The following is a 72,089-nucleotide window of genomic DNA, read 5'->3' on the forward strand; positions in this document are numbered from 1 at the left end:
TGGGCCGCATTAACGGGCCGCACCAATGGGCCTCATAAACGTCAAGTGGGCTGCATCAACGGGTCACACCAATGGGCTAGAAAAGTGGATGAGCCGTGTGTATACAACACACACATCATGGTAGGCCACATAAATGAACGGCATAGATATACAATACATGCATCAATGGTAGGCCCCACGTGGCACCGTCCAAAGGTGGACGGTGTGAATATAGAATACGTACACTAAGGTGGGCCCCATCACATGGGCTGCAATTAGATCAAGGTAGGCCTTAATGGATGGGCCACAAATACATCAAGATGGGCCTCATGGATGGGCTACACCAATGGGCCTCAAGTGAGAGCTTGGATTACACTAAAAATCATTTCAATAGTTGCAGGTGTAACATGTGTATCACTGTACACTATCATTCTATGGGGCACATGGCTCACTAATGATGATCAACACTATCTAAACATTGTCTATGTAAATCAGCATGTTCCAAATATTGTCCATGTAAATCAGTGTTATCCAAGCATTGTACATGTAAATCAGCACTGTCCAAACATTGGACATGTAAATCAACACGGTCCAAACATTGGACATGTAAATCAGTGTTGTCCAAGCATTGTCCAACACCGTCAGCACCTGTCCAACTACTGAACAGCGTGTACAATACACGTACATCATGGTCAGGCCTACACAGATGGGCAGTGTGGATCAAAACATACATTATGGTGGTCCACAACACCGTTCATAAGATCAGCACCTGTCTAAACATTGGACAGTGTGGATGCAATACATAGATCACGGTGGATCTCACACGTACAACAAGTGGGGTCCACAGCTGGACGGAGTGGATATAGAATAAATACATCAAGGTGGGTCCCACCTGCCCACACGTGTGGGGGTGGACCCACGTCCAAACAGATGGACGGGTGGGAGAAAACGCATACATCATGGTGGGTACCCACTGTCCAGACCTGTTGGACGGTTGGGATATAGAATAAATACATTATGGTGGGGTCCACATGCCATGTCTGGACGGTGGAGACCCTACACATGCAGCTGGGTCCCACCGTCCAACAATGGATGGACGGTGTGGTTAGAATACATACATCAGGGCCCCATAGCACCGTACAAATGGTCCAGTACCGTCCAGCATAATCTAGACGGTGTGGATGAAACAAATACATCATGGTCAGGCTCACCCGAAAATGGGCAGCAAGGTGGGCCCCCCAGATGGACAGTAGCATGGATAAAATACATTCATCATGGTGGGCCACACATCAAAAGAGAGAGAGAGAGGGAGAGAGAGAGAGATAGACGGCGTAGATGGAGGGACCCCACCACTATGGGCCCCTCACTACAATGCATACATCAAGATGGGTCCCACACAGGTGAGCCCTCAAATCATCAAAACCAAATGCTATGAACACCCACCTTTGATCATGGACTTCTCCTTCCATCGATGTGTTCTAGAGCTCCAAGGGATGCATTTCAATAGTTGAGATGATCTTTGGAGGGTGGGATTAGATGGTAGGAAGGTGAGCCACACTAGCTCTCTCTCATGGAGTTTGGACGTTTCTCTTGGGAGCTTGCTTGAAAATGGGGAATATGAGAGAGAGAGAGAGAGAGAGAGAGGAGATGAGATGTAAAGAGAGAGAGGGGGATGGGTGTGAGTGATGGAGTGATGGGGAGTGAGTGATGGGTGTACTTGATAGGTAAGGGTTGTAAGAGGGAGAGTTGACTTTGGGGATAGAGTTGTGCTAGACATTTGATGTGTGATGTGTACTTGATTGATGAGATATATTCTCTTGGGATTTACAACATGCGGCGTTTTCCTCGAACTGAACGCGGGCCCACATATCCTGGCCCGGGTATCACCTCAGCACTCGAGATGCGACATCGGAACCGTGGCGACGGCACAATCACAATGATACAAGTCTTAGGTCGAGCCGACTATGGAATACAAGAGACGACTCAATATTGCGCGCAAATGCCGATTATAGATCGCGGGTCGCCAAAATTCGACCGGGAGGACCACAGAAGCCTACGGAACGGTACGGGTTAGGATACGGATCTCACAATATGCACGTGCTTAGGAAAAGCGAGTTGTTGTCAATGGCTTCTCAGTCTTTGGGGAAATTTAAGATAGGAATGAAAGAAGGAAATGGATTATATTCTCTCAATCCTATCAACGACTCAATCATATGTTTGCTTAATCATCTTGTGCCTTTGATAATGCCAGAGTGGAAGGCAATCTAGGTTTACGTACGCCTTCTCCAGTTCATCGTTAGTCCAAGGGAAGTATGTTAGTGCACTTATTTTTGCACCGGGTTTGTGAATCACGTGAGTCGGTTGAGCCTTTGGAAAGTGAAGACCAAAGACACATGAGAAGATGGAGCATCAATGAAGCAGCAATAGGTAAATGAAATGCCTATGTGATTCTAACCCTTGACCCAAAACAACACATACACCTCTAGATGATGTTGACCCAATATAAATATAAATTTGATCATCCCTTAGCCTTAGGAGACCAAGAAAAATATGATAAAGAAGGCTAAAAGATATGCGAATCTAAAAGTGCACCCACCTTTGCACACTTGTTTGTCAATCACATGACTAGTTGTGTCTAGTAGTCGGATGAGTTCTTGGCAAATGAAGACCGACGACACAACTAGAGCAGAAGCCTGAACTATAAAGTCAGCATCTAAAGAAGCTTCTTATGATCAAGATCTTACAAATAGATAATCCCAACCCAAATAGGAAAACCTACTTAGGTCATCTATTCAAAGCCAATTCTGAGTTCATATTTTCTATCCTTTTAGGCTTTACCAAGTCCCAAGTTGATGAATGATTAAATGCACAAATAGGAAAATCTGTCCACTTTTGGTAGGAAGAAGGTGCCACCGAATAGCACCTTCAGTATCACCGAAGATACCTTCAATGTTACTGAAGGGACTCAAAACAACACAGCAACAGTACAAAGATAATTCGGTGCCACCAATTGGATATTTCGGTGACACCGACTGCGACCGACGAACAAATTTCGATGCCACCGAAAGGGACCTTTTTCATTCAGCAACTTGATGAATTAATTTGATACTACCGAATGATATTTCGGTACCACAGAAGAAAGTTAGGTGATACCAAAGATGGCTTCGGTAGCACCGTAAACTAGTCATTTTCTATCCGTTAGAACCTTTATCTATAAAAGCAGCTTGTAGGAACTTGTAAAAAGTGTGAATTTAGGCATTTCAGAGTCTCTAGGTTGTCCCAAGCTCTAATCTCTCATCCTAGACTCTATCCACATGAGATTCATGTTCTTTTCATTGTGATTCATCACTCATGTGCATTCAAAGCTCTTATTTATGAAGAACTTGATCTCAAGCCTTCACTAGAATATTGAGACTAAACCTATAGGTATATCCTTAGTCTCAACCATACTCTAGTGTATCCATCAGTTGAATCCCTTAGGAAATACACTCATTATCATAGAAAGGAGATTCAACCAAACTCCCATTACTTTGGTCACCTTTGTAGGTACATCTTATGCAAGGTTCTTAATCATGAAGCTGAACCAATAGAAAAATCCAAGCTACACAATCGAGGGAGCACCAGAAAGCTGATTCAAGCGAGAGAGTGTGAGGATCAAGCAACCCAGGACGAGCTACAAAAGAGAACTCAATCCGACAAGTAAGTGTTATTGTTAAGAGTTCACAGTTTAGTCTCTTTCCTTGTGTAGAATTAAGACTAAGAGTTTGCTATCAACAAAATCGATTAGGTTCCTTGTGTGGGACCATGACCAGTGGGCCTAAACGTAGGTGCCTTGTGTGGGACCTTGGCTGGTGGGCCTAAACGTAGGTGCCTTGTGTAGGACCTTGGCCGGTAGGCCTAAATGTAGGTACCTTATGTGAGACCTTGGCCGGTAAACCTAAACGAAGGTGCCTAGTGTGGATCTTGGCCGGTGGGCCTAAATATGGGTTCTTAGTGTAGAACCTTTACTCTTGTAGAGAGTATAAATTTGTGTCCTTAGTGTAGGACTGTAAAGGTTATTGGTGAACTTATTTTAAAACCATTAATAGTGAAATCTGGTGCAGTCTAGGATTGAGTGTGGATGTCGGGAGTGGAGTAGGCACGTAGCCAAACCACTATACATGCTTGTGTTTGGAATTGTTATTTGCGCATCTATTTAATCATGCTTATATATGCTTGAACGTTTAGTTTCTTAAACGCCCACCTTGATTATGTATTATATATCCATACCGTCCAGGCCCAGGATGGTGGGAACCCACCATGATTTATGGGTTTTATCCAGCCGCTGGACGTGGACCCCACTATGATGTATATCCACACCATCTATCCTTGTGGCCCCCGCATGATGTACGTGTTTTATCAGCGTCGTCCAGCACGTGGATCCCACATGTGATGTCTTCAAGACCCATTTTGCAAGCCCACCTTGAGGTATATGTTGTATATGTGGCCCATCTATTTTACTAGATTATAGGCCGCCTCATAAGGCCCATTATGATGTTTTTATGGCCCATTTGGTGAGGCCCATTGTGATGTATTTGTGGCCTATTTGGTGAGGCCCATTGTGATGTTTTTGTGGCCCATTTGTGAGACCCATTGTGATGTATTTATGGCCCATATGATGAGGCCCATTGTGATGTATGTGAGGTGTATGTGATGAGGCCCTTTGTGATGTATATGAGGCCTATGTGGTGAGGTCCATTGTGATGTGTATTAGGCCTATGTGATGCGGCCCATTGTGATGTGTATTAGGCCCATGTGATGCAGACCATTGTGATGTATTTGAGGCCCATTGTGATTTATTTGAGGCCCATGAGTGAGGCCCATCGCGATGTATTTGAGGCCCAATGTGATCTATATAAGGCCCAATGCGATGTATATAAAGCCCTTGTGTGAGGCCCAAGGTGATGTATATGAGGCCCATTGTGATGTGTGATTTCACCAGGATGTATGTAATGATGTTTATGATGCCTATCCATGTTCCTAGTTGATATTAAATGGGCCATGCCTTGGGAGCAATGATGATTTAACGTCCACGTTGTAAAGGCAATGATGGTTAAATGTCCACATTGTAACTCTCCCTAAGGCTCGTTGTGAGGCCCCTTCTCAGCTCCCCTTAATGGGTTAACCCAAACCGTTGGGCCCCCATTGATGATTATATTACCCATCTTTCCCTTGATTAGGTTATCCCAATCCGTTGGGCCCCCATTTGATAATGATGCTTTCCACCATACCCTGTAGGACCACCCCAAGCCTTAGAGCCCGTCTTGTATTTGTACCAAGCCTTCCATAGGGAATGTGTCCCACCTAGATGCATGCGTTTGTCCAAGCTTAGTAACCCAAACCTGAGGCCCACTTAAATTATGAGCAGGACCGTTTGTAGGGTTATATAGTCCTGATTGTGTAGATCCTACTAAGGGCCGCCTTATATTCGTATCAGGCCCTCATATGAAAGCCTAATTGTCATGATAAAGGGAGTGAGGAAGCCCACTTGTTGTATACCCACTTGACTCACCCCATGAGACATATCTTATCCATGTATCTAGTTGCTAGGACCTCAGTGTCATGTATCTATCATCCACACTGTCCATTTACTTCTTTGGGACAAGTGTGAGGCCTATCATTGATGCTAGTACACCATCACCTCTTGCCGTATATGGGAGAATATGTGGTACCAGATTTAGTATATCCACTTTGTAGAGCCTATCTCGATGTATGGGTTAGACCCGCCTTCCTCCTAATGGACCCCGTCTTGGGATATATGATATATTAGTGCTTTGGGAGGGTAATCTAACATACGACATACCACATGGACTCCTATAGTTGTAGAAAGGGCATGTCGTTTAACTCCTACTTTTTGTATGTGATATGCCGATGATGGTCGATTGTGGATTATTATTGTCTACCCTATCAAATAATCATGCCTATATACTTTCTTAGATTATAATTCATGCTCATACGCATCATATGTATGCTTATTATGAGGAGTGATTGATCATAGCATTTGTCATTGGGTTGGTTTACTATGGGACTCTTTATGAAACAGAGTTGCTCGCATGAGCACGCGGTACGCGCAGGTTTGATACATGACTGGATGCTATGACTCATGCATCTTGTATTTTATGATATGACTACTGTACGCCCTAATGACATCAGGGTCGTAACCTCCACAAACATATCGTGGATAGCCAGATGGGACACGTGAAATCTTTTTCTACATGGGGTGGTATAGATGTCGCTGGGTGAAATTCCTTAAACCCTCTTGTACTAGAGAACGCTTCAACGTCTAGACCAAGTGGAAATACATGAGCGCATGAGGGCCATATACCAGTAGGCCGCGTCTCCCACTTTGTCATGGTGGTTGAAAGTGGGTGTAGCCTTACCCGCCCGAGTGAGTAGGCAATGTTAGGCTGAGTCTGACCAGCCCATAAATAAGTCCACTATCAATGAGTCAGGCTGATATTGGTAGGCAGATAGTGAGGTCTCTTCCACTTACACAGTTGTACTCTTGATGGGGCGGCAGGTGGCGTAGAGTGTACTGGACCCCGGTGATGACCCAGAGCAGTATGGTACGGATATGTGGACTTACTGAGCAGGAGTTACATACTCATCATTTTACTCATTCATTCACTATCCACTCGAGCTAGTTGTGCACAACTAATTTGTTATGTGTACCCTCGCAATGGCCATAATTTCAGTTGGGTACGCGAATAACCTAAGATCAAGAGTTTACCACATTGTGTCCAGCTATTCAAATCAAGTATGGGCCAGTTTAGATAGAAGTCCCTTGTGATGGACCCCACAGCTTGCGATACTACGTATTATCATCCCGACTTCACGCTCTAGCTTGGTCATTTCTTTGCACTGCATATTGTATTGCATCCTCAGCACATATCATTTGGTTTATAATGCTTCTGTATTGCATATCCTGAATAAGGTTAATGGTATTATGAACTCACCAGGATCTGCATATTGCATTACATCCGCGGCATATGGCATTTGGGTTGCTATGTTTCTGCATTTATATGGCCTAGATGAAGTTGATGGTAATTGTGGTTTGTCAGGAATTGTATATTGCATTGCATCCTTAACATCTGATATTTAGCTCTCTATGACTTCGCATTTACGTAGCCGATTTGCATTGCATACTCTGATATTGTATGACTTATGGATTTACCAGTATTTTCGCTTACTCTGATATTTGTATACTTAGCACTTATCTAGCGTACATACTTACACTACCCTCTAAGCTTTCTATAAGCTTTTTTTTAACACACGCACACACACCACACACACTCACGTTAGTGGAATTTCACCACCTATGGATACTCAAACCCTTGACTGGGTGTTGAAACTCCTAAGAGTCGACCACCTGAGCAAGAGTAGGGATCCACTTTCTATAAGCTTATGCACGATAGTTGCATGCAGGTGATGCTAGGTCGCAACAGCATTGAGGCAGGAGCTTGTGGCAGATCACTTTGGAGATTATGTTATTTATGTATTTCCCTTTCAGCATTGTACTTGAATGTTTATATTAGTAGATATGTGGTGTTGATGTTGTCGTTTATGACTTATTTATGCTTATGGTTATGCTTCATTACAAAAAAAAAATTCACACTAAAAATCCTCCTTGTAGGATCCAAAGATCAGAATCTGGCGTATGGGCGCTAGAAGCCGAGAATGGGGTACTACGGAGGCTGTTGGCACTAGATTCGGCAATCAGGAATTCTATGAGCTCAGTTTCTGAGTTTAAGGTGTGACATTCGGTATCACTGAAGATACCTTCGATGTTACCGAAGGGACTCAAAAGAATCCAGCGACAGTATAAAGATAATTCGGTGTCACTGACTGGATATTTCGGTGACACCAACTGCTATTGACAAACAAATTTCAGTGCCACCGAAAGGGACCTTTTTCATTTAGCAACTTAATTAGTTAATTCGATACTACCGAATGATATTTCGGTACCATCGAAGAAAGTTCGGTGATACTGAAGTTGGCTTCGGTAGCACCGTAAACTAACCGTTTTCTATCCGTTAGAACCTTTTATCTATAAAAGCGAATTGTAGAAACTTGTAAAAAGTGTGGATTTAGGCATTTCAGAGTCCCTAGGTTGTCTCATGCTTTAATCTCTCATCCTAAACTCTATCCACATGAGATTCATGTTCTTTTCATTGTGATTCATCACTCATGAGCATTCAAAGCTCTTATTTATGAAGAACATGATCTCAAGCCTTCACTAAAGTATCGAGAGTAAACCTATAGGTATATCCTTAGTCTCAACTATACTCTAGTGTATTCATCGGTTGAATCCCTTAGGAAATCCACTCATTATCCTAGATAGGAGATTCAACCAAACTCTCATTACCTTAGTCACCTTTATAGGTACATCTTATGCAAGGTTCTTAATCGTGAAGTTGAACCAATAGGAAAGCTAATTCCAGCACGAGAGTGCGAAGATCAAGCAACCCAAGACGAGCTATAAAAGAGAAGTCAATCCGACAAGTAAGTATCATTGTTAAGAGTTCACAGTTTAGTCTCTTTCCACGTGTAGGATTGAGACTAAGAGTTTGCTATCAACAAACTTGATTAGGTTCCTAGTGTGGGACCTTGGCCGGTAGGCCTAAATGTGGGTACCTTGTGTGGGACCTTGGCCAGTTAGCCTAAACGTAGGTGCCTTGTGTGGGACCTTGGCCAGTGGGCCTAAACGGAGGTGCCTAGTGTGGACTTTAGCTAGTGGGCCTAAACGTGGGTTCTTAGTGTAAGACCTTTGCTCTTGAGGAGAGTATAAATTTGTGTCCTTAGTGTAGGACTGTAAAGGTTATTGATGAACTTGTTTTAAAACTATTAATAGTGAAATCCGGTGCACTCTAGGATTGAGTGTGGATGTCAGGAGTGGAGTAGGCACATAGCCGAACCACTATACATGCTTGTGTCTGGAATTGTTATTTGGTCATCTATTTAGTCATGCTTATATATGCTTGAACGCTTAGTTTCTTATACATAATTGAATGAATGTTATTGATTGATAGGTAGCACATTCCACACACAAGCTCACATTATTATAGGTTAGTTGTTCTATTTATATATCTTGAGTAGCCTTTGTAATTGGATCCTCTATTGGCTTGGAAGCCTTTAGAGTTATATTGCCTTACTTGTTTTAAACTGAATGATTATTTAAGTTAGGCAATTAGGATTTTTTTAATGGGCCAAATATTTGAAAAAGTCTTATTCACCGCCCTCTAGGACATTGCCTCATATTCATTCTTCAGTATCAATGTTATAAACCACAATTTCAAAATCTATTGTGTAGAAGATAGCCCAAAACAACGGTTATATGTGATGTTCGATGGCATCGAGCTGCCATCAAACGTTCTTCGATGACATCGATTGAGATTAGGATTGTCCAGCAACCAAACTGGATTTTATTCTGAAATTCTCAATGGCATCAAGGTCCCTTCGTTGACATTAAAGTCTCTATGATAACATCTGAAAAAGAGAACTAAAGAAGTCCTAGAGGGGGGGTGAATAGGATTATGACAAATAATCGAATAAAGTGCTTAATAATAAATAAATCAGATATCTCAATTACCTAAGTATTGAAACGTAGATTTCAATTAATTCGTAAGACAACCTTCACCTAAAAAGTTTAGGCAAGACAACCTTATTTCATAAATACTTTTAAAATAAAATTTCTAAATTTTGCAAGAGTAAATAAAATTAATTATTACAATCATTCACCACTTCAACAAAAATGTAAATACAACCATTCACCACATAAAAGATAAAAGCATTCACCACAAACACAGAGAATTATAGTGGTTCGGTATGCTAACAACCGGTGTAAAACAACCACACCTACTCCACTCCCAAAATTACTCTCTACGTAATTTGGCTTTCACTATGAATAAGGTTTTCTCTAAGTCAGCTTAAAACCTGATACAGTTGTGATTTTACCGGGCTATCACAAACAAAAACCCTGACTAAGATTTTCAGGCTATCTCAAACAAAACCTACACTGAGATTTTCTGTCTATCTTAGAAAAGCCAAAATAAGTATTGAAGGTATACTTATCTTCACTGTAGAAGAAGCTGTAGCCGAAGAACCACTTTTCTTGAATGTTAAATGTTGAATGTTTCGTCATATAGAAAAGGTCCAGGGTTCTATTAATTTTAATTAAGTTTAAACCAATGGCTGCTTAAGTTAATTCTCTTAAATCTCAAAGAAAGAAGAGTATTCACTCTCAATAAAATCAGAATGATAGAGTCTGAGATTAAGGGAATTATAAAAAAAAAAAAAAAAAGCTATAAAAATAATTTATAAATACCGTTCAATAGCTTATGAAAAACTGGAGCTTCTCTCTCTCTTACAGAAGAATTTTGATGATAATAATTGATATTTCAGATTAAGAGAACCTCAATTTATAGGCAAAGAAGTTGAATCTTCAACTAGCCTAAGACAGTCTTCGACTAGCCCGAGCACCGGATTCTGTTCAACAGATTTTCAAATTTGAGTGAGATAAGATTTATCCAATCTTCCACTGGTCAGAGGCCTAATTCGACTAGTCGAAGAGCTCTGTTCAACAGGTCGAAGGTAGTCTTCGACTGGTCGAAGATGCCAAAATCTGAACCGATTTAGTTGCTGGACTTCGAGCCGAAAACCCTAGGGCTGGTCGAAGATCCTCCTTTGACTATTCGAACAAACCATTCGACTGGTCGAATTTGTAAAAAAAAAAAAAAAAAGTTTTGCTTCGATTTATACTAGGACTGGCTGAGAAAACTTAAACTAGTCAAACCAAACCTTAGGCTGGTCGAATTCAAAGAAAATACAAGTATAAAAATCTAAATTAATTAATTTTTAAAAGCATTTAAACCTAAGGTCTTTCTAGGGTTTATAATACCTGAAATGACTGAAGTTCTCTGTCTTTACCTTGATTAGAGACTTCAACTTTTCTATGGAGCTTGATCTTCTACTTAAAGCATCAATTGATCTTAACTTCATCTTGTCTTTCGAACTTGATCTTCTACTAGAACATTAGTTGATCTTGAGTTCATCTTGTCTTTCGAGCTTGATCTTCTACTAGAACATCAGTTGATATTAGGCTTGATCTTCTACTAGATCTTGAGCTTGAACTTTCATATTGAACCAAATTTGAAGATCACTTGACAAGTTGTTTTGACTGAACGAAGTTTGATAACTAAAGTGTGCTTTAATCATTATAGCACTTACAACATCGATTGAGAGTAAGATTTATCGAGCAAGGTTTTTGGATTTTTCCCAGGACTCACTCGATGGCATCGAAACACCTTCGATGGCATCGAAGCTTGATGTTCGATGACATCAATGACAGTTCGATGATATCAAAACTAATTTAGATATGTCCAGCAAGTTTTACCACATTTTGTCTGAATTTTTTGATGACATCAAAGGACCTTCGATGGCATCGACAGAGCTGTTTTCTGTCCATTTTTTTACCGTTGGAGCTTGAACTTTTTATAAAGGACATTCAGTTCTTAAACATTTTTATGAGTTTTTGGAGTAATAAAAGGTAAGGTGATTCCGTATGCAAATCCCTCATTCCTTGCTTCTATTCTCTTGAGTTTTAAGGTATCTCCTTGAGATTTGTACTCTAATGAGGATTCCAACCTCAACATTGAGATACGCTTGAACTCTTGCTTTTCTTAAAGATTAGACTTGAGCAATCTTGGTAAATCGTTGTCCAAATCTTCTAGGAGACCCATCTAGTTGAATCTCCTAGTATAAACAACTACCCATTAGTTGTAGGAGACTCAACCTACACCCATTACCTTGGCCACCTTAGCGGAGCTCAACATGCAAGGTGGTTGATTGTGGAGCTGAAGCCTTGGCAAAGCGGTGGCAATGTGATCAGGGGAGCATCGGGTAGTTGATTGAAGCATGGGAGAGCGGAGATCAAGCAACCCAAGTGGAGCATAAAAAAGGGATTCAATCTGACAAGTAAGTGTCATGAGTAGGAGTCCATGTTTGTGCTCATTCCTTGTGTATGTTGGAGCACAAGAGTTTGTGTTCAAACTCACCTAGGTTCTTTCGTAGGACCTTTGCCTGTGTTGCCTAAATCTGTGGTTCTTGTGTAGGACCTAGGTTGTTAGTTAGTCGAAGGAAAAACCAACTTAAGACCTTGTGTAGGCATACGTCGGGAGAATACGTGTTGGGTTCAGGAGTTGGACCCTTGCCCTTGTGTAGGGCATAAATTCATGTTCTTGTGTAGGACTTCGACCTGTGTGGCCTAAATTATTGGGTTCGGGATTAGGAACCTTGTCCTTGTGTAGGACATAAAGTCTAGGTTCTTGCGTAGAATCTTTTCTCTTGCGTAGGACATAAATTGTAGAGTCCTTGTATAAGGCTGTAAAGGTTTGAGGTAAACCTGATTTAAAACCTCCCATAATGAAATCTGGTACAATCTAGGAGAGAGTAAGTCCGTCGGGAGTGGAGTAGGCACATAGCCGAACCACTATACATGACTGTGTTTGGGATTGTCATTTATGCATTTATTTAATTATGCTTTGTGATTGAATGCTTAATTATATGCTTGCATGATTAGATGAATGCTAGGATTGATAGGTAGCATATCCCACACACACATGTTCACTATTTATATAGACTAGTTGCTTATTTGTATATCTTTCATAGTTTATGTGATTGGACCCTATATTGGCTTGGAAGCCTTAGAGTTAAAATTGCCTTGCTTAGTTTAATTGAAAAATAGTTCAATTTCGGCAATGTAAATTTTTTAATAGGCATATTTTAAAATAGGTCCCCCCCCCCCAAAAAAGACTTGGCCTTTGTTCTCTAGCTCCACTATACTTCCACATTAGACGCATTGCGGCACCAAAACTGCAATTCAAAGTATACACCAAGCCACCCCACAAAGTAGTGCCATGGTATATAAGCTGAAGATTCTTCGACTGCCAGTCTTTTACACTGTGTAGTTATGTCACCGAAGGCATGGTACAGTGAATAGAGAACTAGAGGAGCCAATGAGTACTTTTTTCCCTCCATCATCGCTCCTGCAACCACAAATAGAGTTGGTCTGATGGCATTAGCCCACTTTAAGCTGGGGAGCACCATAAGGTAAGCCAGTATGCTAAAAAGGTGGCTAGCTCACCGAAAGCACTGTACTCAGCAAGTCCCTTAATCTTCTACCTGAGGCCATCAAGTTCTTGTGAATGGTTTCCCGTAAAGCTTCAAAGATAAAAAGAGTAGTATGGTTATTAAAAAGGTGATGAGGAAATATGCAAAAAATTTAGGCAGGGTAAAAGGAGCCATAATCCCTGGTGAAATGAGCAAGCCATGTGAGGTGCGGGACTTTGCAAATGTCAAGAAACTTTTCCATTAACCTGAAGAGCTCGACGGCGATCTCCGAGAATTTTGGTTGACGATTGGTAAGAGAAAAATGTGCAAATTTCTCGTTTGTAGGCATGTACTCGTCAAAGAAATGGCCCGTTATTGAAAGACCTATCATCCTGTGTAGGTCTCATAAGGTGATGCTGACTTCACCCAAGGGCAAGTGGCAGAGTTGGTCTTCAGGCACCAATAATTGAGGAAGCCGTTAAAGACAGTCACGTCCTTGCAAAAATATCAGAAGTGACTTCGATCGCGTTCAAGAGGTCGATTTTGATTAGGACTTCTAAGTGCTTCTTAATTATAGCTTTGGCTCATGCGTTGTAATAGTTGTGTGAAGATAAGAAACCCCGAGTCCTGAACTCCTCTGTTCCCCATAGGATTCCCTGGTGTGGAAGCGTTGTTGTACTCTTTTGAAGTAGTGAGTGGGGAAGAGATGATGAGGGTTATGACATAGCATTAAGAATCGCATTGGGGAAAATTTTCCAGTCCTTTAGTAGGAACCCTTCTCTACCAAATGACCATCTAGGATTTGTGGCTCCCTCATGCCCCAATGGGTTGTGTAGAGAATCCATTTGTGTGTCATCTGATCAGTGGGCTCACTATAAAGGATCAAAAGGTGGCAGCGCAAGCTCATGGGGATGATGCTCATCTCATCCTTAAAATGGACTGTTGAATTTGATCATCTCCTGGTGGACCTTTATATAGTCCCATGTGTTCTGGAGATAATTCTTGTTAAACTCCTTGATTTTATCCTAGAGTTGCTGCCCTTTACTCTTTGGTTGCTTTTTCTTTGTAAAAGTAGGAGGCAGGGTGGATTCTCTGTTAGATGGTCTTGAACTGTCCATTTGTGGATATGCAGTGGCCTTTAACCAGTTCTCCGAGTCCACTTTTCGACCCTCTCGGGGAGGTCTTTCTACATCGCCCATGATTATGGCCTGATGGATAGGATTGGCCAAAAGGGCTATGCGATCTAAGAAGTTTATTATCGGAAGGCTTGGCTCCTTGAAGAGAGAGGGGTCGTAATCTTCACCCTCTTGGTGGGGGCAGTCATCAGCTTGAGGGGATTGAAGGTTTTGAGGTTTGGACCTCTGAGAATGGGTCGTATGCTCTTGGGAAGCGTCGGATGATCTCTTGCCCCTTGACGTGAAGTCAGAAAGTGAAGGAGAAATGAGGTGGAATTTTGGTAGAGTCCAAGTACTTAGAAAAGTTTTTGCCGAAGCAAATAAGTGTTATGCGGTCCCGCAATGAAGGACAGTTGCGTGGCCGGGCAAGAGGAGTCTGTTGCATAGTTGTGCAATAGAAATACAGAATATTGTTCACAACCCCAAGTGCAGGGCAGCATTGTAGTAATAACTCAGTGAAACCGAGGTCAAATCCACAGGGACTTATATGTGTCTTTTTAAAATAAACTATAACTAGAAAATGGATTTAAGTAATAATCTAAAGAATTAAGAGATCAATGATTTAACAATCAATAATAAAAGGGAAAGTAAAATGCCAAGGATCCACATGTAGCTATTAAGATGCTACCTTACTTGATTCAAAGAGCTACAACTGGAATTAGAGTCCTATCCTATCCATTTGGATGATGGAGCAATAAACACCCAAAAATCTAAATTTTCCGTTAACATAGTTCTCTCATGAAGCATCCATGTGATAATCATAGGGAATTCAACCATCCACCATGCCTATAGAAGATGGTGAATCACGAATTTTACAGATCACACAGTTCCAAAACAGATAAGAAGATATCAAAAACTTTCACAGCATCTACTATAATTCCAGTCATAATAAACCATAAAAAACCAAAAATATTCCTTTATTTAAACAAAAATTCATGAAAATTTAACATGTACTTAAATTAAAGTAAAGTAAACATCAAAATAAACTACAGCTTCACCTCTTAAACCTAGCTAAGAGATTAGTCGGCCATAACTAACTCAAAAAAAAAAAAACTAAAAGATATACTAGAATCCAAGAAGAAATCGAAGTGAAATAACATTGTTGGCGCTTCACTTAGGCTTTCTCTCCCTTTTTCAAACCCTAGAAGATGATTTGGAATAGCCTAGGGACTACTTTAAATAGTTTTGCAACTCAAACTTTCGCACCGCCTCGGAAAAGTTTGCAAACCGCCTCAAATTTACGCACTCTGCGCATCTTCGATGGCAAACTTCGATGTCATCGAACTGGCTTCAATGTCATCAAAAATCATCCAGAACAGTCTAGCAGTTGAGCCCGAAATTCATAAATCCTCAATGCCATTAAAGTCTATTTTGAGAATTATTTCAGGAATTTCTCTTTTAATTCGAAGTCTCAGAATATATTTTTCTTGCCAATTTTCAGGATTCTTTTTCTTCACTTCAAACCTTCGATTCTCTTCATTCCTCACTTGGTTTCCTTGGATCTTTGGCATGTGAATTCTTCATTAATAACTTCCAAATCTTCAATTCTTCATTATCTTTTTTTGAGCTCTAAATTCATCCTTTTAAGTGCATATTCATCATAGGCTTCTGAATCACCTCACACATGAAAACATGCATAATTAGATCGATTAAACACTATTATGTTTATAAAATTAAGGCATAAATATGAGAAAATATGCAATATTTCACACTCAATAAGTATGGAGAAAGATCGGAAGTAAAGTGAAATCAAATGAAGGAAGGGTCAACTTATATAGCCAGCAGGACCTGATAACCTATTGCGTAGATCCGATCGCGCAACGCAATTTGTGCGGTCACGCAATAGGGAAAGAAAGGATTTTTGCGCGAAAAGGATTTGATCCCCATTTGATTTTGTAAAAGATAATCAAATGATAATTAAGGGGGCATCTATTGGAGCATAAAAATGAAATTTTGCTTAAGAGTGCTCTGTTGCGTGACTGCACAACAGAGAAGGGGTTGTGCGGCTGCGCAGTTGAAAAAGAGAGTCGTTGGATAACTGCTATAAGGGCAAACTGATTTTTCAACACTAGACCTGTTACGTGATTGCGCAATTGAAGCTTGTTACGCGGATTCTACAGTTCACACAAGTGGAGGCTTATAAATTTACATTCTCATCTGAGGCATTAGTGAGTAAGGAGCAACGAAAAGATCAAAGAAATCTTCGAAAGTTTTCAAATCAAAGAGTTGTGGTATTCAGGTATCCCGCGGTCCGCCACGGGAAGAAGGAAAGAAGAAGATGCAAGGAGCAGAAGGCCAATCTATTACGCGCCACGCAACAAGGATTGTTTGCATGGTCGTGCAATAGGAGTCTCGAGCATATTATATGTTATGCATCTTTGCAAATTCATCCGAGATTCAACCTCATATGCACATATTCTATGTATATTGATGTAAAGCGGTGGTTTCGAACTTGCATAACTCTTTTGTCATTGTGATGGACGCCATACAAGCCAATATGCTGCCAAAATTATTATTAAACTATTCTCAATTACACTAAATAAATGTACTTTATTTTAGAAACAAGGGCCATGCGAGGGCTGTAATAAAAACTCAGATTAATGAAATAAAATGATGCTAATGATTGTTCATTGATTTTTCTTGTATTGTTATTGAACGTGGATATTCCAATTTCTAACTCATGTTTCTAGTCGAAATAATGTGATGATTCACCTTTTCAAAGGCACGCACACAAGGGTTTGTTTCATCGCACTAATAGTGAAATACATGAAGCGGCCTCGGGTGTGTGCTAAATGTGTAGTGGCAGTACGTCACAGTTTCTGATTGAGCCAAGTCAATGCATAATAAATGATCGTGTAAACAATTTGTCATCATGGATAACCTAATGACTACCTTTTTTTCGTACTGTAGTTTGCTAAAATTTAAAGGAATACTATTTAAATATTAAGAAAAAATTCCGTATTCATTTGACTACACACCTTATATCTCATGTCAAAGAATTGTCACAGCTGATAAGATTAATGATTACTTTTTAAAAATAATAATAAAAAAAAAAAAAATTGGCAATCCAAATTACAAGACATGTCAAATAGCATACAAACATGCCCAAAACACTTACAGCCTGTTTGATAGATGTGGCATTTCTTTTTGGTAAAATAAAAATAATCTGGATAGCCAACGATCATGATCTAATTTAGTATATAATCTTGGTTAACTAAAATGGTATGAACTTATGTTTAATAACATTTCTCCACAGATTGATCATAATTATGAAGCATCGGAACAATTGAACAATCTTTGCCTTGAGTCATTGCCCATTTGTTGGAATTACTATTTCTTATTTTAATATTTGATGCATGTCACAATTTTCCAAATAAGATCTCACTTCAGTGTAATTGTTAGTTTATGACCCATCTAAAGCGTGGCCTACGGATTGCACGGTTTAATCTGAGCTAAAGTGTGCCACGTGTACAATTTGAGTGGGGATGCTGCGTTGTGCCATGGTATCAAAGGGGAGTTATTTCTTACTCCAGTCCGTAAAATGCTTGATACTCGAGCACTTAGAAATGGTAGAAGTGGCATACATTAAATCAAATTAAACCAGCACAATTGTCAAACCCACTGTTGCCAAGGTACATGCTAAAAATTAGAATGTTTGCAATAACCTATCCTCTGATTCGATGTGAAGTTTGTTGAAATGAGATCATTGGATAGTTTTCATTTTGAACCATCAAATAGCATATCCACCAATCTGACAGTCAAATAACAAAGTAAGTCCAGTTTTTAGTTCATGTTACATTTAAGCCCGTTTCCATAATTTGCACAGTTTAATTTAAATAACTTACATGGAACGCAGGCAATTTTAAAGTATTTCATAGGTTATCATCCATCACACTTTGCCGGATTATCCAAGTCCTTCTCTTATCATTTTTTTCTCAAGAAATTGACCATTGTAAACGCCTGCTTTTACCCAGCGTCTTTTCTGAAACCTCTCAAACTTACTTTACTAGACTAAACTATCAACTCTTTCCTGGATGAAAATACCCCTGCTTTTCAAACCCATTCTCTGTAACCAGTTTGCCTCACTCCATTTCCACAAAAAACCCTTTCTCTGGACGACAATATTCCTGCCTTGGATCGCACCATCCTCTCCACTTCTACAAAACACCTTTATTTGGGCGGAAATACCCATGCATTGAATCATACCCTCTTCATACATCAGGATTTTCTGGATTTTCTGAAAATGGTGCCTCTGTCGAAAAAAGCACGCACCACAGGTATATTTTAATATATTTCCCTAAATCGAGTAAATTTTTTGTGAGCCATTGAACTGTTGGATCAAGCTTGCATCTGGGTTTTCGGTTCATCCATGTATACATCATCCTATGAACATGATGGATTACAAATAAAACATCACCGTGGGGCCTAGCAAGGTTTCAATGGCGAAATCACTGTTTCCTGTGGTATGATCCACTTGATATTTGGATATGCTACGATTTTTGGCTCAAACCCTTGATTAAATGGAAAAACGGATGAACATTGTGGATAGTCCACATACATTCAAGGCGGGCCTAACTCAGTTAACTCAGTACGATAAGAACGTACTGAGCAATCTAATTTTCAATTTGCGAGAGTTCTCGGTCCATTTGACCTACTTCTCGGCAATGTGCTCGACTCATCGCTGACATTCCCGGTGCATGATTGGTGAAATTCCCCGAGCAATTCATGAATTTGATAGAGAAATGATAAAAATATAACTAGGAACTTCCACAGATTCATGTAATATAATGGTAAATTTTATGAACCACCTTGGTCAATTTCATGAACTGTTCGATCAACTTCACTGAAGTACTCGTTGAATTTCATGTGAAGCTTGTTCAATTATGTGTTAGGCTCGTTCAATTTCATTTGAAGTTCATTCAAATTCATGTTAGCCTTACTAAATTTCATGTTAACCTCACTGAATTTCAAGTTAGCCTCGCTCAAATTCAAGTTATCCTCACTCAATTTCATGTTTCCCTCGCTCAATTTCTAAGTTACCTCGCTCAATTTCTAGTTTGCCTCGCTCAATTTCTAAGTTGCGTCGCTCAATTTTCATTTTACTTCGCTCAATTTTTAGTTTGCCTCGCTCAATTTTTAGTGTCTCGCTCAATTTCTAGTTTGCCTCGCTGAATTTCTAAGTTGCCTCGCTCAATTTTCAGTTTTTCTCGCCCAATTTTCAGTTTGGCTCACTCAATTTCTAATTTGCCTTGCTAAATTTTCAGTTTGTCTCGCTCAATTTCTAGTTTGCCTCCCTGAATTTCTAATTTGCCTCGCTCAATTTCTAGTTTGCCTCACTGAATTTCTAGGTTGCCTCGCTCAATTTTTAGGTTGCCTCGCTCAATTTTCAGTTTCCCTCGCTTAATTTCTAGTTTACCTCGCTGAATTTCTAGTTTGTCTCGCTCAATTTTCAGTTTGCCTGACTAAATTTTCAGATTGCCTAGCTGAATTCTAGTTTGCCTCACTGAATTTTCACGCTTCCCTCGCTCAATTTCTAGTTTGCCTCGCTCAATTTCGAGTTTATCCTCGATCAAATTTCAACTTGCCTCGCTCAAATTCCAACTTCCCTCGCTTGATTTCATGTTTCCCTCGCTAAATTTTTAGTTTCCATCGCTCAATTTCTAGTTTGTCTCGCTCAATTTCCAGTTTTCCTCACTCAACTTCCAGTTTGCCTCGCTCAATTTCCTTTGATGCTCGTTGAATTGCGTGTTTGTCTCGTTAAATTTCATGTTTGCCTCACTGAATTTCATGTTTACCCCTCTGAACTTTATGTTTGCCTCGTTGAATTGCATGTTTGCCTCACTCAATTTAATTTTTGCCTCAATCAATTTCGTGTTTGCCTCACTTAATTTCACTTGAGGCTTGTTTGATTTCATCTGAAGCTCGCTCAAATTCATCAAGTGCTTAATTATTTTCAATTATGTCTAATTTTTTCACTATGATTCACTCAATTTCCAGTTTACCTCGCTTAATTTCTAGTTTGCCTCGTTGAATTTCCAGTTTGCCTCAATGAATTTCTAGTTCACCTCGCTGAATTTCTAGTTCGGCTTGCTCAAGTTCTAGTTTACCTCATTCAATTTCCTGTTTGCCTCACTCAATTTCTTATTTGCCTCGTTGAATTTCATATTTGCCACGCTCAATTTCCTTTGAGGCTCGTTGAATTTCATGTTAGCCTTGCTCAATTTCCATTTATGCTCGTTGAATTTCATGTTTGCATCGCTCAATTTCATGTTAGCCTCGCTGAATTTCCAGTTTACCTCTCTCAATTTTCAGTTTGCCTCGCTCAATTTTCAATTTGCCTCACTCGATTTCATGTTTGCCTCGCTAAATTTTCAATTTGCCTCACTAAATTTCCAGTTTGCCTCGCTCAATTTTTAGTTTGCCTCACTCAATTTCATGTTAGCCTCGCTCAATTTCCAATTTACCTCACTAAATTTCATGTTTGCCTAGCTCAATTTCCAGTTTGTCTCGCTCAATTTCTAGTTTGTCTCGCTCAATTTCCTCCTTGCCTCGCTTAATTTCCAGTTTGCCTCGCTCAATTTCCTATGAGGTTCATTGAGTTTCAACCCTAACCGAACGCAATGACTACACAACTCGACACAGATTGATGTTGGCTCAATAGGGTTCAGGTCAAACCGAACCCAAGTTACAGTCCTATTTCTTACAAGATAAGACAAACAATAATGTGGATCAGATAGAAGATTATTACGAAATCAAGCAATGTATCCTTTAAGGCTTGTTAAATTTCATGTTAGGCTCGCAGAATTTCATATTTGCCTCACTCAATTTCCCTTGAGGCTCATTGAATTTCATGTTAGCCTTGCTTAATTTTCTTTGAGGCTTATTGAATTTCATGTTAGGCTCACTCAATTATCCATAGTCGAACGAACTTTTTGCTACAGGAGAAATGGCTACAGTTTAGATCCGTAGCCATAGAACTAATGGCTACAAATCTACTAAAGCAATGGCCATGCTATCCAAAGCTACGGTTATGATCGATCTTTAGCTACGGCCTTTGGCTTTTTTTTTTCTAGTATTAGACAACGCCATCGTGGACAAGATAGAGTTCCACAGTGGCACTGTGGATATCAAGGTGCCACCATGAATGCAAGGGTATTTTCGAGTATATATGACTACCAATTTAAAGAAGCAATGGCTACACTACCAATGTCTATGGTTATAATCCGTAGCTATAGATATTTAGCTATGGCTTTTGATTGTTTTTTTGGAATTGGATGGCACCACTGTAGACCACCATGAATGTAATGGTATTTTTGAGTATATCTCATAAGGCAAGGGTATTTTTGTCTTCAAAAAGTGTGTCAGTACATAATTGGTTTCATACTCGAAAGTAAAGTTTGAGAGTGTTCACAAAAGCTGCCAGGTAAAAGGTGGGATTGACAGGGGTAAAAAATCTCTTCTTTGGTCGATCAGCATGGAGTCCGCCCATTCGAATAGTTTACACGCAACTGTTTAATCCAGTAGGTACAACGCGGCAGCTTTGTAGGGTTCAATCTAAAATCCAATCCATCCATCAGATTATAGCTATTATTTGGACCGCACAGATAGAATATAATTATGATTAAAAATTCATATAGAATGAAAACAGTGTAAACCGCTAAGTTCATATGGTGTGGCAGCATGTTTTGGATTAGCCTGATTTTTCTATCTTCACATTGTCTTGATGAGTTACACCTGATTAACTGGTTTGATGAAAGATACACAGCATGGTGGTCCCACATGCCCACCATGGTTGGCATCCCCTATCCATTGTTCCCTGTATCGTGGTCAACATAACTTGTGATCTGGCAGGTTTGTTTCGTTTCTGGTGCTAACATCCAGGACTGGATCTGACCAACGGAATGGATTGTACCTATTGTGTATGGTGGGTCCCACGGAGTTGGGGGTTTTCCGCACTGCATAAAAGAGGTTGTCGGTTAACTCGGTCCACGGTCCGCCTCATTTTTTCTTTCGGCCGCGTGTCCTGGCCAATCCCCATTAACTAAAGTAGAACTGCGTAATTAGCCATTTGATACTCTGATAGAGTTTGATGATTAATATGCATGCACTGAGGAATTGTACACATATAATGTATTAAATCAAGTCAAACTGTCCAAAATTTGAGAGTGATTACAGATAAGAGATCATCTCAAAACCATATTATAGGTTGTTGATATTAACTGCTCGATTTTAATTTCAAACGGTCAATTGTATTTCAGTAATCTGTTAACTAGAATATATGGGAAGTGAAATGTTTGTTTTATTATTAATTAGGACAATTTTTCACAAACATGTCGGTTTATTTTTAGTTATTTATATGCTAAGTTTACAAATATACTCAACCCCTGAGAGTCTACCACCGGAGAAAGAGTAATGATCCAGTTTATAAATTTCTTAATACCTGAATATTAACTCTCACGCTCCGCTCGAGTATGGAAGTTTTTCTCGTATTACGTACGTTGGTCATGGTGAAGGTGCATGGGTTTATCGTGTGCGTTTCTCTCTCCTGATTCTTAAATGGCAATGTCCCAGCGAGAATTTCGTGGCCTACATTGCGTCGGTAAAAACCGTCCAAATGGTGGAACATTTTAAGGGATAGATCATATCCAAATATCATTCCTGGTCAGGCAATCCTACGTGTCCAATTAGTGGCCATCAAATGGACGGGTGATAAGAAAATTGTACATGGTCCAAATTCAATGGTCAGAATCAGATGATTAAGCCCAAGCCCCGAGTCAGCTATTTGGGGTTGATTCACTAACAGTGGGACTCACAATCTGGATAGAATTGATGAAACTAAATGTTTACACGTGTAACATGGATGAGTCGCTACCATTTATGAAATGGCATGAAATGCAAGCAGTAGCCGCACAAAATATTATCTCAGCGGTTAGAGGCTCCGGTAACCGGACTCGCGCGTGTAAGGTGGTGAAAGGGCCCTACAAATTCTAACACGGGACATTTGTACGAGATCTCAGCCTTTCATCTGGAGAGGACCACCGTGAGTAACCCATGACCTGAAAATTTTAGTACTATCCACTCATCAGGTAGCACAAAGATGTATGATAGAGATGAGACACTTAGAAAAACGTGACCAACTATTCACATTCAACAAACAATGGAGGCTCACTTGATGAGCTAAGTGACCTATTTTTATTCCGTGGCTCACGATAGGCAACTGCTAATGACGGCCCAGATCTCTCGCAAGTGAGAGTTACGTTGACAAGCGCGTGCCAAGGCCAGCATCCTCTTTTGCAGGTACTCGCGAGAGTAGATATCCAAATCCTACTCGCATCACAAGTGCCCTCTTGGAGCACGTATGTACGACGCGGACAGCGCACTGAGAAAATCAGCGCGGGTAAACCATCTGGGCGTTGCGTGACGTATGCATATTATCCGCACCGTGAATCAGTTTTTTCAGCTTATCTTAGAGCACGAGCTCAAATTGAAGCAATAGCCATAATGACCAAACCTTCACAGGGCGTACAGTAATGGTTATTTGCGATCTAATCTATTGTAAAAAAAATATTGATTAAAAATATTTTAATAATATATATATATAAGTAATACAAGTTTTTTTAGTTGAAAAACTTAAGGTTTTAACCTTTTTGCGAATAGTCCCAGATTAAAAAAAGAGAAGAAAAAACAGTATTTATCCATGGGGTGTGGAGTACCTTATTATTTATTTGGTTGATCTGTGGAATACTAGAACTCACTCGCACCCGTGCATGCACATGGGCTCAGGCATGGTCTCAGGGTCGATGCGAGGGTATAGGCATGTGAGACAGTATGGCTATAAAGGCACCTTTGAAAGTGTGATAAGAAATATGAGTCAAGTGGCTAAAGTAAGTGAGTTGTCTAAATGAGATCAGTGTGGCTTTTATATAGGCTGGAAACTAGCCGTTGGAGTAAGGGTTAACTACACATGCAGCATTAAACCATACTATGCAAAAACTATTGCATGTGGCTAGCCCAACAATCATAAAACAGCTAGCTAGTGAGTCTAAATGACTAGCGTACAGTACTTGTTGTCCCACATGTATAACGGTTAGAAACTGCCAATAACAAATAGTTTCTCACTAACAACTATATAATGGTCATATTGAGTTCTGACCTTGGATCAAAACGATCAACAACCATGGCTGCCTAGGTGTTTCATTGGACCATCACCAACACTCAAACCCATTCTCATTTACAATCCAACAAGAAGAGCAACTGTAACCTTAGTCAGAAGACTAGGAAACAAATCAAAGCAGTGGTCTAAATTTTCTAATCTTTTTTCTGAATGTTGAATTTTTTTTCTTTGTTTATTTGTCAGACAAAATTATATAAATAGAGTTTCATTTGTAGTTATTCGTATTTGCTGAATGCATAACCACATTTAGGCTCGTCGTATTCTATAAGTGATTTACCTGTAACCTATCAGCATTTTCAATTATTTTGAGAAGGTGTGAATAACGCTTTAAGGAGAACATAATCGCACGTATTTCGCCTTATCCTTCTTTGATTAGTTTCTTTATTATTTTATAGAATTAAAAATCTGTAATTTAATTTTAACACAATCTTATCAAAGTCACACAGACGTGATGAAGGGAAAATTGAGATATCAACTTCATCCAAAACTTCCATGAACTTGAGAAAGTTTTTAACAACATATGCTTAATTCCCACTGTTTCTTTTAGAATGGTCTACTTGCACTCCCAATATACTGCAATTTCGAATTCATGCCTTAAAAGTAACTAAAAGAATACACTATATGAATAAGACAATACATCATAGTGGGCCTCACATAATCAACGTGCTATATCATTATAAGTTAATCATGTGCAATGCCAACCGTTTGGGATCTATGCCATCCGTCAAGTGGAGCCCAGGACCAACAAATAGGCTGGTCTACCCATCAGGTGCCTCGTCCATTCGGACGCAGATTGGAAACCGGGTAAATTATGTGGGGCCCACATTATTTATATATTTTATTCACTCAGTCCATCAATTTTTTGAGATTATTTTCAAACTTCAGCACAAAAATAAAGCATATGCAAAGCTCAAGTAATCAAACCAAAGGAAAAAAGACTGAATTGAATGTGCTATGGAATTTTTGGATTAAACGGATACTTGTGTTCCCTTTATTTGTGTCCGTGTGATATTATAAACATGTTAGATGTCAGATAAACATCACTGTAGGGTGTAGAAGGGTTTCAACTGTGGAAATCATTATTCCCATAATTTTGCTATGTAGTTCACTTGAGCTTTAGATATGCTTTAATTTTGAGCTCAACTATTAAAATAAGCGGGAAAAATGGAGGGCATGGATGAACCACATGCATTCACAGTGGACCCAATAGAGTTTACTCAATACTAGGCGTGTACATCGAGTCGAACTGAGTTGAGCTAGCTTCAGCTCGAACTCGGCTCGGTCCTCGAGCTTAATTGGCCAGCTCAGCTCGGTTCAATCAACAGCTCGGGCCGAGTTCGAAACAAGATAGAGCGAAGTTCGCCATTGAGGCATTTCCACAAACAATTGGATTGCACCTTCAAAATCCCTTTGGATGTGAAACATAAGTAATGGTTTTATAGGCATTTTATCAAACACCTTCAAAGCAACATAAAAACTAAGAAAAACCAAAGAAAAAAGGGTATTTATTTCATATGCATACCTTCCTTGCCACCAGCTACACTTTGTTGAGTCATTTTATCAAACACTTGGTGAGCAACATCAATGGCCAAGTTACTGAGTCACTGAACTGGTTTGATCGGAGTTCAATTCGAGCAGGATTCGATCCAAGTCGAGTTGAGATGGGGCTTGCTTGAACTCAGCTTGAACTCAAAAAATCAGCTCAACTCGGTTCAAACTCAGCTTCGAACCGAGCGGAATCGAACTTCTTAGAGTCGAGTCGAGCTGGCTCGGTTCGTGTACACCCCTACTCAGTACACAATCCGATTTCCATCCATTGATGGTAAAAATGTACAATGAAGCCCACTCGATGGATGGTTTCGATCCCGTATACGTACGCGGCTGGACCATTCCATGTCACGCGCGAGTAGCAATCGGGGCAATTCTTCTCTCCCATTTTTTCTAGCTTTCACACTGCTGTGCATGCGTTGAAGCTTCGCAAGCAAGCTTTCATTTTTTCTTGGCTTCGTTCTCGATAACCAATAACACTCTCTTCTCCGAAAGAAGAGAAAAGCCCTCTCTTTCTCTCTTCCTATCTCTCTCGTTATGAGATTTGCGACTTGGAGCCAGGAATCGCCTTTCCGTCTCACCGATTCATGGGCGATCTGTACTCGCAACCTTTTCCACCCGGCTTCCGATTCCAGCCCACCGAGGAAGAGCTCCTCGCCCACTACCTCCGAAACAAGCACCACCAACGCCTTCATCTTCCCTCTCACCCTCTCCTTCTAAATGCTATCCAAGATCTTGACATTTACAATCATGACCCTGTCAATCTCCCCGAGACCGCCTACTTCCCGTCCGTCGACGAGGAGAAGCGCTGGTTCTTCTTTACGCCGAGGGCGGAGGGAAAGCAAGAGGACGGATTGAAGCGGAAGGCGAAGGGTGGGTACTGGAAGAGAATGGGCGGCGAACGGGCAGTTGTGAGCGTAAAAGAAGGGGCAGTTTTGGGAACAAAGAAGACTTTTGCGTTCTACCGAGGGACGTTTCCTCAGGCGTGCAAGACCGATTGGGTCATGGATGAATATGAACTCGCCGATTCACATTCCGCTCTTGGCAAGGTAGCTCAAATTCCATTTTCCTTGGCTTTTCCTTAATCCAAACTGCCAAAATAGTGGGACCCTCTTTAGATTGATATTATCTGGAACATATGATTGATAGATGATACTGACCTCTGATTAATGGAATGCCCTTTTTTTTGGGGGTGAATTTGGAGCTTCTACTGTGCTTTTTTTTTTTTTTTTTTTTTTTTTTTTTTTTTCGGTTTTTACTGTCCATTAATGTCTATCAGTTTGTCAGTTATAATACTTCCCAGTGTAATTTTTGGGTTGTAATCCATCTACTGCGGGTCCCACTATTTGGGCAGTTTGGATTTGAGCTATGCACCGATGTGTATGATAGGTGATCTGATGTAGGACAGCCTAATCTAACCTTAAATGAGCATGGTATTTGAAAGGGGCAGATTCATGCAATCTTAAATAACAAATCAATATCAGCCTGATTTATACATCATAAACACAAGAAAGAAATAATGTCAATATAGCATTGATTAGGGCCATCCATCACAAACACGAAGTATTGAATCTTAAAATCTGAATTTAATTGGATCCGGTGAAAGATAGAACTTTCGTCTTGCAATAGGTCCTTCTAACGATCTAAGTGGATTTTCTAATCCAGAAAAATAAGAATTTCCTGGATTGGGAAATCTGGAAAATTCGGTAAAAAAAAATTGTGGTTCTTCAAATTTAGATTTGGGTGATGGGTTTTATGGGGGGATGAAAAGGGAATGAAAATATTTTGAGATTAGAAGAAAAAGAGAGGATAGGGTTAAAGAAAATAATACCTTGAGAAAAGAGAGAAGGAGAAAGAAGTAGGGGATGAGAAATTGTTTACCTGGGCTCACGCCCTCTTCCAATCACTGGAAGTCGAAGACGAGATCGTTAGAAGCAAAAAAGCTCTCCTTTTTTTCTTTCATAAACATAACATAATATGCTATGGGTTTAAGGGCAAACCTTATAAATTCGTGATTACATGAAATTAACAAAATACCCCTACTAAAAAAAAGTTTCAAAAAAAAAGAAATTCGCACAAAATTGTGCACAAACTATCTCAAAACATAATTAATTCAAATGTTCATAAACTAAATGTAAATTTAAGATGCCCAATGGGCCTCGATGATAGTGCCGTGAAGGTGGTGTAATGAAGGTGGGCCGTGACGATCTAACAGTCCGATCACACCCTCCTCGCGATCCAATGGTCCAAATGTCTCCTCTAAGCAACTTACACATGTCACGAACACATGTGTAAGGTTTTCGACCTTTAGAGACCCGACCCGTATCCGTCATCTAACCACATTGACACGGGTAATGCACGCCTCTTGCGTTGATATACTTTGAATGGCCTGGTATCTGCATTAACTCCCCTTGGCTGAGAAGATCTCGACTCCAGCGAGATAAAACTCTTGTGCTTTTCTAACAAATCTGGATCTAGTCGCTGCAACTCCTCTTTCGTCAGCCATGTACAGTCGGATGATGGTCTGCTCTTCCACTTCACTAAGTACCTCTGAAAGCCACCGTCTCGAGTGGAAACAATTTGCTCATCCACAATTCCTTCAATTTCTTCTCTTATCTCAGGTATAGTAGGCATAGGTGGTGTAGGTTGGGAAGAAAATTCAGAAATTGGCCAATGGTTTGGAACAAAATTAGGGTCTATGGGATGGCTTGAACAAGGCATTAGATCCTCTACATTGAATGTTGAACTAATTCCCATGCGAGGTGGAAGATCTATCACATACGCATTGGACCCAATTTTTTTCAGAATTTTAAATGGTCCAGCACTGCGTGCTTGGAACTTCTTAACGGTACCCTGTGGGAACCGTTTTGGCCTCATCCTAACCATTACATAATCACCCTCATTAAATTCTTAAATTTTACGATGTAAGTTAGCTGAAATTTTATATTGTTCATTACTAGCATTTATCCGCCTCCTAATCTCTGCATGCAACTCATGAATGTGATGGGAAAATGCATCGGCTGACTTTGAGGTCCTCTGGGTGACTGACATAGGTAACAAATCTATGGGTAGTCTAGGTTTGTAACCACCAACAATTTCGAATTGACTCATACTTGTAGACCTATTAACTGAACTGTTATATGTAAACTCGGCGACTGGCAGGACTAAGTCCCCAGTTTTAATGTGTTCACCCACCAAACATCGTAGTAGATTTCCGAGACTTCGATTCACAACCTTAGTTTGACCATCAGTTTGAGGATGGTAGGCAGACGAGAACTGGAGTCTCGTACCCATCATATGCCATAATGTCTTCCAAAAATAACTAGTAAATCAGACATCTCTGTCAAACACTATGGTCTTAGGCAAACCATGTAATCGAACCACCCCCTTAATGAAAATCTTAGTTATGTTGGACGCATCGGAGGTTTTAGAACAAGGGAGAAAGTGCGCCATTTTTGAGAAACAGTCCACGACCACAAAAATGGAATCGTGCTTTTTAATTATCTTGGGAAGTCCAAGCACGAAATCCATACTGATGTCTTGCCACGGTGCGTGTGACACTGGCAATGGTGTGTACAATCCAGTATTCTGTTTCTTCTGTTTTGCGAGTTGACATGTTCGACATTGCCCTAAAATTTTGGCTACGTCTCGCTTGAGACTTGGCCAATAAAATCGATTCTCCACTAGGGCGATGGTCTTATCTCGACCAAAATGGCCAGCAATACCTCCAGCATGAATCTCCCAAAACAAGGAAATCTCGAAGGGAAGTGTGGGGAATACAAAGTCAGTCTCCTTTGAAAAGGAAACCATCTTTCAGCGCGAACTCACCCGAACTATGCTGGGCACCTAAGAGTGACATGTATGTTCCCCCAAAATTTGGACACATAGGATACTCATCTTTCAATTGCTCAAACCCGACAACTTCTTCACTCAAGGAGTTGAGTAATGTCACTCTCCTACTAAGGGCATCGGCTGGTTTGTTCTCGATCCCGGCTTTATGTTTCAGGACAAATGAATATTCCTGAAGAAATACTGCCCACTTGGCATGCCTTGGGTTAAGCTTCTTTTGGGAATTCAAATACCTCAAAGCCTCTTGATCAGAAAACAAGACAAATTCTTGCGGTAGAAGATAATGACGCCAATGACGTAGCGACTGCACAACCGCATAAAATTCTTTGTCATTGGTGGAATACTTTTGTTTTGCCTCATTCAATTTCTCACTAAAATAGGCAACTGGATGACCCTCTTGGCTTAGTACTCCTCCTATACCTACGCCTGAAGCATCACATGCTACTTCAAAGACTTTATAAAAATCTAGAAGACGCATGACAGGAGCCTCTATCATCTTGCCCTTAATATCTTTGAATGCCTTAGCTGCGGCCTTAGACCATATGAACTCTCCGTTTTTAATGCAATCAGTAATGGGAGCCATAATAATGCTAAACCCTCGAATGAACCGACGATAAAATGTGGCTAAGCCATGAAAGCTTCTCACTTCATGTATGTTCCGCGGTTCAGGCCAGTCAACTATGGCCTTGACTTTTTTTGAATCTGCTCGCATCCCTATAGACGACACTATGAACCCTAAGAAGACGACCCTATCAGACAGGAACGAACATTTCTTAAGGTTCGCACATAACTTTTCCGCCCTTAAGACACTACAGACCTACCTCAAGTGGTCGAGATGCAGTTCTTTAGTGGTACTATATATGAGTATGTCATCAAAATAAACCACTAAGAACTTCCCCATAAAGGGTCTCAAAACCTGGGTCATCACACGCATAAAAGTACTGGGTGCATTAGTCAAGCCAAAGAGCATGACCAACCACTCGTACAACCCATCCTTCGTCTTGAAGGTTGTCTTCTACTCATCTCCAGGGCATATGCGTATTTGGTTATACCCGCTCTTGAGGTCTATCTTGAAAAAAATGGTGGATCTGGCCATCATGTCTAACATATCATCAAGCCTCGGTATCGGAAACTGATACTTGATCGTGATCTTATTAATGACCCTACACACATCCGCCACGTACCATCTTTCTTAGGCGTTAATAGCGCTGGTACAGCACACGGACTCATGCTCTCACGGATGAAACCTTTTTGCAAGAGCTCATTTACCTGTCTATGCAACTCTGCATGCTCTGTAGGATTCATCCTGTAATGAGGAAGGTTCAGTAAAGAAGACCTTGGGACGAGATCAATGGCATGCTGGATGTCCCTCATAGGTGGAAGCTCATTCGGTAAATCCTCAGGGAATACATCACTGTACTCCTCAAGAACCGAAGTCGCCTTAGGGGGTAACTCTACATGAACCTCGGGTGTAACCTCCCTAGCCACTAGGGCGTACACCATCGAATCATCCTCTGTCTCTTTCTCAAAATCTTTTGCATTTATAATATGTAGAGACTTCGGAATAGATTTCCTCACATCCTTCCTTGACTCACTCGTTTTCACATCCCGAACCTTGTCCATGTGGCTCTTCGGTGGCAACGGATTAATCTTGATTTTCTTGCCCTCATGCGTGAATGTACACACGTTCGAGCCACCAAAAATCGTGACATCTCTATCGTATAACCACGGCCTCCCTAAAATGATGTGACCTACATCCATACATAAAACATCACACCACAACATGTCTTTATATGAACCGATTTGGATGGGGACTAAACACTGCTGGGACACAGGCATAGAAGACGTGTCAACCCAAAAAACCTTGAATGGTTAAGGGTGAGGGATGGGCTTCAAACCCAAACGAGTGACTGTGCTAGCTGAGACCACGTTGGTGCAACTACCACTATTCACGATGACTTTGCAATTTTTGTCACCGCTCTTGATAAACGTATAGAAAATTGTGCTTCTGCGCCAATCGTCACTCTCCTTGGCCTGCACCAAAGCACATCTAACTACAGCTAGTGGTGCAATCTCTGGTTCTTCTTCTTCATAATCACTAGCACCTATCTCTGGGTGATATTACTCAACTTCATAATCACCCATGTCATCCGCATTTTCATTTGACTCGTCTATGACTAAGGCTTTCCCGCGAGTCTTTGCCGTACACTGGTATGCGAAATGACCTGTACCTCCGCACTCATAACATCTCAAGTGACTACCACTGCCAGGATTGGCACCAAGGACACTTTTGCCCTTATCATCCTTAGGCTTAGGCGGTGGACTAGCCTGCGCCCTAGGCTGACTTCCAATGTTAGGTTTGGTTCCTTGAAAACCAGATCTAACAATAGAGTCACGGGACTCAAAGCACCTCGTGATAGGAGACTTTATGTAAAGCTCTAACTCCTGTACAACTTGGTAAGCCTGATCTAAGTCACTCATTGCATGGGTCAAAAGCTCACGCTGTAGATCCATGCGAAGATCCACCTGGAAACGCGCCAATGTCACTAAAGGATCCTCCCGAATATCACATCGCATCATATACTCCTCAAATTTTGCGATGTAATCTGCAACCGACATAGATCCTTGGCGTAATGCTTGCCATTGATCTAGGAGCTTTTGACGATAAGAGAGAGGAAGATATTTTTCCTTTAATAATTTCATCTCTACCCAATGTGCGATTGGGACACCTCCTGATCTCTCGATCCTACGCTCCGTATTTGTCCAAAACAATTTAGCTTGACCCACAAGTTTCATTTTCGCAAACCGCACCTGTCGGTTCTCAGACATCTCATACCATTCGAAATAATGGTCCATGTCCGCTAACCAATCAAGGAATGATTTGGGGTCAAGACGCCCATCAAAACTAGGAGCATCTACTTTAACACTCTTTAAGACCCTCTCATCAACATCATAACGGTCTTGATACTCGACAGCGGCCTGCGGATTTCACGCCCCTCCACGTCCTACCCCTCGGCCATGTGCTCCATGACCTCTACCACGATTTCCTACCCATTACTCAACTACTCCCCTTACGTGAGACTGTTCATCCCCTCCAATGTCGGAGATTTCTCTTAGGGACACTTCTATCTGATCCATACGGGTATTCGTGTTCCTAGATTGCGCCTCAATGGCGGCCAAACATTGGTTGATCGTGTTCATCATCTCAGTCAACTGTTCCATATTGAAAATCGGGTGTAGACCAAATCCTCTACCAGTCTGAGTGGGCATACACAATAAGACTCAACTTAGGTTTTCTAAAACACAACTCTAGGAGATTGTTTTGACACAAGACTATGGACACCGACGATCCTAACTTTTAGAAAGATGCAAATGTGGAAAAAATTCAGATCTAGACTTCTTTTTATTTATTTATTTATTATTATTTTTTTTAATGCAAATCTGAAAATTTTCAGATCTAGACTCTATATGCAATGCATGAAACCCTAGAAAAAATAAAAAATAAAAAAATCTAGACTCTTGATAACTTGATCTAAGACGACCCAATGCAAGGACCTAAGCTTTGATACCAAAATTGATGTAGGACAGCCTAATCTAACCTTAAATGAGTATGGTATTTGAAAGGGGCAGATTCATGCAATCTTAAATAACAAATAAATATCAACCCGATTTATACATCATAAACACAAGAAAGAAATAAGGTCAATATAGCATTGATTAGGGCCATCCATCACAAACACGTAGTATTGAATCTTAAAATCTGAATTTAATTGGATCCGGCGAAAGATAGAACTTTCGTCTTGCAATAGGTCCTTCTAACGATCCAAGTGGATTTTCTAATCCAGAAAAATAAGAATTTCCTGGATTGGGAAATCTGGAAAATTCAGAAAAAAATTTGTGGTTCTTCAAATTTAGATTTGGGTGATGGGTTTTATGGGGGGATGAAAAGGGAATGAAAATATTTTGAGATTAGGAGAAAAAAAGAGGATGGGTTTAAAGAAAAGAATACCTTGAGAAAAGAGAGAAGGAGAAAGAAGTAGGGGATGAGAAATCGTTCCCTGGGTCTCACGCACTCTTCCAATTACTGGAAGTCGAAGACGAGATCGTCAGAAGCAAAAAAGCTCTCATTTTTATCTTTCATAAACATAACATAATATGCTATGGGTTTAGGGCAAACCTTATAAATTCGTAATTACATGAAATTACCAAAATAACCCTACTAAAAAAAGTTTCAAAAAAAAGAAATTCGCACAAAATTGTGCACAAACTATCTCAAAACATAATTAATTCAAATGTTCATAAACTAAATGTAAATTTAAGATGCCCAATGGGCCCCGATGATAGTGCCGTGAAGGTGGTGTAATGAAGGTGGGCCGTGACGATCCAACGGTCCGATTACACCCTCCTCGCGATCCAATGGTCCAAATGTCTCCTCTAAGCAACTTACACATGTCACGACCACATGTGTAAGGTCTTCGGCCTCTAGAGACCCGACCCGTATCCGTCATCTAACCACATTGACATGGGTAACGCACGCCTCCTACGTTGATATACTTTGAATGACCTAGTGTCCGCATCATGATCCATCCCTGCACTGTAGTTTTGGGGTAATGTGTAGTGTCATATAATTCCCCAAGAAGAAGAATTGGTTCAGGTTTTGGCCCTACGCGGGTTTTATGTCGCATCATGATACATGTATATGTGGAAGGAATGTACAAATATAGATGAGTCGGTTTTTTTTTTTTTTTTTTTTTTTTTTGAGTTATCTTGCGTTAATAGTGCTTTTTTAGTCATACCCAGATCACACTGGCGGGTTTAGATTCCATGCCTATAGAGGAGGTTTGAGTTTCGAGAGGATGCGTTTGATGCTTGTAAATTCTAATCAACAATATCTGCTTTTGAGACCTATGATTCCCTTAACTCCAGATGCGAAAGCCATTCAGCCTTTGAAGAGTCTTGATATGTGGTCTTGAATCAGCCTTTAGATGATATTTTGTGATGTTTTGCAAACGATTTCAACCATTTTTATACATTATAATTTTACAAATTGTGTTGTATTCTTTGAATAAAACTTAATTAATCATTATAGAAAATGGCAAGATCTGAATGAAATTGGCTAATCAACTTATTCTCTCACTCAGTGCCCACTAATATGCTCTGCCAAAGATTTCTTGCCCAATGGAAGCCCCAATTCTTTGCATTCAACCCAATTGCTTATTAAATCTATGCTGACTCAACAAGTACCTTGAGAAGTATATAGAAGCTAAGGTTACCTAGTTTCGCCCAGTGGCTCTTCCTAGTGCTTGCACCTGGTAATGGACTGCAAAATCATTCCAATTGAATATCCTAATGGACACATCATTGACTAACCAAAACATAGGGGCATAAGTTTTCCTGGAAACTACTGAATCAGCTCAGTTGAGGATGTCATCAACTTCATTTTCTGCAAACAAATTATATTTGGTACTTTTGAGAAGATTAAAATCGGCAACTGCTTCTCTATGACCCTCCTTTGATTGTGATATTTTTAGGATGAGTGGGTTAATGAGACATTTATACGAATAGGTCTTGGGGATGTATGTTGTTTGCAGATGACATAGTTTTGATTGACGAGACGAGAGAGGGTGTAAGCGCAAAGCTAGAACTATGGAGGAATGCTTTTATAATATAACGGTTTTCAAATCAGTTGGACTAAAATAGAGTATATAGAATGCAAGTTTAGTAACAATAGTAGTGGAAATGGGGAATTAGCTAACATTGCTAATGAAGAAGTATCCTAGAATGACCATTTTCGATATCTTTGGTTTGGTAATTCATGAGAGCGGAGAGATTGGGAAGGATGTTGTTCATAGAATTAGAGTTGGGTCGACAAAATGGAGATGTACCTTTGGACCTTCATGTGATTGTTGCATACAAATCAAACTGATGGGGGATTTTATAGGACAAAGACTAGCCATACTCTATGTGTTAGAGTGTTGGGACAAAGTGTTGGGCAGTTAAGGAACAACATGTTCATAGGATGAATGTAGATAAAATGAGGATGTTGAGATCATGGTATTCCATAACAATAACAAGGGCCCTAATGGCCACCACTGTTACCATTACAATACAGGCCGTAACAACCGTTACAACTTCTTTTTCTTCTTCTTCATTTTAAAAAATTAAAATAAAATCTTGTTTCAGTCTTGTCATGGGCTGTTATGGGCTGTTTTTATTTTTAATTTTTATTTTTATACGAAACTGCCGTTATGCCCCGTAACATGTAACGATGGCCACCATTACCTTTATGTAATGGCTGTTACTTAAACCCTTTTTGCATACCTTGGAGATAGATGAGTGGCAAGGCATGGAATGATAGAATTAGAAATGAATGCAATTGAGGAAATTTAGGAGTAACACCAAGAAGTGTGAAGTGAGGGAAAGTAGATTTGCACAGTTTGGCCATGTGTGGCGGAGACCAAGAATTGCACCGATTAGAGTAGGTTGGTTATAGTTGAAGGCTCTAAGAGGGAAAGGGGAAGGCCCCAAAAGGACGAGGGTGGAGGTTGTAAGGAAATATTTGATGACCTATTATTTAACTGAGGATATGGTCCTTGATAGAGTGAAATGAAGGAACAAACTTTTAGTTTACCCTAATCAGCCAGGCTCGTGATAAGGCTAAGATGATGATAATTATCATCTTATGTGAACTTGGCATTCATAGGTACACACACAATGTTGTTAAAATTGCTATCGTATCCAATGTTCGAAATATTGGTATCGCACTATGTAGCACACCCTTAGGATACAGATACGTATCGGTTATCGCATGGGATATATTGTTTGTATCGCATAATTTATCGCACTTTTTGGGAAACATGGGGAAACATTGAGAAAATGGTTGAAATTTTTAATGAAACTCTAGGGACTGTTAAAAAAGCCCTTAATACACACTTTTAAATCATAACATCTCAAAAAAAATATGCACATAATAAGTTTCCTTTGTATAGGGTCCTAAGCTATGCGATGTTTAACTGAACTAATGCAATTATATTTAAATTGATATTTATAAATATATCATAGTCATGTATGAAAACACAACCAATTCATTGAAAAGCAAAAGAAGAACTGAAGAAGTAAAATTTGAGAAATATACATATCAATGATGGGGACTAGTTGTGGTCTAGACCCACAGAGTTACGTGGTGGCTCGTAATCATCATCTCCATCTCAATTTGGAAGCAGTTTTACATTCCTCCCATTAGTGTGGCCTACCATAGTTTTTTTAATCAGGCAGCTTTTGTATGTACGGATCACCGGATGAACGGTGGATTTTACATCTACAGCATGTCAGATGGAAAATAAATGACATGGTGGACCCTGAAGTGACGTCACCAAGTTCTATAGGGCCCACCATGATGTGTGTTGTATCCACACTGTCCATCCATTTGGAGATATCATTTTAGGCCATGAGAAAAAGAATGAGTTAGATCCAAAGCTCGAGTGGACCCCACCACAAAAAACAATGGAGAGACGAACGCCCACCATTAAAAATTTCTAAGGGCCACAAAAGTTTTCAATCAAGCTGAAATTTGTTTTTTCCCTTCTTTCATGTCTGTCTTAACTTATAAACAGGTTGGATCTTAGATAAACATCATAGTGGACCTTAGGAAGGTTTCAACAGTGGGCATCCCTCTCCCCACTGTTTTCTATGGTGGGGTCCACTCTAGATTTGGATCTGACTCATTCTTTGTCTCATGCCTTAAAATGATATAGCCAAATGTATGGACGGTGTAGATACAACACATACATCATGGTGGGCCCCACAGAACTTGGTGTGTCACTTCAGTAGCCAGCATGGCTACGCAACCTGTCAGTATCTTCTGCGTCCGGACGCGGATCGCGTACTACCCCCACCCGTCCCTAGCTCCGAACAGGCAGTTCTGTGGGCGGGCCCACCGTGATGTATCTATACATCCAAGCCATCAATCCCTTTTCTCAGATTATTTTAAGGCATGAGCACAAAAATGAGGCAGATCCAACGCTCAAGTGGACCACACCAAATAATAAGCTTGGTTGCATTAAAATGCACAAAGCATTAAATGTCAGTTGCTTTAATGTTGGTGGTCGGTGCTCTGTGGGTGTTGGTGGTCGGTGCTCTGTGGGCCCCACCATAATGTATTTGTTTCATCCATTTTTACGGATCATTTTTGGGATTGATACAAAAAATTATAAGGATGTAAATCGTAGGTGGACCACACCGCAGGAAAACAATAATGATTGGATATCCACCATTAAAATCCTCCTAAGGCCCATTGTACTGTTTATTTGACATCATCTGTTGATTGGGTCCTAAAATCCTAGATGAAGGGAAGAAATAAATATCAGGTTGATCCAAAGCTTTTATGGCTCCCAAAACGTTTTTAATGGTCAACAATCATTCAACACTGTTTCTTGTAATGTGGTCCACTTGAGTTGTGGATATGGTTTTATTTTGGGCTCAACACCTAAAATGATCAGTAAAAACGGATGTATGGCGTGGATAAAGCACATACAATCACGGTGGGCCCAACAGAGTTTACTCAGTAAGATAAGAGCGTGCTACGCTCAGTACGCAATCCCGTCATTGACGGGGCACATTACGTCACCAAGTTATGTGGGTCAGTACGCAATCCCATCATTGACGGGCCACATTTACCATGATGTATGTTTTGTATCCACACCGTCCATACATTTGAAGAGATCATTTTATGGCATGAGCCAAAAAATAGGTCAGATCCAGAGCTCAAGTGGACCCCACCATAGAAAACAGTGGAGAGAGTGAGGCCATCATTACAAACTTATTAAGCTCTGTGAGGTCCACCATGATTTTTACCAAATAATTTCAGGGCTTTAGCCCGAAAATAAAGCATATACAATGTTCAAATGGGCCACACTGTAGAAAATAATTGAATTGAATATCTACCGTTAAAATTTTTTTGAGGGCCACAGAAGTCTTTGATGAATGGATCAAGCTTATATTTGTATTTTCCCTTCATCCACCACGTCTGTATGATCTTATTAATGGTTTGGATGACCAATAAACATCACTGTAGGGCTGAGAAAGGTTTCAATGGTGGAAATCAGTATCACCACTGTTTCTTGTGGTATAATCTTAGATTTTTCTAAAATTTAGGATCAACCCCTTAAATTAGATGGGAAAACGGATGGACGGCGTGGATGGACCACATACATTAAAGGCGGGCCCAAGTGAGTTTACTGAGTACCATAAGAGCGTACTGAGTAACACACCATGCACCGATCGCATTTTCACAAAGCGGATTGCGTGCTGAGTAACTCAGCATACAAAGTAAACTCTGTGGGGCCCAACGTCATTCATGCACTGTATCAACTCCGTACATCAGCTTTATCATATAATTTTAGGGCTTTAAACCAAAATTTAATCATATCCAAATTTTAAGTGGACCACACCACCTAAAATAGTGTGAATTGAAGTCTACCAATGAAAAGTTCTCGGGGCCCACAGAAGTTTTAGATCAAGATGATATTTGTGTTTTCTATTCATCCATGTTTGCATGATCTTATGAACAGTTTGGATGACAAATAAACATCATCGGGGGCCTTAGAAATGTTTCAACGGTGGAAATCAATACTTCCACTGTTTCCTTTGGTATGGTCTACTTGAGCTTTTGATATACTTCAGTTTTGGGCTCAACCCCTAAAATGATCTGGAAAAACGTATGGACTGTGTGGATAAACCACATGAATTCACAGTGGGCCCACAGAGTTTACTCAGTACGATGAGAGTGTACTGAGTAACTCAGTACGCGTCTCGATTTCATTTTAACCCATCCGCGCCCCTCTCCTTTACGAACGCATGCGTTGCGGAGCGACGTTCGTGGTGAGGTTTCCTCAATCCGGCCTGATTTCTCGCCGAAATCTCGGAAAAATTCCCACAAACGCTCTCCAATCAGCGAAGAAAGAGGGAAATTGAAGAAAATTATGAGAAAAAGAGGGAAAGCGTACTTACCTGTCGAATGGCCCACCTCCGATCATCGATCTTCGCTGCAGCCTACAGGTACTCTCCGATTTCTCTTTTTTTTTTTTTTTTTTTGATTCTTCACATTTACGCAGCTTTTTATGGTCGGTTGTGGCGATATCGACGATATATCAGCTGATATCTAGATTTTGGGTTTTTTGGTATCTTCTGGGGGTTATCGCGAGGGTTTCGTCTCGCAAGGGTGTGATAACGATAATATCGGTGGATATATCGGCCGATAGTATCGATATTTCGAACACTGATCATATCGCAAATCGTAAAAGGGGTGGAATCGTATCGAATTGCTAATTGCATTGTAAATTGTAAGATTTTTTTACCTGATAAATATATAAAAAAAACGTATGAAAAAATATAAGTAAAAAAAAAAAAAAAAAAAAGATTAAAAACCATTAATAATCCATTTCCCATCATGTACCAAAAACGTAAAGCATATCATGATATTATCAATTGAGAAAATGTATATGGTATACATATCATGATATTAAAGGATTCTCATACTTTTCCTTTGTTTTCTTTTGTTGTTTTTCGAAAAAATTACCTTAAAAACATAACAGTCCTTTAATAATTTTGTTCTTTTGTACCTTTCCTGAGTGTAGAATCGTGTTGGAAAAAATGGCATTCAATTTTATTGTGAAAGATATCATGATTTCTTTGTTTTTGACTTTCTAATATCAAAATTCCCAAATCTCTTCTTTCCTCTTCCTCTCTCTCTCTCTCTCTCTCTCTCTCTCTCAAAAGAAAAAAAAAGAAGAAGAGAGGATATATTTAATAGGGGATTGCCCTTTTCATGTTTTCTTTCCTCTCTCTCTCAAAAGGATATATTTAATAGGGGGGTGCCTTTTTCATGTTTTATGAGCAAAAGGGTACAAAGAAAGAAGAAAAAATTGAATAAAAAATGATTTTTTAAAGTAAATTTTGGGCCATTTATGCAATCTACGAGTATCGTACGATCCATACAAGTCGATAAGATTATCATACAATTCATACGATTATTTAGGATTTACGATTCAAATTACACCCATACAATGCGATATGAATAGTACAATTCATATCGTGAATTGTACGAATTTGATAATACTAGACATATTATTGAGAAAAAACGGGTTTGTTGATCCAATGGAGTTATTTGGGCGTCAAACCCAAAAATTGTATTGATTCTTAATTTTGAATGGCATTGAACGCACAAGGTTACTACAAATGTAGTGGAACTCAATATCAACAAATGTGTGGTGCGCTATTTGCCCATGAAATCCAGTAGGCTAGGGCAGGAAAAAAAAATTTAAAAACATTTTTTTATTAAATTTCCATATATATAGTATATATGGTGTATATGGAATGCAATTTTAGCAACAATAAGGCTGGAAATGGGGAATTAGTTAAGCTTGCTGACCAAGAAGCACCTCAAAATTATCATTTTCAATATCCTGGATCGATAATTAATGTGGGCAGAGAGATCGAGAAGGATCTTGCTCATGGAATGCGAGTTGGGTGGAAGAAGTGGAGATGTGCCTTTGGAATTTCATGTGATTGTTGCATATCAATCAAACTAAATGGGAAATTTTATTGTACAGCCATTAGACCAGCTCTGCTTTATAGGACAAAATATTGGTTGTTTAAGGAACAACAAGTTCATAGGATAAGCGTAGTTGAAATGAGGATGTTGAGATGGATGAGGGGTAAAGATTAGGCAGGATGGGATTAGAAATGAATGCATCTGAGGGAACTTAGGAGTAGTGTCAGTTGGTGATAAGATGAGGGAAAGTGGACTTAAGATGGTTTGGTCATGTGCAATGAAAACCAAGAACTACACCAATTAGGAGAAGTTGGTTCAAGTTAAAGGCTCTAGAAGGGCAAGAGGAAGGACCAAAAGGACCTGGGTGGTTGTGGTAAGAAAAAACTTGAGGATCGATGGTTTAATTGGGGATATCATCCATGATAGAGTGTAATGAGATGAGAGAGGCAAATGCTAACTTGGTGGTTTACATGGAAATTAGTTTGATCAATAATATAGTTTTTGGAATGCAGCTTAGTAGGAAGGGTTGGGGTGATCCGTAAGTTAGAATTGATGGCCGATAGATTCCTTAATACACTTTTTTATCTTGGTTGCATAGTTCTAAAGAACACATAGATTGTTGAGGGTGTTTCCAATAAATTGGAGCTAAGCAGATCATTGCATGTGCCAAAGGTTAAGGAAAATTTTATAGGACTATTATTTAACTGGCTATGCTATATGGGGCAATATGTTAGGTAATAAGGCAAATATAGGCTGAGATTGAGTGTTGCAAATATGAGGATATTGCAATCGATGTGTTGGAAGACTAGAAGACATAGAACCAAGAATTAGTTCACCTGAAGCAGACTAAGAGTAGCCTAATAGGGGATAAATGATAGAGAGCATATTGAGATGGCGCAGTGACGTGCTATGGAAACTGGGGCTGTTCTAGGTGAGGAAGGGAACATTGAAGAGGGTAGAAGAGCCTAAAAGGAGGGTTACGGAAAGAACTACATGATCTTGGATTAAGGTGGTGAGCAGGTGAGGGAAAGAACTACAGGAACTTGGATCAAGGTGGTGAGAAGGTGAGTGACATAAGTCTTCTTTACTAATCAAGGATAAACCCTGAGGAACGATTGGAGAACAGGATTTGTAAAACCAATTTTTAAATAGCTGGGACAAGACCGTGATGATGATGACGACCCTCTTCTTGACCTTCATTGCCCATTAGATTTAATTTGACAGAACTACTATAACTTTAAAATTTCAACAAAACATTAATGATGATAGTCTTCAACTTTTCAAATTCTGCACAAGTTTTTAAAGATGATGTCTCAAATCTCAAAGCTAGTATGTCAAATGACAAGATAAAAATTTATAAGAAAACGTGAAGGTAACCAGCAGATCTGGATACTAAGGGTACACAACTTGGAACTGATTTGGAATACTGGACCATATTCGAGGATGCTGAAATTATGTACCAGTGTGCTATAGAACTTGAAACTGGTATGACAAGTTCAGAACTGCTTTTGCCTCTAATATAATGCAACCTGTCAACTTTTTCTTGGGCACCGGATTTTGAACGTGCAAGGGGTAATCGTATGGGTTGGCACTTGAAGGTGGCTTTGGAACAAATGATCCTAAAGAGAAACTAGGTGATGCTATGGGCATGGCACTTGAAGGTGGCTTTGGAACAAATGATCCTGCACTTGAAGGTGGCTTTGGAACAAATGATCCTAAAGAGAAACTAGGTGATGCTATGGGCATGGCACTTGAAGGTGGCTTTGGAACAAATGATCCTAAAGAGAAACTAGGTGATGCTATGGGCATGGCACTTGAAGGTGGCTTTGGAACAAATGATCCTAAAGAGAAACTAGGTGATGCTATGGGCATGGCACTTGAAGGTGCCTTTTGTGGTGGGAAAAGTGGCAGAAGATGTTTTCAACAAGAACCCGTTTAAATTTTTAGAGATGTCCTATAAAAAAGATGCTCAATGGATTTCTTTTCTTTTCTTTTTGAAAGGCATGCTCAAAGGAGATCATCAGCGGTCAATGAGAAATAAATATCAGTGCCCATATTAGCACAATGCAAGCATTTCAATTTGTTTAATGTAGTGTTTTAAATAGCAGCCGCGTGTTGCATAGCGTTCAGCCCGCTGTAGCGTGTAGTGCGAGTAGCATAAGCTACACGATACTTCTATTTTTAAAATTTTAAAGTAGAAAAAATATGATATATAGTAAGAAAAAAAAGTAAAAAAAAATACATAAAAGATGATTTATTTTTTCAAGTATAACTGTATAAGCATGTTTAAACAAGTTATTAATCATTCATCAAAAGCCAATTCACATACATAAACCAAATCAAATTATTATCACATCAGCAACTTTTTAAGCAAGCTATAACTAATAATGTCTAATTAAAACCACAAATCACGAGTAAAAAAATAAATTTAAATCCCACAGGTTGAGAGTATTACGTACAAAATACAAAATATAATTACTTTAAAAAATAAAAAATATAAATACCATTTATTTTTATTTTTTTTAAAAAAAAGGCGTAGCGTATGCTACATACACTACGTGCATGCTACATACGCTATGACCCCTGTATCGTACGCTACAGAGGATTTACGCTATTTGCTAATGCTACGTAATGCCATAGCTATGCTACGCTATGGGCGCTATTCAAAACTCTGGTTTAATGTTTCATCTCTATACCTAGTTTCTACCTTACTCAAAAGAATGCAAAATATTCCTGGCTAGTTGAATGCCAAGAACTGCTTTTTCTTATTCTCTCCTCCCTTGAGGCAGAGAGCTATCTCTTTGAAGATTCATGATTTGTTTTCCGGTCATGGGGAGTTGTGGAAATACTAGGATTTGGGGCTTGAATAGTCCTTCTCAACTATCTGTCTGTATTTTACTCCAATAAACCTTTTGTTCAAGTTGTAAAATTGCACAATATTCGAAAGTTCAGGCCCAATAGGGCCGACCGTAATTATTCTCTGAATGAAGAAAAAGGGGAAGTCGATTCAAATCCCTTATTTGGAGAAGGGACATTCATGATTCCTGTTTGGGTAGGAGGAAGCAAATTCTAACATGTCAAGAAGCCTGTTGACAACTGCAAGATGGTTTCTGTCCCAGTGGAAATGGTCTGATTGAACTAGAATCTTTAATAAACCATTTGTAGAGATTTATTTATCTGATTTTAGAACCAAAACCATCAACGATTTAAAACCACATTAGGATGAGTAATAGGACAGTAAGGTTCTGTTGGGCAATCATACATAGGCGGTATGAAATCTCAAAGTATTTGCAAAATTCCCATGTATCGGCAACAATATCATTGATATATTTTGATATCTCATGATATTTCGATAATGAACAAATATTGTGCAATGTTTTGATAATATATCGATGATATTTGGCGATATTTGCAATATTCCAATTGAAACCAGCGTAAATTAGTAAAAGTCAGAAAAAAAATAAAAAATTGCCTGAATATTTTGGGGATTCCTTTTGTGGTTGTATTTTGCATTAAAACACAAATTTGGTTGAGAAGTCACAATTGGAGAGATTTTGGAGGCTGGTTTTGTCCGACTGTGCATTATTTTGTCCCAAACAATGGAAAACTATGGTGCAATGATTTTATTTTTTTTCCTTTTGAAGTATTTTGATTTAAAAGTGCGTCTTTTAATATCTATTGCAATTTTACTGAAAGATTCCACTATTTCCCCAAAGTTTCACTAATGTTTCTGTTAGATTGCAACACATTACATGATACACGTGATATTTCCTGATGTTTCCATATCCCAAGGGTGTGATGCATGCTATGATACTCATGCATGGAACATTACTTATGCTTATGTATATGTATGGAACATTGCTTATGCTTATATATATGTATGTATGCATGTATGTATGTTTGTTTATAGGCTGTCTATAGATTTCTTGGTTGGCACTCCACATAGTTAATTAATGTTATTAGTGCATATGCAGCACAGGTAGGGTTAGGGGATAGAATCAAGAGACAATTCAAGGGATATAGATGGACTAATGCAATGAATTCTAATTGGAGAAAGGATATTTTAGGAGGAGAGGATGTAAGAGCGTACATTGAGGATATGGATTTGGGATAAGAAATGAGATGTGGCATGCTATCTTTGATTTCGCTATCGCATACAATCTATCTCTACCAAACACATTCTTTAAAATGAGAGATGAATATTTAATAACTTTCAAAAGTGGAACATACACTTAGCTAAAAAAAATTCTTTCTACTTGGGAAAATAGAACTATCAGTATAGAAGGACTCCAAGGTAATACCAGGAAAAATTCTGATTGTGCAACATAGGTTAATGTTATGGATGTTTACATTTAGAGATGGTAGAAAGGGAGTGACATTAATAGGTGTCCAAAACTAGGTGGTGGAATTTAAAAGGAGAGGACAATGTATTTCAAGAATTAATTAATGGAAGAGGGAAAGTGGAATGTTGAGGAAGACGTAAATGTTATGTGGAACGAGATGGCTTTATGCATTAGGAAAGTGGCAAAAGATGTTTTAAGAGCAAGGAAAACGCCAATTATAGAAGGAAACTTGGTCGTGGAATGACCATGTACAAATATCTATTCATAAGAAATGTTCATGTTTCAAACCCTAGTAAGGGACTAGAAATGATGAAAATTTTGAAAAATAGAAATGTAAAAAAGATTTCTAAGTAGTGGCTAAACCTAAAGCTCTGATGACATTTACAATATATTGGGGACTGGAGAAGGTGAGAAAGATGTCTTCAAACTTGAAAAGATGAGAGAGGAGAAAGATAGATACCTAGATTATGTTAAATACATTAAGAGTGATAACTAGAGAGTACTAGTAAAGGACAATCAGATCAATGTTGGAGAAGCTATTTCTTGAACTTGTTACTTAAGGGTAGAAGGAATCATAAACTCAAATGATGTCAAAGACCATAGATACTTTCGTAGGGTTAGGATATTTGAAGTGAAAGAAGATTCGAGAAAGATGAAAATAGGAAAGGCCCTTGGACTAGATGGTATATCAGTAAAGGTTTGGAAGTGTATGGGAGATATTGGGTTATTTTGGGTAACAAAGTTGTTCAATAAGATTGTAAGATCGAAGAAATTTCGAGATGAATGAAGGAAAAGTACCATGGTACCTATTTATAAGAATAAAGGAGACGTTTAGAGCTACACTAACTATCGTGGGATTAAACTAAAGAGCCATGCGAAACTTTAAGAGTGTGATTGAACAAAGAAAGGCATGAGATGAATGTTTCAGAAAATCATTTTAGTTTCATGCTTAAGAGGTATACCACTGAAGCTATTTTCCTACTCGGACAATTGATGGAGAAATATTGGGAGAGGAGGAAGGATCTCCACATGGTCTTTATCGAGTTAGAGAAAGCATGTGATAGGGTCCCTAGAGGGTGTTGGAAATGAAAGGAGTTTCGAGAGGATTTTTTGCATGATTAAGGACACTTATTAGGGATTCTAACAAATGTGAGGACCACAAATGAAGAGACAAGTTAGTTCCTGATCGAACCCAAGGGTTGACAACCCCATGTGCAAAGCTGCTATGCAGTAATAACTCGATGAGACTGAGGCCGAATCTTCAGGGAATGGGGAACACAACCTAAAACTAATCTAAAGGTAATGGTTTGTCTGGTTTTAATCCAACGAAGTAGAACATGACTTAAACAAAATAATAAAAAACTAAGGATCCAAGAATCCACTTATAGAAATCACAATATCTCATTCAATGATTCAATTTATAACTCAATTGGAATCGAAGTCCTATCCTGTTCAATTGGAAAATAATTCTGTTAAACCAATCATCAATACCAATCAGATATGATTTTGATTGAACGATTCTCTCATGAAGCATTTGAACATCAATCGCAGGGAATCAAGAGCATCTAAGGCACCCTTAGGCGGCAATTGATCAATCAATTATACAAATTGATTCCTTCTCTAATTCAGCATTGTAAATGCACTTCCAAGCATCCAATGTGTTCGGAGTTGACAATGGATCAAAGATGAAACGGCACAAAAACTTTAAAGTAAATTCCAAATCTATTTCAATCTACTATCATCATTCAAACCATTATTTATTGAATAAAATAAAATAAATATTGTAATTAAACTACAAGCTTCATCTTTTAGCCTTAGTTAAGAGATTAGCTTAACATGGCTAACATCCTAGAACAAAAAACAAAAACAAAAGATCTACTAGAACCCGTGAAGAAATTGAAGTGGAAGGACGTTGTCTGCACTTCACCCGAGCTTTCTCTCTCTCCCCAAACCCTAGAAGATGATTAGGAATATTCTAAAGACCCATTTAAATAGATTAAGAACTCCATCTTTCACACCGACTTGGAAATTTCGCAAACCGACTTTAAATTTACGTAGCCATGTGCACCTTCGATGGCATTTTGGTGGAATCAAGCTCTCATCGAACACCCTGTCGATGGCATTGAATATCTCATCGAGGGATCGAGTAGGAACACAAAAACTGTCTAGCAATGGTTTTTCAAAATTCGAAAGTTTATCGATGGCATCAAAGCTCCTTTGATGGCATCGAGTAGTGAGTCTAGCAACTAATTTGGAAAATTCATGAATTTCTTAATTAGTGCTCGAGGGATCAAACTCCCTTCGATGGGATCAAAAGTCTATGAATTTCTTTTGTTTGCAACTTTATTTTAAATCTTCACTTTTTCTTCCTTGTTCACTTGGTTTCTTTAGTCCTTTGGCACTACAATTCTTTCTTCATGACCTTGAAATATTTAATTCTTCATTGTCTCTTCTTTTGAGCTTTATTTCACCCATTTGAATACATTTTCATCCTTGGTTCCGAAATTACCTTGCATGCAAACAACATATGTTAATATATCGATTAAGCTCTTAAATTCATCGAAAACTAATGCAATTGAGAGGATAAATATGTAATATTTAGGCGTTATTAGTTCTTAATTATTGTAGGCTTGCACGGGTGGTCAACGTTGAGCCTGTACCTTTTCGCATTTGTTATGGATGAGTTAACGATGCATTTGTAGGAAGAGATCCCATGGTGTTGTTTATAGATGACAATTTTTGTTGACAAGTGGGTGGATATAAACACAAAGCTAGATTTATGGAGGTGTGCTTTAGAATCTAAAGGATTTAAATTAGTCGTACTAAAACAAAGTAAATGGAGAACCAAGAAGTTTACCAAAATGACCACTTTTGATACCTTGGGTCAATAATTCATGAGAGTGGAGAGATTGAGAAGGATGTTGCCTATAAAAATTAAGCTGGGCGGAAGAAATGGAGATGCGCCTCTGGAGTTTTATTGGATCATAGTGCACCATTCAAACACAAAGCCAGATTTATGGAGGTGTGCTTTAGAATCTAAAGGATTTAAATTAGTCGGACTGAAACAAAGTATAAGGAGAACCAAGAAGTTTACCAAAATGACCACTTTCGATACCTTGGGTCAATAATTCATGAGAGTGGAGATATTGAGAAGGATGTTGGCCATAAAATTTAAGCTGGGCAGAAGAAATGAAGATGCACCTCTAGAGTTTTATTGGGTCATCGTGCACCATTCAAATTGAAAGTGGATCATCGTGCATCATTCAAATTGAAAGGAAATTTTGGATGGATAGGCAGGATAGCTATTAGACCGGCCATGCTTTATGGGACAATGTTGGGCAGTTAAGCAACAACATGTTCATAGGATGACTTTAGGTGAAATTAGGATGTTGAGATGGATGAGCAAGATGAGGATGGACTGAATTAGAAATGAAAGTGTTCAAGGGAACATAGGAGTTCTACCAATAGGTTATAAGACGAGGGAAAGTACACTTAGATGGCTTGGTCATGTGCAATGGAGGCCTAGAACCGCACCAATCAGGAGTTGGTAGAAGTTGAAGGCTCTAAAAAGGTAAGGGGAAGGCCCGAAAGGATATGGATGGCTGTAACATCCCGAATTTTCACGGCCAGAGTTTGTACTTGTACCCGAGGAAACTGGGTGTTAATAATGTGAAACTTGGATGCTTTAAAAATAGCACCATTTTTTTATTTTTTATTTTTCATTTAGATTACATCCAGTTACATGAAGGTAACCACTCACGAGAATAAAATCAACTGTCACAATTATTACAAGAATTCAATAGAACATCAAGTGTCCTCTTAATAGGAGTTTATTACATTTATCAGAGTTCGCAGTGGAAGTATAAAACTAAATAGTAAAACTATCTTCTTAGTCTTTCATGATAATCTTCCTTAGGGAGATCGTTCACTAGGTCTTCAATCTGTGCATCACCTGCATAATCTGTCCGGTTGGGAGAGGGTCAATGCCCTACTCATAGATGGTTATCCTTCAAGATTGACAATAATTCAAGAGATTCGTAAAAGGTAAAGTAATGGTTCTGATACGTCTTGTACTCTACTAACACATGAGATATCAACATGCGCAAACAACCTACATGAGATGCATGCCTAGCATGGTGTGTGTGGCTCATCATACGCAGTGATCATCACAATGTGGAATATAATTAATAGAAAATCTAACTCGACCCGCATCCCATAACTACAAATATTTGTCGGCATAGCCAACGTTAACGTGGATTTATGCGAACATCTCAAGGCAACACAACATACGGTTGGGGAATTTACGTAACACAATGTGTTCATGGAGCGACTATTTGCGACATGCAATCTTTAAAAAAAGTGATGTAGCACGATGATAATTTACCTATATCGATTGTGCACCACGCCAACCAACCCACGGAATTACGTGCCGACCAAGAGGGGTACTACCCATAACGCATTACATCCATGATAAGATATCTAAATCACTAGTTCTGATACCTCTTAACACATCACTTGCACTAATGGAGAATATAGACTGAATTATGGAGCTTTTGGAATATCAAGACACATGCCCAAGCCTTAAAGATAGACGGCACAAGGCCAATATGATTAAGAGAAGAGTGACAATGGTCAACTCAACAAAAGTGGCAATGGCCAACATAATAAGAGAAGAGTGACAATAGTTAACTCAATAATAAGGAAAGTGGCAATGGCCAACTCAAATAAAGAGACGAGTGGCAGAGTCAACTCAAATAAAGAGACGAGTGGTACGGCCAACTCAAATAAATTTGATAAGGAAAGAGCAAGGCTTGTATCCATGACCTCACATAATTTCAGAGAAATCACTTGTATTTGACATCATGTCATAATCCCAAAAGGGCCAATAGTTGTAACGATATTAACTAAATCAATTGATAGGATAATTCCCAGAAAACATGTAAACATGAAAGGCAGGTAATTCATAACATTAAAGGCATGAAAAAGGTAAGATAAAGGTAAAGGCATGTAAAAGGCCAACTGAAATAACAGGAATGTAGGTAGAAGGTTGGATAAATAGATCAACTTAAATTATTGTAAGCTTAAAGGAGAAAACCCTCACCTTTGGTTGTCCGATTGCTTAGTACAAGGTTAAATGTCTAGTTACACACCTTAAGACCCGATTGTGTCCTAGTTCACATGATTAGGAATAAGTTAGATTCCATTATTATACTGGGTAAGATTGATTCCAGGAGGAGATCTCGGCTAAGGTCTGATTTAGACGCGTTATGTGACGTGGAAACTAGATGATCCTTACTGTCCATGTCTAGGGACTTTCGACGTGATCCTTTTTACCGAGTTGACTCGGTTCAACCAGGTGAGTTACTCCATGTCTAACTGTGGAAAGAAGAAAAAAAGAGATCTAGGAGGTTAATGTTACCAAGGTGTGGATCGAAAGTTCCCAGCCGAATTTGTCTCTTGCTAAAGAAACCAAGGTGCCTCCTCTCCTCCTCTTTCCTTTTCTTTTTCTTTCTCTGCTTTGCCGTTGGATGGCCGGATTCTCTACTCTCTCTCACGTCTTTCTTCTTCTCTTTTCCAAGCAATGGAGTGGTTTTATAGGCTTGGAGAGAGACTTCTAGACTTCTCTCGCAAATTCCCGATTGCCCTGCGTAAATCTTACGCAGAGCGTTTCGCTACGCTGGATAGAAAGCGTCCGGCTTACGTTGCCCTGTTTCTTGCGCAACGCTGATTGAAACAGCGTGACGGATCACGGTCCAACTTTCGATCTAATCTACCTCCATGGAGAGGTTCGGATCTTGGGTTTATGCAGTTTGGACGGTCCTGATCGGGGCCGAGATCTCGGTCCCAGATGCTCTGCGAGCGGAAAGCTTGAATACGCCGATTCTTGCATCGGTTGCGGAACGGGCTAGGCCTACGTCACCTGATGGGGCCCATGATCCTGATTTTTTGTTAAATCCGATCCTTCCATTTGGTTCTTCATGAAGTTCTGACCTAGAGGGAAATGTTATCGATCCGAGTTCGGTGTGGCCCATCGAATCAGATTCTCGGCGATGGTTTGGACGCAGCGGAAGGTTGGGGACAACTCCTAGTCTGCTTCCGACGAGACTTTGTCGGGTTTTGGTCGGCGGTCCCTTCTGCTTCAAATGGACAGCACCAATCGATCATTCGGATCGATTTGGTGGCCCACCACACGTCCAGCGGATGGTCGTGCATTAACAGGGGCCGTTGCTGGCGGAATTTTATAATAGAGAGAATTTGTCGGGTCAAACGTGGTTTGACCTGACCGTTGGTTTGGTGTGCAACTAGTGACCACCTGTTGTGCTCTTGCACAATGCAGGGTGGGGTCCACTGTGATGTTTCTTGGAAATCCACTCCGTCCATTTGTTTTTCCATCCATTTTAAGGGCTAAGTCCCGATTTTGAGACATATCCAAAGATCAGGTGGCTCCTGTTTGATTGATTATCCGTTTTAACACCGATCACGCTGATCCAACGGCTGATCTTTGTTACGTACGGTCCATTCATGGTACTTAGTCCTGATATAAGGTTTCATGCCAAAAGGATCATGGGAACCATGTGATCTTGAATTCAGAGGTTTAGTGTAGTGGCATTTTTGTAATTATTGCGGATATAAGAGTTTTGTGAAATCTAACGGTTCTACATGGTTGTGGTCGCATTTCTAAGTATTTCTTATGAAAGAACTTATGTCCAAGTCCTTATGCATGCAAGATCATACATCGATTTAACTTAAGGGAATGTACATGTACTAATCCGCATGACTAACGGTCCGAGGACCTGATGTATGAATGAGGATCATTCCCAATGGTTAGATTCGTAGGTCAGGATTGTTGGATTGGTGTAGGATACTCCACGTATTTTATAGGGTAATGCTGAAACTTTCCATATTAAGGTGGTGGAAAGTTCGGGGCATTACAATGGCATTATTAAGAAAGACTTGATGACCTATGTTCAAACTAAAAGTATGGCCCTTGATAGTGGAGTGGCGGAACATGATTCATGTTGCCAACCCCAAGTTGAGGCGATGATAATGATGGTGATGGTGATGGTGATAGGAACTCAACATACTTTCTTACTTTATCCACCATCTCGACTTTCTAAAAATAAAAAAATAAAAAAAAAGAGGGGGGGGGGGGGCGGGGGGAGATAAAATGAGTCTAAATATTGTCATTCCTATCAAATAAGGAACCAATATGGAATTCCTATACAATAGGACAACAAATCAAACTATGCCTATATGAGGAAACTCCATGTGTGAGTAACTGCATGGACAAGCTATGTGTAACAACTGCTTCTCTATGATCACCTTTTGCTTGTTTGCCCTGTAGGGTGTGCGTGTATTAGTTGGGTTGGGGTTTCATACTAGTTGGGACTCTGTTGAGATGTTACATGTGAGTATTGTCGATGTGAAATTTTTCCATGGCAGATTTCAGAACTTGGGTAAAACAGGAAGGTTGGTGTCTGGTGGCTGTTGATTTTAGAGTTCTGCCAAAGTACCATTTAAAAGACTGCCCCAAATTGCTGGGAGAAAGGCTAAGACGACGACGATGATATAGATGATAGATGAGATATGATAGATGATTATTAATTACGAAATACAGTTTATTAGAATTTTGACTGATATCCGAGATGTAGTACCATTAGTAACATAACATATTTAAGAGAGTCTGAAGTATGAACCTTTTTTAGTTTTTTTGGCTTGCAGGATCAAGGTCTTTTACCTGTATTATGGAAGTGCAACTAAGGAAGCATTTATGCTACAATACTTTGTGTTAAATATTCTCGGACATGAGAGTTGGAGTTCTGTAGGTGTTCTTGATACATGTTGGATTTTAAACAACGCAATTTATTCGTTGGCTAGTTTGAATTTTTTTTGCCCTTTCTATTTTGCTTACTCTAATCCCTACCTGCACTAATATCCTGTCCTGTTTGCTACTAGCAATTTATAGGATCTCAATATCATAGTTGCTGATTGTATGATGGGCGTGTGCAAATGGCTCTTACTATACTTTAATACCAAATTATCCTTGTTTCTTAAATATCTTTTGCAGTTGTAGACCAAGGGAAAATAACTTTGATTATTTTATTGTTTTGAATATATAGTTTGGATATCTGGACTGCATGCAGTTTTGAAGTAAAATGTTAAAGCTATCTGCATTTATAATTTGTGACTTTCTGTTGTTACTAAACCACCCCTGAGCTGGTGGCGAGGTTTCCTTTATGTTCGACCTGCACCTTTTATATGATGGAAATTTTATCAAGGGGAGTAGTTCTAACTTTTTAAGTTAAAGAGACAAATATCTCGTTTTTGGTAAAACATCAAACTTTTTGTGTTTAAACCTTTAGCTTTCTTTAGCTAAAATGTCTTTTAAGATTGTGTTCAGAATAGGAGGAAAGATGCTTTTAAGAGCATCATTTGTTATCATTTTCAGATATAGAGATAGTTCGGTCATTCTGATTTTATGAAGTTATGGTTGTTTCTTGATAGAGATCTTTTTATGCATCTTGAAGCATGCCATCGTCCAATCAATGATTGCTCGTTCATCATGTGCAGGAGTCCTTTGCCCTGTGTTGTGTTTTCCTTAAAGCTTGTGCTGGAAAGGAGAAGCATGCTCCAAATTCTCATGCTGAATATATCCCTGCTGCAGCACGAAACCCTGATGTCGATATTCCTCCTACACAGCACATCGGAGCTTCTCTATATGGCATTGGTGAAGTTGTAGCCCAGGAGGATGATATGCAGGATGAGCTCGGCAGGTTTCTAATGGCAATGATTGATGAGCCAGATGGTCTACTTGCAGCACATCCAGTTGATAATACTGTTCTATCTGTGGTGGGCATTCTGCAACCTGATGAGAATCTGGTAAATCTGGATTACATATCTCTCCTGTTTCATGGAACATACATTCTAAGTCTTTAGTGTTAATTATCTGATCTCTGTTCTTACTGCCCAGTTTTCTTTATTTTTTTGTACATTTTTCAAGTTTCTTGCTCAATTATCTCCAAGTTTACCTTTATCTGAGATTGCATTTTGGATCTTGTTACTTCATGTTACATTTCCTAGTTCAAAATCATATGAAAACTACAGAAACAGGAAAAGTTTCGAGTCTTCTGATGTTGGAAGACACAAGAGACCTTGAACCCTCCATATGATGCAGCTTTGCCTTGTTCACTTTATGTCTTGTCATTAGAGCATCATACCAGAAAATGAGCTCATCAAGTTCGGTTCTAGCAGGGTCCACAGGATGACATTAAGGTCTCTGATTATTTTATTGTTTTGAATATATAGTTTGGATATCTGGACTGCATGCAGTTTTGAAGTAAAATGTTAAAGCTATCTGCATTTATAATCTGTGACTTTCTGTTGTTACTAAACCACCCCTGAGCTGGTGGCGAGGTTTCCTTTATGTTCGACCTGCACCTTTTACATGATGGAAATTTTATCATTAGAGCATCATACCAGAAAATGAGCTCATCAAGTTCGGTTCTAGCAGGGTCCACAGGATGACATTACTGTATTTCATGAGGAACATAATGGCTCGGATTACCATCCAAAAAAAAAAAAAGAAAAAAGAAGAAAGAAACAGAACGAAGAAATATTTTGACTCAGATTTAGATGCTGAACTTCCCCTGATACACAGGGAATCAAATTGGTTGGCTGCCTATTGAGGAGACATTGGATTTCAACAGATAATGTACAATCTGAACTGCATGATGTGAAGTATCACCTGCTTGGTGTTAGCCAGATTCCAATAGGAGTGGTTTTAGCTCCATCCAGGGGTAAGGTAAATGATAGTTGAAAATTGCCATTTGCTCCTTTTGCTGTAACACCTCAGTGTACGGTGATTTTTTATGTGTTCCGCAGAGTAATTCTTAGTTGGTGCTTCCTCAACCTGTCTGTCCTGATATATTGCCTTGTAGTTCTGGATGGTAATCTGTGGACCATCAAAGGAAGGTAGTCTGGGGAGTCCCATTGGCTGAAGCAATTGACCAGCTAATTGGGACTCATTCTGTTCATGTGTCCCATTACTTCAGCCAACAGGAGTCCATTGGACTAGTAATCAAAAGAAAGGAACTGTTGTATTCTTGTGAGCGAATTTCAGTACAGATCTTTCCTAACATATGGTTTCTGTTCAGTTTTCCCATTCCAAGTTAGCTTAAGCACCATCTCCATTTTAGCTGACAAGAATATTCTGATTCTTAACTAGAGTAATGGATTGATTGCAGGTGAAATTCTCTAATGGGCTTACCAGTGATGGCGCCGATGATGTGATCGATGAGCCAATCGATCCTGCGATTGTAGAAGGTGACTTCATTGAGTTAAATGATCTACTTTCTCCTGTTCCCGACGTTGATTCCTCTGGATAAAAGATAGAAGCTGTTTTCAAGAGATACACAGATGTGTGATGCAATGTTGATGCTCTCCATGTTGCTCTGACCTCTTTTGCTAAAGAGGGAAAAAAGATGAAGCATAACAAAAAGGAAAAAAATGGAAAAAAGGAAAAAAAAAAAAGGAACAAGGAAAGTTCCAAATATAGGTTTCTTAGAAACCAACGATACTGAATATAGGTTTCCAGGAAACCACCGACTGCTAGTTTCGCAGAGGACATGGGTGTTGATAATGGCAGGAACGCCTTCACCCCTTAAGGTAATGGAAAAAAAAAAATGGAAAAAAGGAAAAATGAAGAAAAAGGAACAAGGAAATATACCGAATGCTGGTTTCTCTGAAATCACCAATTGCTGGTTTCTCAGAGGACATGGGTGTTGATAATGGCGGGAATGTCTTCACCTCCTAAGGTAATTAAATTGATGCATATTCTTATGGTTTTCTCCCTTATGCTTCATTGGAGAGGATGCTTTGGTTTTCACATGCTGGATTAGGAAGGGACATCTGTTGCTGGGTGAGGGATCCCAGCCATCCATTTAGTTGGTCATTGAATGTGGGGCCTGTAGTTGAAATTCACTCAACAGGATGTTCCTATCCATATGGATGGTGGCCTTTTAATGTATGGCCAGCATCAAAACAGATACCAGAGGAAAGAGGAAAAAAAAACTCATGGCTGGGGTTGTCCATTCCATATGATCTTTAGCCAAGGGTCACTACCCTGAAGGTACTGTTCCACCTCTCCCAGCCGCCATGTATCATGCATTGGGAGAGGAATGGGAGGTGACATTAAAGCTGGAAGAACTGGGATAAGGTAAAGCCATCTCTCCACCGCAGGGTGATGTGTCAATTAGACCTGACCATATAGTTACCCTATACACATGGATCAGATTGAACTAGCCATCTAATCAATGGCTTTCAAAGTGATGGTAGGAAAGGAAGTTGTTAGTAGTTGATTATCCAGTTTGACAGATGATGTTGAATAGGATTTGTCTAATAGGTGTGATTTATGAAACATGAGCCATCCATGATAGGACCCAGTTCATAGATGGACCTGATTGAGATATCACCTTGCTACATATGCTGTGGAGAGATGGCTCTATCATATTTTGGTGGTCCTACCTTATCATCTCTAGCGAGGTACATCCTTTCTCAGTCCAACTTGATGGATCCAAGTTGTCCTCCTAATGGAAAAGCTTTAGAATCTTACTTCAATTGGGATTTCTTACTTGGCTCCTTTCCTTGTGCATGCACGTGTGTATAACATGCCGTTTTTATTTCACAGGCACTTGGGCTAGCTGGTTGGTGTTCGTCACAATACCTCTCATGATGAAACTGTGCTGTTGAGCGAAGTACCGGTCAGACAATGTTGCTTCTCCCTTGAGTCGATCAGCCAGTGCCTATTTTGCGGAGGTTGACTTCCTGTTTGGAGGTGCCGGAAATCCTCGTTACGGCACCCATCTCCTCTCCTCCATTTTCTTTCCACTTCTTTCTTTCCTTCTGTTTTTCTGTTGCTGGGAGTGCAACTTCACATTATTATCATCTAGATGATATGATTGAATAATAAGCTATAGACCTGATGGCATACTTGGAACAGCTTGATACTTGGTTTGTTATTTTTATATATGATTTAGTGTTCCAGCATCATCATTGTTATGGCAGCTAACTGTTGTCATATTTATAGGTCTGGTTTTGCTGATCATATTCAAAATTTGAATTCACTTCTTTGCTTTTAAAAACTGGCAATGGACCCACCATAAAGAGTATCTTCTCTGGGAATGGTTTCCTTGGGAAAGTTTTATGATCAGTTGCCCATTAGGCATGAATCCTTCTCCTTTTACTTGCCATAAGAATTAGTGATTTAAATCTCAGTATACCCTTGGGATAAGGAAATGTATTGGTACTATCGGTATCGCTGTATGGCATGGGAATATCACATGTATCGGGGAATGTATTACTCATTGGAATATAATGACATTTTGGGATATGTGTTGAGAGAGACATGATTACACACTTGACACTAAAAAACAATCTTTAAAAAATAAAAATAAAAAGAAGTATGCAAAAGTTTTTTTTTTTTTTTTTTGTCTTAGGTCCTAAATTATGTGGTTGTTTGACAAAAGTGATGCAGTTATATCCAAAATGAGTTTATATTATTATAAATTATACACTACAAGCATGCAAGTATAAAAACATTTCCCCTAAAAAACAGGGGAGAAAATGGATTTTTGGGGGTTTTTGGCTTCTTCTTCTTTTTAAATTTTTTTTTTTTAATTTTGTGGAATTTCCAGTAAAACAATGCATTGCAATGCATCTGATACAGATAACAATGCACCACATGTATTGATGATACAGGGGAATTTTATGAAGGTTTTTTGGCAAAATATCCGATACATTCTGATATTTTGTGCAGTATGAGGAAATTTAATTACTCTTGTATATTCCTATTGACTGCATACAATATGATGGTATATGGGCCGATACCATTGATGTCGATGTGTAAACTACTGCTATCATGTTTAGTTTCCAGTTCTCTCAAAGTGTAGATCAGATAAGCATTCTAGCATATAACGCAATCTGGGCCTGTCATTTGGCAAGGGAAATTTGAAATCCCATATGTGAGGAAAAGGAGATGGCACCCACTTCAGTGTGGGGTCACCTTTTCTTCACATGATTTGAAAACTGGCTCAATACAAGGAGCTCTGGAAAGGCAAGGGAACGCCCAAAAGGACATAGGTGGAGGTGGTGAGAAAAGATTTGTTGACCTCTAGTTTAACTGAGGATATGGTCCTTGACAGAGTTATAATGATAGAACAGGATTGGTGGATCCAACCCAAATAATTGTGACAAGGCTTAGGTGATGGTTATGATATGAAGACTGGCTTGAGATTTATTTTTAGCTTAGCTAGTTCAATCCATGACCTTGTTTGTGGGGAAATGATCTTATTTGAAAGTTGATCTCCAAGGAAGGGAACTTCTTGAAAGTGCTAGTGTTATTTGATTGACACCTCCAGAGTTATATTGAACCTCAGATTGTGTTTGGATGTTACAATTTTGGAACTTGTCCAAGTGATCGGTTGATACATACATATACAAGATTTGGTGCTTGTTTACAACAGTTAAGCCGGTTAATGGGTGGGCAATGATGTGATCATACCCTTAAAATCTTCTCAGGTGGGTTGTACATGTATAATGAATATTGATTCTTGCCAATTATTTATATATATCGTTGATCTTCCTATTGATTGGGTAATCTACAAGGTACAAGGCTGGGTTCAGTGAGAACACGAGTGGCACCACTGAAATGGTCCACTTATCCAGTGGGCCACAAGCCCGGTGGATATTGTCCTTTGATTCCTTTTGGTTATCAATTGTCCAGTTTCCCACAAACGAGTATGGCAAGGACAACAACAATTTGGAAGCTATGCTCTATGGTTCTTACTAGTTGTTGTAACCATTTAATTTTGTTAAATGATCAACATACAAGGAATCGAAGCCATGTGATAATTGGTGACTGTATAATAATAGCACATCCTTTGAAATGATGGACGTAGACCTAATATCCAACTAGGCATTTGTATTGCTTTCTTTCGTTAATGGATTCCAATACAATGTATTGTCTGCAATGGTTTGACGTCTGAGTCTCACCTACATCAGTTATGTAACTTAGTTCTATTATTTATTTTACTCCTAGCCAGGCATTTTTGTATTTAAACATGCCAGGGGGTGTGACACGCACGTGGGCTTTCTATCATTGGGCCACCAATAGAGGGGCCGATCCATAGATTATTCCCCTAGGAAAAATAAGGACAGAGAAGTAGACAAAAGAAATTTAAAAAATAATAATAATTTAAAAAAAAAAAACCCTCAGAAACCCTGACCTGCTCCTACTGTTTCTCCTCTCCTAGAGAGAGATAAAAAAGTGCAGGATATGAAACATTGTGCCTCAAGAAACCTTTTTTTCAAGGAATTATGGGAAATAAAAAATTGATTATCATATTTGTTTTTAAATAAATATTTTTCCAAAAAAAATGGACCTGTTTTTCTTTAACGGCCTATTTAGATTCACGACACATTGGATACTTGAAGATGGATGGTGGCACTTGTATGCACTTAAGGTTAATGGTGTCATACGTGACATATGTTACTTGAAGTTGTATGGTGGCACATGTGGTACAGGCAATGCATTTTCACATTTGATACATTTGGGCACTTGAAGGTAGATGATGGCACATGTGGTGTGCAGCATATAGACTGATTGAAGATGGCCAATGGGATGTGAGGCGCAAGTGAAGATAAACATGGCATGCGTAGGAGTGCCACATGTTCAACACAGAAAATGGAAAATAAAATGTTGGCACATGTGAGGTACTTTGTACATGTAAGGCCTAAGTGAATATGGATGGTAGCACATGTGGCACAGTGGCACAACAGAAGATAAATAATAGAAGAAATTAGAGATGGCTGGTCACAGGTGTTTAACGCTTAAGAAGTTATTTTCTTTTAATGGAAGGAAAATGGTTGTCCCAAAGGTGAGGTGGGAAAATAAATTAATTGATTTTCTAACAAAAAGTAGAAGTTAGCTGTGGTGTTTCTCACAAATTCCCACAAAAAAAAAAAAAAAAAAAAAAAGGGACTTCACAAACACGTAAAAGTTAATTTCATGGAAAATTGTGTTTTCTGTCTTTTCCTTTCAGTGAGTCCAAATAGACTCAATTGACCAAGCCCCAACCTGTCATGGTCCAACGCAAAGGGTGGCAATGGGCCAGGCGGCTTGACCCCACTTTGGACAGAGCTTGGATCTATTAGCATATCCCATGGGTCGGGATTGGGCATGCATTCATGGCCCAATCAATTTTAGGGCAATTATGGGCAAAGATGCAATGGATACGAGTAAGCGATAATCAAATAAGTTGTTCTGAAGTAGACTAAACTCCTACCGAGTACTCACTTCTAACTTACTTCATAATCAAAACGGCAGAGCTAATGTTAGTAGGATGATGAATGTACATGATGAATATGAGTACAATGATAAAATTATGATTGAAAATACGACTAGAATCATGCATCGAAAATGAACAAAGAGAACTTCCTAAAAGCTTAGGGTAACAAAGGGAACACTTCTTTCTTGAGAATTGTTTACCTGAAAAAGTGTATGTTTTGCAAACATGCATAAATAAATAAATAAATAAAACACTTGCCCCACGTTAGGTTTCAAGGGTGAGTGTTGAATCCCCACTGTTTCGTGTGGCACGACCCACCTAAGTTTTGGATCTACCTTATTTTGAGGTCAATACCCTAACTTGATATGGTGAAATAGGTAGACAGAGTGGATGTCATGCTGTCATCATGGTGGGTCCCACGGCGCTACAGGGCTTATAGGAGAGTGGCCTCGCCTCTCCATAGATGGACTTGGAGTGTGAAATACAACTCATGCACATGCCACATGTTTGCCACCATGACATGGTGATCCGAGATCCGATCCATCCATTAGAAAGGCACTAATATATTGATGCCCTAGTCCAAGAATCAGGTTGATCCTCTAGTCAAGTGGGCCACAGTTTGCAAAATATATGTACGGCTCTAAAACACTTGGCTAAAGTTTTCTAACCCATCAACATAATTGGGTCCCTTTCTGAGTGGACCAGATTAATTTTAGCAAAGACATGGTCAGACCAACCAGTGGATGACTTTGATCTGGGACCTATGTGTCATGATGGCACTTGTGCAAATGTGTTCCCCTCTAACAGTTGAGAGATATCTCCCATATGATACGTTATTTTGGCAACTTTGTCAAAAGTAGAAGTAATGGAGTAAATGAGGGGTCAGGAATGGTGGATAAAAGCAAAAATTTTGAAAAAATATTTTTCTAAAATTTATTAATCAAGCCTTTAACAAAACACATTAAAATTCTAAAAAGATATTTTTAAGAATCAAAGTTTCAAAAAGAAAAAAGAAACAGTTTTATCAAAGCCAAACAGACCTTTAGCTTCCATATCAATTGTGATTTAACATTTACAACAAAGATTGTCATAGGCATTATAATGGGTTTTCATTTTACTCACAACTTCTGGTTACCTTCAACTCTCCCAAATGATTTACAAGTTTCATTTGTCCTAAAGAAAAATGACATGGTTCAAATGTGCAAAGATTTCCATAATTTCAACAAAGGCAATGCAAAGGATGGCTTCCTACTTTCTCACATACATGCAAAAAAAAATATTCTACTTTGGGATGGTTTTTCTAGTTACAATAATATCAAATGGTTATAAAATATAATGAGAAGACAATGTTCATCATATAAGAATACTTTTTATTCTAGAGTTATGTCATTTGGACTGAAGCACACGTTTCAATGAGTCATGACCACCTTGTTCCCCTGTATGATAAATAAAGAAATAAAAGTCACAACCTCAGGGAGTATTTTTAAAAATCTTAAGAAACTCTTCATTTGGTTGGAAAATACAAGTTTCAATCAAATCTTCAGAATTACTTCTTCGATGGCACTAGTGGCAAGTTGCTCTTCGAAAAATGCCAGCTTCGGTGGATAACAACTGCAGCGGTCCAATTAAATTTCAAACTAAAAGTGCACAATTACCTGTTAGGGTTGAAAGTCGGGCGGGTTCAACCCGACTGACCTGTGACTAACCCGACATTGGGTTGGGCTCTGACAGGATGTGTCGGGTACAGTTGTGGGCTTGGGCTATACAAACACAAACTCAATAAAACTTGGGTCGAGCTTGGGTCGAGGTCTCGGGTTGCCTGACCCAACCCGAACCCGATCAATATATAAGTTATAAATTATAATTGAATTTGGATAGTCTGCATTGAAGGCACATGATATTCCAGTGCCATCGGGTCTCATTGGTCCACGCCATTTCCAATGACTCAAGCTAACAAGATACATCAGATTTCTCTCTCCCAAGTAGATTGAGCGCTAAACAACACGACTTTTAAAGGAGTAGTCCTATATTTTAGCTTGTTTGTTTAGAAAAAATGAAGTTCTTTACTATAAATAACTATGTATAGAATTAATAAAATCATAGATACAAAAAATAAGACATAGATTGAAATATAATAGACTAATATAATAACAAAAATATTAGCATGTATCCACCTGGCCAACTTGACCATGCCTGCTTGGGATGAAAATTCCTAACCCAAGGCTGGGCTGGGTTGGGTTGGGTTAGGGTTGATGATTGGGACATCTCGGGCACACGCACGCCCCCTTACGCAGGTACGCAAGGATGAGGGCCCCACCTTCGATCTGGATCGATGACGACATCCATGGAGGGCCTCCTAGTTAGAGGACCGTGTTTTGGTTCCTTGGGGTAGACCCGATCATCATGTGGATCCCATTATTGGATCTTATGATCATGGCTCACTACCCTAGGTGACCTAGGACTTTGAGTTTTGCTTATTACCGTTATTAGGAACATCATGAATGGTTTATATTGCATTGATTAGTTGTTATTTTTTATTACTTCGTTTTTAAGTAATAGTATGTGCACATAGCGTGGCTTTTAGGGTATAAGCAACCCCTTATAGGGATTTTTTCATTAAAGATGATTAATAAAATTATGTGCTTTCTTGCTTCTCTAATTCTCTGAGTTGTGGAAACCTAATTGGGTGAGAAACTCTCCCTTCTTCGAAGGGCTAACTACTGTAGTGCGAAGCCACACCCATCCCAAATCGCCCCCAACTCCTACCCTCTATATTCCTCATCTCCTACGACCAACCAATCATTAAATCCATCATCATTTCGCAACGATTCTTCCCCTACAACAGAATTTCAGAATCTGGCCCTGCAGGAGGGCTGAAACTTCGGCGGAGCACCGTTATCAAACTGATCATCTGTTTGGCCTGAAACTTGGAGGGAAGGTGGCCCACCCCTGGCCAACCAGGGCCAAGCTGACCTTTTTCTGATTTGTGGGCCTCACACACGTGTGAGCCACCATCAGCGCACGTGCGTCAGGCAAGTTAACTGGACACACGTGCAGAATCGGTTCCAAGTTCTCTCTTTCCTCTCTTTCGCCCCTCTCTCACCTGATTTCTCTAACCCTTACCCTAGATTGTCCTAAATCCTTATTTCCATACCCTTTTTAAACCCTAGGGTTTCCCAAATTGAAATCCGTGAATCCTTTGGATTGGGAAAATATTTTTGTGCATGTGTGGATGAATTTACTCTCCTTTGAGTATTGTTTGGTCTATAATTTTTATTGATCCAACCCTAACATATGTAGGCTTGGACCCGTATAGACTCCCCTTGATTAAGTGCTTGACTTTATATGGGATGTGGAATTTTGTGTGATTATTTCTAATTTAGTATGATCTTAAGCTTGATTTTTTTTTTTTGCATATCATGTTTAATTTTCCATGTCCTGCATCAAATTTGGTATCAGAGCCTAGGTTTTTCATAGGGGATTGCATTGCAAGTTTAGGGTTTAGTCTACTCGCGTTTATTTTGCATTAAATTTCATCATATAGGGCTGTTTAGGACCCATCATTCCCAGCTAAAGGTGGGCATCGAGTCGAGTTGGATCGGATTGGGTCCAACTTGACTCGATCCAAATTTTTAAGTAGTTGATCTGAACTCGATTCGATATGGGACCGAGTTCAGGTCAGTTGACTCGATCCGGTCCGATGCACTGCTAGACTGACCCGAACCGAGTTGGACTCGGTTAGCGAAATCGAATCGGATCGAGTTGGGTGCCATTCGGATCGGAAGAGAGAGGTGGGTGATACCAAACCGGAAACGGATTGGCTAGTGGTGTATTGACGTCAACAAATTCTTTGGGTCAAACTATAAGGTATGTGTTATATCCAAACCGTCCATCCATTTGGAGAGCTTGTCTTAAGGCTTGAGCTAAAAAATAAGACAGATCTAAAGATCAGTTGGACCACACTGCAAAAAACAGTAGGGAATTGAATGTTTACCATTAAAACCCTTTTTAAGATCACAGAAGTTTCGGATCAATATGCAATTTGTTTTTCCACTTCATCCATGTATTTTTAACATTATTAACAGATTAGATGGAAAATAAACGTTATGGTGGGGCCCATGTAACTTCGATCTCATTTGAGCTGTTCATACAACTCGGAACTCGAGGCGCGTACGCGCTCGTCTTTGCACGACACGTATCTACAACAGCTGTATAGCTTGCGTGGGACGCGAATTAGCTACTGACAGGTTGAGTAGTTAAACTCCCTACTGAAGTGACGTGAACAAGTTCCGTGGGACCCGCCATGATGTATGTGTTGTATCCACACCATCCATTCATTTGGAGATATCAATTTAGGGCGGGAGCCAAAGAATGAGTTAGATCTAAAGTTCAAATGGACCCCACCACAGAAAACAGTGGAGAGAGTGACGCCCATCATTAAAATTTTCTAAGGCCCACAAAAGTTTTCGATCAAACTGAAATTTGTGTTTTCCCTTCTTTCATTTCTGTCTTAACTTGTGAAAACGTTGGATCTCAGATAAACATCATAGTGGACCTTAGGAAGGTTTCAACGGTAGGAGTCACTCTTCCCAATGTTTTTTGTGGTGGGGTCCACTCAAAATCTAGATCTGACTCATTCTTTGTCTCATGGCCTAAAATGATCTCTACAAATTGATGGACGGTGTGGATACAACACAAACATCATGGTGGGTCCTACAGAACCTGGTGACGTCACTTCAGTAGGGAGTCTCGCTAGCTACTCAACCTGTCAGTATCTAATCCGCATCCGGTTGCGTGTGATACAAGAAATTAAATTGAAGTTTATCCATAGGCCACACACGGCTGTATAGTTGGCGTGTGATATAGCGTGAATGCATGTAGGCCCACCATGAATGCATGTGGTTAATCCACACCATCCATTCATTTTTCCAGATCATTTTAGGGGTTGAACCCAAAATTTATGCATATCCAAAGCTCAACTGGACCATACCATCAAAAAAAGTAGAAGTACTGATTTCCACCGTTGAAAACTTTATAAGGCCCCACTGCCCCAATGATGTTTATTTGTCATCCAACCTGTTCATAAGATCAAAAAGACATGGATGAAGGGAAAAACAAATATCAGCTAGATCTAAAACTTCTTTGGCCCCCAATAAATTTTCAACGGTAGATATTCAATTCACACTGTTTTCGGTGGTGTGCTCCACTTGAGGATTGGATACACTCCATTTTTGGGATGAAGCCCTAAAATTATATGTTAAAAGAGATGGACGGAGTGGATAAATTGCATGAATGACATTTGGCCCTAAATGTTTACTCAAATCCGCTTCTACACCAGCCCATCCACTTCTTAACCAGGTTTCAAGGCCTGGTGGTGGTACACCTGCCCAACGCAGGCCTCATCAATCCGCCACCCACACTGCCCTCACATTACTACTCTTGGAAAATGTTTTAACCTCAGCCCTTTATTTCTCAACAGTTAGATGTAAACATCCAATGGCTCTATTTTAACTTCATATTATATGACCAAATTGGATCGGATCGATCCGAATTGACATTGATCCGAACTCGATCCGATGAACAGTTAGATCTGACTGATCCTACTCGAACCGCACTGATCCAAGCCTTCGAATCGAGTCAGATCCGCCGGATCGGGTCGGTTTCTGCCCAGCTCTATTCACAACATAGACTGTTGAATTTTCTATTGTCAGAAATTCTCCAATTTTCATGGCTGAATTTTTTATTAACAAACTGTTTGGACAGTTATGTTGCTGAAATTTTAGGAGCATTGCGTAGTTTCCCTCATATAGAGCCTATAGGAGCATTTAGTTTCATTTAGACGCATATAGTTGCATTAGAGGACCTTTGAGTTGAGTGGGTAGTTATATGCTCACATGTACTGATCGCGGTTTTGGGTTGCACCCTACATTAAATATAGAGCAATTACAAGAGTCAATGGACTACATAACCCAACAGTTTGAATCTTTAGGTAGGCGCTTGGAACAACATATTGACCAACATTAGGGTCAGCTTAATGTGCACGTTACTCAACTGGAGACCTCCTGGGCAAACCCTGTCATTAGGGAAGATGTCCAATCTCAAGCAGGTGATCAGGAGGATAGACAAGGGAATGGGGGTGGCCAAAGAAACAGACATGGGCGCGCACCCATTCACCCATACTGTGAGGGGCATCATGATCATTATGACCCAGATGCGCAACTCCTTAAAGGAGTTAGAGTAGAGGCCCCTACGTTTAATGACCACTTTGGCCTTAAAGCTTTTCTAAATTGGTTGATGGATATGGACTAATATTTTGAGTGGTACGACATGTCGGATGCTCGTCGAGTCCGATTTGCCAAGATGAAGCTTGTGGGCCAGACAAAGAGGTTTTGGGCTACTGTAAAGCGAAAGAAAGAGAGGTTGAGGGAACCCCCAATAGTCTATTAGGAAGAAATGAAAGAAACTCTTAAGGAAAAATACCTCTCTTTCTCTTATCACTTGAGGTTGGTTGAGGAATCGAAGTCCAAGTCTAACCTCTCCATATTCTAAATACCAAAGACTTTAAGCGAGAGACTGAGTCGGACTTGATGGTGTACGCCTTTATAGTTAGGGGAAGTGCACCAGAGGCTAGTGCAGAGTTACCCACTGAGGCCGTTCCGGTAGTGGATGAGTTTCGTGATGTCTTTCCCGATAATCTACCAGATGAGCTTCCCCTTATAAGAAATATACAACACGTCATTGATTTAGTCCCTGAGGCAACTCTACCAAACCTGTCTGAGGTGGTCAATAAGAGTGTGAAATTTGATCAGGTGTTTGATGGGGGAGCACACCAGGACGTCGGACGCTATATTACCCATCGCTGAGTTCGCATTTAATAGTTCTGTCAATAGATCCACAGGTTTAAGCTCTTTTGAAGTCGTTACTGGTTATAACCTAAGAAGCCTATTGATCTTGTCCCTATGTCTCTGTCCCTGTCCCATAAGCTATCAGAGTCTGTAAAGTCCTTTGCACATCATATTTATTTATTGCATCAAGAAATAAAGCGAAAGATCAATACTAAATGAACATTACAAAATTTCTGCTGACCAACATAAACGATTCAATGAATTCAATGTAGGGGACTCTGTGATAGTCCGCATCAGGCTAGAGCAGTACCTTCAAAGGAGTCATTCATAAATTACACGCGTGTAGCGCTGGACCATTCAAAATATTAAACAAAACGGTCTTAATGCGTTGTAGATCTTCCACCTTCCATGGGAATTAGTTCTACATTCAATGTGGAGGATCTAGTTACATTTCAGGGGACCACTGATACATTGTCCAGCCTGTCACATAACCATCCTGATTCCCTAGTCTTTTTCCTTAATCCATGACCCTCTTCCGACCTATCTTCATAGCCTCTACCTCCCATACCCACCATTCCTACATCTAAAGAGGAGATAAATGATATTCTGGACCATCAGATAATATCGACATCAAACGGCGGATTTTAAAAGTTCCTGGTCAAGTGGAAGTCACGCATGAAAAGACCGAGCTATACGTTTAAGGGGGAAGGGGGGGAGTGAATAGGACTATGCCAAATTAAAAATTAAATGTAGAATTGAAAGAGATAGCACAATCAAATAATAAAGAAGCACAAGTGAATAGCAACCTCAAATGTACTAGTCTTGAGAGGTTGATATAAACTTATTTCTAAGGACAACCTAACACCAAAAACCAAAGGCGTATGGCAGGACAATCATACTAGAACGTTTGTAACTATCAAAAACCCAAACCAATAAAGAGGCAAAGGAAATAGCAAATAAAATAAACTAAGTTATTACAACATTCCCACAAGTGCATAAAATAAATTACACCATTCACCACAAATGTTTAAAGAAAATTACAACATTCACACACAAGCACATTCAATTATCCACCATAACTCCGGGAATTATAGTGGTTCACTTGTGTATACACCAACTGCTAGAAAATAGCCACATAACTACTCCACTCTTAATATCCACTCCCTCGGGATATTAGCGTTCACTATGAAAAAAAGTTTTCCAAGGTTCACCTTAAAACCTTCACAATTGTGTCTTTGATTGGGCTTACACAATAACAAAAACCCCGCACTTTGAGATTTTCTAGATAACCTCAAAAACCAAAAAAGATATACAGAATTGTAAATGACACTTATTTGAAAATTCTCCTTTTAAAGAAGCCTGGTAGAACCAATCCGATGTAGACGAAGATGTTCAATGTTCAATCTCGCAAATGAAAATGTTATAGTTCTAAATGATTTTTAATTAAATCAACTTGGGCTAGCTTGATTTGATTTTGATTTCAAGGAAAGGGAAAACTCAAATCCCTTCTTAATATAAGATTGAAATAAAGATCACAAAATCAAATTACAAAAGCTAATTAAATAGAATCTAAAATGAGCACAGAATAGCTTAATAAATTCACAAACTTATCTCTCAGAGTGGTGTCTTGATTTTACTTTTAATGAATGAATAAACTCTGAAATTTGTGCTCTATTTATGTGAAAATACTTTCACTCAACTGGTCTAAGGGTCGGTTCGACTGGTCGAAGGACCAACAAAATTTTAAATTTTTTGGCGTGATAAGATAAGGTCGTTACTCGACTAGTCGAGTGGGACCAGAAAAGCTTACTAGACTTTGAGTCAAGCCTGCACGACCGGTTGAGCACTGTTCACTCGACTAGTCGAGGGTCCAACAGAAAATTTTGAAAAATAGCAACAAACCTTAGACTGGTCGAGAAAACTCTTAGACTGGTCGAGCCAGCACTTGGACTAGTCAAATAAGGTCTAAGACTAGTCGAGAAAATGACCTATAAACATATGAAATGACCCAACTAAAATATGCAATGAATATGACACAACCTAAGGTCAATCTAGGGTCATCCAAACTTGTTTGTGAGTTGAAATACTTGAAACGGGAATGTGGCCCATCCTTGGCTGACCAGGGCCAAGCTGACCTTTTTCTGATTTGTGGGCCCCACACACGTGCAGGCCACCACCAGTGCACGTGTGTCAGGCGGGTTAACTGTCCACACGTGCGGAATCGGTTCCGGGTTCTCTTTTTCCTCTCTTTCGCTCATCTCTCACCTGATTTCCCTAACCTACCCTAGATTGTTCTAAATCCATATTTCTATGCCCTTTTTAAACCCTAGGGTTCCCCGGATTGAAATCCGTGAATTCCTTGGATTGGGGAAATATTTATGTGCATGTGTGGATGAATTTACTCTCCTTTGAGTATTGTTTGGTCTATAATTTTTATTGATCCAGCCCTAATATATGTAAGCCTGAACCTGCATAGATTCCCCTTGATTGAGTGCTTGACTTTATGTGGGATGTGGAATTTTGTGTGATTGTTTCTAATTCAGTATGATCTTAAGCTTGAATATTCTTTTTACATATCATGTTTAATTTCCATGTCCTGCATCAGTTGAGGTATAGGAATCTTGGGTTGGGCTAGTGTTGAGCACCAACTTGACCTTACTCAACCCAACCCAACCTGCCCTACTTTCAGCCTTGTTACCTACCCCTACGGATTCTACCCATACTTTGAGATTTGGACTGGATCAGTTTTTATTACTTAGGTTAAATTCCGTCTGTAAATTTGATATTTTGTTCCACACCCATCTCATTTTTTTGGGCTATACTCCATCTATCGTGAGTCCCATTATATGAGTGGTTCCAATTTGAAATACATACCACATGTACAACATAGAAGGATCATGGATTGCATGGTGACTATGCCACCATAGACATCTGTGGTGACTAGTCTATGGTTTGAGTAGCTAGGTGCTGTTATGAGAGATAGGTTAAAAACTTTCAAACCTGCTTTACATGGCTCATCTTTAACAGCAGCATGTGGACTAATCGAATATTGACAGGGCAGGTCACCACGGATGTCTATTGACACAATGCAGTGTGGAATTTGATTGGACCGCATGAAAAGTATGTTTAAAAGTTTTTCTCTCGAGTGAGTGCCCCATCTCTCGTAATGGCAGTGGCGGATCAAATCCTGCTAGGTCGGTGGGTCACCATGCAATCCATGTCTCCGGGGAAAGAGTTCCTAAACCATAAACATGGCACAACACCATGCATCCCATCAGGATGTCAAAACTCTACAAGTTGATTCGATGTCACCAGGGATACTGCGGGCCCACCATGATAAATGTGTTTTATATCCATATGCCATCGGTTTTGCAGCTCATGGGTTCGAAAATGAAGTAGATCCAAAGCTCAAGTGGACCATTCCATTGAAAAATAATGGGGATAATGTACGACCCACTTGTTGGCCTCTTGGATATGCATAATTCGATTACTATGTGATGTGTGTGGATGTGCTAGAACTGACTATGCAACTCAGTTCTAACTGAACAATTTTGACCTCGAGTGCCAAGATAGATAGATACGTCAGGATTAACCGTATATGAACGAGATTTGAGAAGAACGGTTATCTATTCAGCCACTCGCAAGATATTTAAAATGATTAGGCGATTATTAGAGGGTATGATTCGTCCTCTGAAAATAAGTTGCACCTTGCCTTCCATACAAAATGATTGTCATATACAAAGGCAAAACAAAAAGGAAACACTCACAATCAACTGTAACGAGTAACTACAAAGCTTCTTTTTGAAAGAGAACTGCTTGTATTTCAGTAGAAATTATTCCAGCGTATGAGCGTAGACTTAGATTACAGCTATTGGATTACCGCTACTCCTAAAGTGGGATTAGGCTACTGGTTACGCTAAGGAACTTAAAGGCTGAATATGCTAAGGAACATAAAAGATAATTGATAGATTGATTTGTTTGACTGGGTTAGTATAAGACGCTTGGCTTCGTTGAATCCCTTTGTTATTTATAGACTCTATTGAGATAGTCATCTATATGCTTCTTCCTACATTTAATTGGTTAATGCTTTTGCTTTGACACCACTCTGGCCTTCCGGACCCTTCTTGGACACCGC

At 39.5% G+C, this 72,089-nt stretch overlaps 1 protein-coding gene across 4 annotated transcripts; it reads left to right on the forward strand.

Moving 5' to 3' along the window:
* The first annotated feature begins 26,420 nt into the window (after positions 1 to 26,420).
* On the forward strand, positions 26,421 to 57,810 carry LOC131228672 (NAC transcription factor 29-like). 4 transcript variants are annotated; one of them, XM_058224505.1, is made up of 4 exons: positions 26,421 to 27,071; positions 54,337 to 54,615; positions 56,010 to 56,579; positions 57,452 to 57,810. In XM_058224505.1, exons 1-3 carry the CDS (start codon positions 26,610 to 26,612, stop codon positions 56,148 to 56,150), a joined length of 882 nt encoding a protein of 293 aa, XP_058080488.1. In that variant the 5' UTR covers positions 26,421 to 26,609; the 3' UTR covers positions 56,151 to 56,579; positions 57,452 to 57,810. The 4 variants fall into 4 exon arrangements, with proteins under 4 accessions (XP_058080488.1, XP_058080489.1, XP_058080486.1 ...); XM_058224506.1 differs by having other exon boundaries at positions 56,010 to 56,088; XM_058224503.1 differs by having other exon boundaries at positions 26,422 to 27,071; positions 54,337 to 54,645.
* Positions 57,811 to 72,089: the final 14,279 nt, after the last annotated feature.

Source organism: Magnolia sinica, chromosome 16 (genome assembly GCF_029962835.1).
Source record: "Magnolia sinica isolate HGM2019 chromosome 16, MsV1, whole genome shotgun sequence".
NCBI classification, from domain to species: Eukaryota; Viridiplantae; Streptophyta; class Magnoliopsida; order Magnoliales; family Magnoliaceae; genus Magnolia; species Magnolia sinica.

Excerpts from the sequence above, each read along its gene's own strand:
- LOC131228672 (XM_058224503.1), top strand. The coding sequence starts at position 26,610 with ATGGGCGATCTGTACTCGCAACCTTTTCCACCCGGCTTCCGATTCCAG. Across the intron at positions 27,072-54,336 it reads CACATTCCGCTCTTGGCAAG|GAGTCCTTTGCCCTGTGTTG; the intron begins GTAGCTCAAATT and ends CATCATGTGCAG. Across the intron at positions 54,646-56,009 it reads TGCAACCTGATGAGAATCTG|GTGAAATTCTCTAATGGGCT; the intron begins GTAAATCTGGAT and ends GATTGATTGCAG.